A 72,089-nucleotide genomic window follows, 5' to 3' on the forward strand; every position below is an offset into this window, starting at 1 on the left:
ATAGACAAAAAGGGGATAGAAGTAAATCCTGAAAAAGTGCAAGTCGTCATGAGCATGACTTCCCCTAGAACAGTTAGAGATATCCAACGACGGGGTTTCCTGGCGCCCTTAGGACGCTTCCTCTCTAGGGCAGGGGGCAAGTGTTAGGTTATGAATAATCTAATATCATGCGGAAAAACCATAAATGTTAGAATCCAAATTAAATGCACATAATCATTTAGCATAATTTAGTGAACACACTTTGTGATGCGTGCCTTCCCTAGCTGCTCCCGAACCGAAGAAGAATAAGTTAGAACCCCAAACATCGTCCCTCCGTAGAAAGTCCACAGTACGTTCGGATCCGCCTTAGATCGTACCAACTAGGATATAATATAAGGTTTATGATTTCGGGATCTCACTTTTAGGTGATAGGCAAAGTGTATTGAATTGTATTTCAATTGATGTATTTATTCATGACCATAGGCCATGTATTTATAGGAAAGAGGAAAAACCCTAGGAGTCAAAACCCTAGAACGTTTTAGGAAAGTTTTAAGAATTTACCAAAAACCAAAAACCCTAAAACCCTAGGTGATGGTCAGCTGCTTGCAAGGCAAGCAAACCGACCAGCTATGGCCTTGCATGCACGACCTTGTCACACGGCCCAGCTGCGCTAGCCCGCGAGGAAGGCACAACTATGCTGGCCCATGCGCGCTGGTCAGCAGTGCTGGCCTTGTGCCTTGGTGCGCGCTTGTGCCTTGGCCCATGAGCGATGGGCCATTGCTTCGTGCAATGGTCCGTCGCTCGTTTCGTGCTTCTGATTCATTTTTCCGATTTCGGAATATATTTCCGATTCGAACAATATTTACGTTTCTGATAATATTTTCGATTCCGATAATATTTTCGATTCCGACAATATTTCTAATTCCGATAATATTTCCGTTTCCGGTAATATTTCCGTTTCCGGCAACATTTCTATTTCCGATAATATTTTCGGTACGAACCATATTTCCGTTTCCGTCAATATCTTCGACTTTGATAATATTTATATTTCCGTTATGAACCATATTTCCTTTTCCGGTAATATCTTCATTTCCGGCAAATATGCTTTCTTTGCCTTTTGACAGTTTGTTTAGCTCCCACTGAAACCAACATCCGTCATTTCCGAATGTCCATAATTAGAGTATTCATTGAATATAGTATTCAACTAAATACTTGATCCGTTAACGTACTATTTGTGTGACCCTACGGGTTTAGTCAAGAGTAAGTTGTGTCATTAATAACATTAATTCCACTCGAACTGAAGCGGCCTTTAGCTAGGCATTCAGATCACTTGATCTCACTGAATAATTAACTTGCTTAATTAATACTGAACCACGTTTATTAGACTTAGCATTAAATGAATTAAATGCAAACTTGGACCAAGGGCATTATTTCCTTCAGTCTCCCACTTGTCCTTAGGGACAAGTGTGCATTTCCTAATTCTTTTGTCGCTCAATGCCTGCTCATGAACATAAGTTAAGACTGGTCATCCTTATTACGTTCAGAGGTATTTCTCGGTGTCAGAGTTCAACTGGTCAAATAAACTCATAGCATATGATTCATTTGAGCACGACCATGCATTTTAAAGATTCTAGCTCACCGAGTGGCCTTTATAAAACTTTTGGCATCTCTTCCCGATTTATGGGAGGACAATCCCAATCTTGCGATCTTGAGTTTAGACTTAGTTTGATAGGTGATAACCCGAGCGGTGCCGTTATGGTATCCTTTTACGGTGCGACGGCTGACAGCGTCAAAGTAACCAGTTCTCAAACAAGTAAGCTCAAATCACTCAGGTATTGAGGAATAGTGTCTTATAAGATAATGAAATTTACTTATGAAAGATTTTCATCTCTTACAGTAAAGTTTCACAGGTCTTGTCCGATACTATTCTTGTCAAGTAAGTATCTATGCAAGTGATTTTGACATTGTCATGTCTTCATAGTTCAAGAAACAGAACTACTAGTCATCTTGCATTCTAGTCGTCTAACGTTTTCTATGCGTCCACCTTTATAGGAAACTTCCGACCGGGGACCATTTTCGACTTTTGACATTCAAGTTCACTTGATAGACGTTTCTTAGTCACAGGACTGGTCCTAATAGTCTATCTTGCATATATTGTCAAATTTGAAAGGACTCATCATTTAGTACTAAACCAAGATTAAATGGAATATGAAAATTAATTTCATATATGATAAATGTTCAACCTGAGTCTTTTATAACCATGGGCCTCTAACCCATCTTTAAAACAATTAATGGAATTCAAAACTATATTTGATTTCCAATGCCACAATGTGAGTCTTGCATCTCACTTATTGCATAGGTTTAGTTATCATGCTTTGCCAATCTTAATATCCTTCTCATTGAATGTCTTTCGAGATAAAATGATAAGATCTTTTGAGTATGTTTATTTTCTGATCTAGTCTTTCTTGCTTCAATAGTGGTTCTAAACATTTTTCAATGAAGAACCATCAAGTCAGCAGACATGTGATTCACATAAGTTCAGTGAAGAACAACTCTATTCTATTGCTTCTTATGCCAGAAGTACTTTACTGTGTAGGTTTCTAGTGATGCTATGTTTAATTTTGATCATCCAAGCAGTTCACAGATAGAAATATTTAATTTCCCACGCAACAACTCATGGTCTTCAATCCATGTTGCCATTTCAAAACACGATGCATTATAGCTCGTCCTTGCCAATGGTTAACTCCAAAGAGATCTTGCTTGATCCTTTGCCATTGTTTATGCGTGTAGCATCAAAATTTAGCATATCTTCATTTTCTTAAATCAAGAGCTATTCTTATTTACCTTTTCAAGTACCATAGGATTTTCTTGATCTTAATCTAGTTGATCTTAACTTAGATCAATAGAGATTTGTATATGTTCGTCATGCTTAAAGTCATACGATTCATTTTTTACTCACGCAACAACTCATGGTCTCCAATCCATGTTGCCATTTCAAAACACGACGCTTTGTAGCTCGTCCTTGCCAATGGTTAACTCCAAAGGAATCTTGCTTGATCCTTTGCCAGTGTTTATGCGTGTAGCATCAATATTTAGCATATCTTTATTTCCTTGAATCAAGAACTTCTCTTATGTACCTTTTCAAGTACCATAAGTTTTTCTTGATCTCAATCTAGTTGATCTTCACTTAGATTAATTAGAGACTGGTATATGTTTGTCATGCCTAAAGTCATACGATACGTTTTTGGCGATCCTTATATTATATCATACATGATAAGTTCTTTTGCAGAATAATTCCCAATTGAATTCTATTCATGTAACTTTAGCTCATCTAGTTTCAGTAGATACTAAATCCAGCTAAATTCTTTGACATATAATATAGGTTAAGAATCTCACTTAGATTCTTTGATGTTTAACTTAGTAAATGCTTATACATAGTTCAAACATCCTTTACTTAGATTTATTCATATGGGTCGAATGTCTCCAATGGAGTCTTTCGTGCTTGATTTAGTAAATGCCATTACTTAATCCAAAACAATATTATAAGATCTTTGTAAATATATCTTAATACCCAGTATGTACTAAGTTTCGCCATGGTCCATCATTGATGAATAATTTCAAATCTAAGTCATTAGCATTTGAATGTTATTTCACAATGGTGAGATATGTGTGATACACATAGGAACGGTTGAGTTTTACGTACTATCATTAAACTTTTTATGTAAGATTCATGTATATTTATGAAACTAAAATAATTATTAGTTTCACTAAAATACAGTTCCAATTCCTAATTGTCTGCCTAAATCCATACTTGGATTTCATAAGCTAGCGTCCATTTCAAGCATTATTTGGATCCACAAGTCCTTTGACATTTCATGTATATAGTTTCTTCCAACATTTGATTGAGGAATACGTATTGTCATCCAATTGCCATATGTACCAATATGCAATCATTGCTTGATTTCTGTACTTGAGCATTTCGATTATGCATGAGGTTTCAACACTATCCACGTCGTGAATTTGCTTGTAACCTTTAGAAACTAATCTAGTTTTGTGTGACAACACAATTCCATGTTTTGATGGTTTTAATCCTAAAACCAATTTGCAACCAATATGTGTAAACCATTCTTGCAAATCAACAAAATTTTTAATTTTGTCATCAAAACATTGAGTCTATATATGGTCTCTAGCCATTTTAGGGAATCTGAGTTTCGTCATAGCTTTCTTACAAGTCACAAACTCATTAATGATATAGTTTGACTGCAAGTTGTAGATTTCTTCGTTATCTAATAGAGGAATCTCATAGCTACAGTTACCTGAACTCTATGCCTACATGGGTATAGAACATCAAACAATAGAATATCAATAGCCACTTTGAAAGTCCTTTGAATATTCTATTCTCCTTGAAGCACTCGTAAAGTCTTCTAAGAGATATATTCTTTAAAGAAATTTCTAAAATCCTTTAGAGAATAAGTGTTCGGAGTTTCTGAAGAACTTCTAAAAGCCTCCGAAATGTCTGTTTATGTTTGAAAAAGACATCGAAGACTTTCGAGGGTTTTTTTTCTCCCACTTGTAATTTTGGAATCGGAAAACGAATCTCCAAAAGGACACTATTTCGAGCAAACAAACATTATGTTCTCAAAATTCGTGGTAGAAATAATACCTTTGTGTGTCATTAGAATAAATCACAATGAAACATATATCTATACTTGGGCCTTAGTTTGTTGAAAAACAAACACTAAGCTCCCACTGAGTTCAGGAACTCTTAGATATATATTATTGAAAAGATATTCTGAAATCACTTTTCAATAGCTTTGATAAATTTGGTTTAGTTTGGTGGTAGTTGAGCATTTTGCTTAGAAATTATAGGAAAAATATTTATGATTCATCATCGATCGAATTTGACTTCGATCATTCCAATTTGGATATACCATATCTTATGGAGCTCGATCGTGAAATTACAACACACAATAATTGATTATCATTCTTGGTATAATTAATCATCAACATGATCTATCCTAGATCTTTATGATTTCTTGCCAAGTGGATTTTATACTTCTCTATGATTCTTTGAACAAGTCAACAGATTCAAACTTATATCATTTTGAGTAAATAAAGCCTTATTCACCATGTGAAATAATAAAGTCATAAAATCTTTCTTTAGCCTTGAACTCTATTGTCTAGGAGTTCTAACGATAGTCTATTCCTTTTGTTACTTTCAACAAGTAAGACTAACTTGTCTTCAATGATCTAGAAATCACTCAACTTTCAAAAGTCCATCGAAATGGAGCTTTGGAATTTTATCTTGTTGATATGGTCTAAGTAACAATGCCAAAGACTTGTGGAACTCAAATCAAGAGATTGATTTGAGCCTAGTAAATTTTTTATCGTTAAAGAGTTGTTTGTTTTAATCAAGCATACATGACTCAACCTGAAATGACCATTTTCATTCAATCTAACAAACAAACATTGTTTTTGTTTTCTTTGAATGTGAGTCTTTCTGTGTTTGAAGCAGAAATTTATGTATGCTAATTATGGAACAAAATAGTCATTAAGTTCTAGACTTGAAAGGACTTTAAACAAACTAGATGACCCTACAATTAATGTACCATTGCCGTGCTTCATTTTCCACTTGTAGGTCATTAGTGTAGCCTAGCTTCCATGATTTGAGTTATTACTGAAGTAAGAACCACAAGCGGTATATGATACTAAGGAATTTTGATTTCTAGGTCACTTCTCTTTAAATATTAACTTTTGGGTAGAAACGGAAATGTAAATTCCTTTCACTTGTTCCATGTTTTCCTATATATTTCTTGTACCCTTTCTTATAGTCTTAAGAATTGACTTCTCTAATGTTGACTTTTATACTTTGTTAGACATGTCCTATGTCATTTCAACAAAGGTCTTACCATTTTATTCGTGTTGAACATTTTCTTCAACTAGATGATCTCACCAGAAGCTTCTAAAGTTCATTGAGCGTCGATCTATTCGAATGTCTAGAAGGTAAACTCATTCGAGAATTAAATGGACAAAGATATTTGGTTGTTAACCATTGGTAAAGTTGAGTGTTAAACTCAATTATTTATGATCCCAAAACTACATTGTATTTTGAATTCACAAGCACCAATTGGTTCCCCATTCGACTTTGATACTCGAAAACAACCATAAAAGTCGCTAAATTAAAAGAAACGTAAATTTAAAGTGCTCATTTTCTCTCATTTACGTGAATCGTTCTTTGATTCACTACCAATCGAGGAAATTTACTGCTACCTTTCTAGAAGGATTTATGCAATGGAAGATATTTAATTAAAACGTACATTGAAGCATGCAAAGTCTAAACATTTATCATGAGTAATAACTTAAAAGGCAAACATGCAATTTAAATATGTTATTCAGCATTTTATTCGAATTTGTTGTTCCGGCAGGTGTGAATAAAATGAATCCAAGACCCTCAAAATCATTAAGAATTAAGCATGGTTTGGCTTGTCTTAATCTAAAATATTTTAGGTAAGAAAGTACTTATTAGGAAAACCTATCCCGTTTGCCACGATATAAAAGGACTCCTTACATATATCGTTGAGTTCAATCAAAATCAACTTGTACTCACCACTAACTATGTACCTCAACTTTTTAGCATCAAGAAGTGACACCTCGCTTTGGCGGAAAACTATCACTAATTGACCTAAAAATATACTCACAAATGAATGGTGTACCTTACCCCAATAAAAGCAAGAAGTGACACCTCGATTTGGCGGAAAACTATCACTAACTTGACATAAAGGTTTCTATAAAGTAAGTGTTATTTTGGAATGACACATTTTAACTCAATTTTGAAGTTTGGAACTTAAGGCTTTTACCATGTTGGTTAGATTTAAAGTGAACTAAAATCCTTAATCATACAACATAAGCAAACCACAATCTCATGCATAATATCAAGACATATTTAAAGCAATAAATATCTTAAAATATGCATAAGATAAAATTTGTGATCTAGTATGGCCCGACTTCATCTTGAAGCTTCAACTTCAAATTCCGTCTTGAAAATGGATTGGAACTTCGTTCTTGAATTTCACCATGGGAGGCTCTATTTTCTTCAAATAGGGGTTGCAATAATTAAACTAATTACAACAAATTGATGGTACGCAGACCATATTTAAATTAAAAATCATGGTACATTTGACCATATTTTACATTCAAATTTAATGGTACGCAGACCATATTTTTTATCCTATTTGGCCATACTAGTCACTTTCCGCAACCTGCAAAACAATACATTGCAATATACCATTCATCCATTCATTTATCAATGAATGGCCCACTTAGCAAGTTAGTAGAAAAATATGCATCACATAAATATTTGCAACAACCAATCAAGGCTCGAGAGTCTACCAATTATTTGACCTTATTAGTTCTAATCGAGTTTATTAATCCTAAGGTAACAAGGACCTAATCAAGAGTTTAACTATTCATGAATAAAAACTCTCACTCAAACCAAGAATTATATGCTTTACTAATTTTTAAACATAAAAATGTCTTTCCAAGTCTAATCGGAAACCACATATTTAATTAAAAATTTGAAGCTCATATATTTAATATTTATATCCCTTTTGATTAATTTTAGTTGATTAAAATAAATTAATCATAATTTATTCTAGGTTTTAAATTTATTAAATAATTATTATAAAATTAATTTTAAATAATTAAACTAATAAAATTAAATTCCGAGAAAAAATTACAAGCACGAAATTAAATTTAATTAAATTCGTCGCTTAATGAAAATTAAATCGAACGTTGGGCCAAGACAAGGCCATGAGCACGAAGCCCACGCCTCACCCATCCCACGCGCACGGCACAACGTGTTTACCTTTGCTTTCTTTGCTTGCGTTGGAAATTTTCTTATGGATCTTCATCATCCTCTGAAGCAATTGTTGAACTGTACGAACAAATATGTGTAGAGTGATTATCATGCATGTTCGATGTAGCTGGATGATCAGAGTTTTTATGAACTCGCGATGTTTATTTCCCTATTGGTCTGGAGCAACTTTTAAGTTCTAAGTAGTTAACCTTGCTTATAGCTGAGACAAGGGATTAGCAAATTAAGGCTTGTTTTACGCAACTGTGCACTAGGATTTGCACCCTATGACATATGTATAGCATTAGCATCGAGAATTTGCGATAAAATCGACGTTTGGAGCAATTTTGAGGTGTTTCTTCAAGTCCCCAAGCATAGCTACGGGATTTGCTTTGTGCTATGATGCTTGTCATATGTTTTGCATGTTCGTGATATCCAGGATGAACAGAAATCGTCTGGCTACCAGTGGTTCATGAACATTTGAAGCATACTTGTTTAATGCACGGTGTGTTCAAAGAACGAGTAGTAATTTCTACTTGTCGTTTTTCTTTGTAGGTGTCGTGTTAGGCGACAAAGCCATGGTCAAGGTGGTCAATAAGCTGAAGTCTTCCTAGACCAAGGCTCGGGTGACTCTTTTTACTCAGAATGAGGAACTCCAACCTGTACTTGAAGAAACAGACATAAAATGACAACATGCATAATTTAGGTTTAGGGTCAACAACGTCTTTTTTGCAGATTTAGCGATTTTAAGTCTGTGGAAAGATATCAATTAAAACTTGCGGATTCAATGCCAAATTATTCGCAATGGGAAAGTCTTGTATGTTCAATCAGTTGTTAAGGAAGAGACTGGAAGTGTTGGCTAAGCTAGCCCCCAGTATAAAGTAGAGCAACATTTTTGTCTCTTTTGAACTAGACATGGGAAGGTGCATCCAGACTCGATTGCTTAACAAGGGAACGAACAGACTAACTAAGACAGAAGACATATCCAACTAGTTTTTTGAAAACAGGATATTTTGAAAACAGAATGGAAGAGGTAGGGTCCTTATTTGAAAACACTTTTGAGGATGTTCAAGGAAGTCATTTGACAATGCGGTCACATGAGTTAGCATAGTCTGAAATCAAACAGTCTCTTTTTTATTGTATCGGACTCAGAAGCTTCCACTTGGGATGTTGGATGTGGTACTTGCAGATTACTTGTAAGAAGTATCGGTTGCTCGATTCAGGATGAAGTTTAGATGCTCAAAGTTCAAGAAGGAGAAGGATATTCTTGCATGAAGAGATGTCGAGAGATGATAAGAATAGTAAGTTCTACCCTTTGTCGTTCGTAAAGAATGCTTGATTGTTTTACTTATTTTTTTGGCAATGTTTACGAAGATGTAGAAGCATCTTTTATTTAAGGAAATTATTTACGTATTCGAATGGCAGAAAACAAGTTATTTTAGGAAGTGAAGGCTTCCTTTTGGAAGTTATGCCTAAAGCGGCGAGTCGCTTCTATTTTCGGAAAAGTAATTAGGTTGATAATAGAATCGTGTGCCTAATTAATAAGACTTTTAGCACCTTTTCATTTAATGACTTAAGTTGAAGGTTATGGATCCATGTTTTAGTCACTTTTAGCCGGAGTGGGTTGAGTTCGTTTTGTTCAGAATAGGTGTCCATAATGAATTTGGACTAAAGTGTCGCGCCTTTAGGGGTTGCATACGTATCCAGGTTGGAATCAAGCCTTACGTAGTTCTGTTGTTTTTATTCTGAGTATTCTTTTGGATGTGGTGGGCTACGGCAATGTGATTTTGCCCTCCGCCTGTACGATGCAATTGTTGAAAATATGGCTTCTTTGTGTACAATTTTCCCGTTGTTAAGTGGTAAAAATCAACTTTTAATTTTGTTTCAGTAATAAAATACAGCGCGTCTCCTGTGAGACCAGTCACACCATCAACTTGATGGTGTGACGAGCGCAAAACCAATAGCGTACCTCCCCTAAAACTATTAAAAAAAAAAGTAACAGGTCTAAACTATATAAGTAACATACCTAACTAAAAAAGTACCTCCTCTAAAATTATATATATATAAAAAAAAATTAACATGTCTAAACTATAGAAGTAACATACCTAAATTAAAAATGTACCTCCCCAAAAACTATTCCGTATAAAAAAAAAAGTAACATGTCTAAGCTATAGAAGTAACGTACCTAAACTAAAAAAGTACCTCATCTAAAATTATAAAAAAGGTAACATGTCTAAACTATAGAAGTAACATACCTAAACTAAAAAAAATACCTCCTCTAAAATTATTAAAAAAAAGTAACATGTCTAAACTATAGAAGTAACATACCTAAACTAAGAAGGTATCTCCCCTAAAACTACTCTGTATAAAAAAAGTAACATGTATAAACTATAGAAGTAACATACCTAAAATAAAAAAAGTACTTCGTTTAAAATTATTAAAAAAAAAGTAACATTTCTAAACTATAGAAGTAACATACCTAAACTAATAAGGTATCTCCCCTAAAACTACTCCGTATAAAAAAAGTAACATGTATAAACTATAGAATTAACATACCTAAACTAAGAAGGTATCTCCCCTAAAACTACTCCGTATAAAAAAAGTAACATGTATAAACTATAGAAGTAACATACCTAAACTAAAAAAAGTACCTCGTCTAAAATTATAAAAAAAAGTAACATTTCTAAACTATAGAAGTTACATACCTAAACTAAGAAGGTATCTCCCCTAAAACTACTCCGTATAAAAAAAGTAACATGTATAAACTATAAAGTAGCATACCTAAACTAAAAAAAGTACCTCCTCTAAAATTATATAAAAAAAAAAGTAACATGTCTAAATTATAGAAGTAACATACCTAAATTCGCAAGTGTGAACTGGTCTCACCATCACTGATGGTGAGGACAGTCTCATATAAGAATTTGGGATTAAAATATATATTTTGTTACTTAAGTGGTAAAAAATAATTTTTCGATTATCATAAGTAGTAAAAATAACAATTTGTTCTGATTTGAAAGAAATTAATTATGCAAAAGGTAAACCCCAAATGAATTTTCTCTCACCTCAAACTCCAAACTCGCAGCTGCTCTTCATCTCCTTGGTCGTTCTGATTGCCGCCTCCTCCTCTTCTTAAAACCCTCCAACAAAATCACCAGCTCCGCCATTGACAGGATTTTCAATTTTGGGCACTTCCAACCAGCTCTGGTCGGCGGCGCCTCCGCCATTGTTGATTTTCAATTTGGGGGACTTCCAACCAGCTCTCCTTCTCTGCCGCTGCTATTCTTGTTGCTCACGACAGTGTATAGCTTTTTCTTCACTTTTCTATTTCGTTTGTCTGTTAATTTTATCTGTTTTTTTTAGATCCGTAAAGTGTTTAAATACATTCTACTGCCTGAATTTGATGCTACAAATGATGAACTCTTGTTGTTAATTACATTATGTTGGTCTTTTAATTGGCTTTGTTTTGGCGTTTTTTTATGTCTAATATTCTATAACCAGTTCATAATTGCAGTTGAAAATTATTTTATCCTTTTTTTTCAAGTTGTTTTTGATTAAATAATATGTTTTGGGGGTTAATTTGGTGTTTTTTTAAGGGATGAGCAGAGTAGAAAAGAAAAATGACTTAAGGGCATAACAATGTTTAGTTTGATTGAACTAATTTTTTATATGCAGAACATAATTATGAGTTTGGGGATTTTTTTTTTAAAGAATGAATTTTGGAGCTTGAGTAAATGGGGTAGGTGGTGGCGATTTTGTTCATGAGAAGATAGTGTTACTAGGTTACGAGCAACCCCTGAATGCCTGAGAAGTTTGATGATTATAGGCCTCAACACCATTGAACTACTTCTCTTCAACCGTTCAGCCTAATTTCGCAGCCTACTTCAACCATTTTGTGTTAGGATGTAAAACTATGAAAAAATTTCTCCCTGGCCCAGGGCGGTCGCCTCCTTTCATGGTCAGGTTTCATAATTTGCCGAATGAAGCGGGCTATTTGCCACATTGTAAATACACACTGGGGAACCCATTGTAAATAGTACAAACTTGTATTTGTCATTGCTCAAACTTGTTCGTATTTTCGGGCCACTATAATAGGTTTACTTTCGGGTCAATTGAGTAGGTTTGCATGAGGCAAGAAGTGACAAGACTCCTCTATAATGGGTACAAACTTGAGTTTCTTTCACTTAAATTGTGCTCCCTCTGTGGCTCCGTCCCACTCTGATATGCCACATCTCTATTTTTGGATGTCCCAAAATTATAGGCTAGTTTTCATATCTTGTAAGTCAATTATGAACTTTTCGGTATTACTTTTACTTTGTTTAGGATATGATTCTAAGTATCATAATAAGATGCTTGTTTTCAACAATTATACTTTGTATATTTACGACATTTTGATTAATTTTTTCTTGAAGATTACCTAAAACCGAATGTGGCCTGTTAAACTTGGTTGGCGACATTTTGATTTTTTTTTTTTTGAAGATTACCTAAAAAAGTAAAAAGGAACTAACAGAAAGGGAGAAAGGATATGATACAAAAATTATATGAAATGAAGAGCACTGATAATTGAACTTGTTTGTCATCATGAAATTATATTCACATATTTCTTTTTTTTTTGGCTACTGTATTTGATATTTTTTTCTATGCCTACATGATGTTTCTCTAGTATGTGACCATTGTTGATCCTTTCTGATCTGTGCTGCAGTGTATTCTAAGAAAGGTTGACCTAATTGTTGGCCGCGGGAGTTTGTACAATGGCTACCGGACCTGGACTTGAGCCTCTTGTAGATCGTAAGTGCTCTACATTTGCATGTATGCTTTATATTGCAGTTTCAGTTCACAGATTTGCATGAGGATGTGTCTCTTCCAGTGACAGCAGAGCTATAATTTATTTGAATAGTTTCTTTTGTAAGATTGTTGTCTGAAAGCTAGCTAAGTTGACATGGCCTTTGTTTGTTAACAATCTTTCTTTTCCTCACCTCCCCCCTGCAGAGATGATTTCAGTTATTACCAATGATGGACGCAACATAGTGGTGAGTTTTCAAGATACCTGAATTAGTAGCCAAATTCCCTTCGAGTTGGCTTTAGTACTTGTGAATTTGGGCATCTTTGTCTGAATGTTGTGATCCATTTTCATTCAGGGGATCCTAAAAGGTTTTGACCAGGCAACAAATATTATTCTTGATGAATCGCATGAAAGGGTTTTTTCTACCAAGGTTTGACTTATATCACTCCGGAGTTCTCTCTCTCTCTCTCTTTCTCCCCTTTTTTTCAGAAAAACTAAAAAAATATTATAATATATTTTGGTATGGCATAGGACAGAACAGGTTTACATACATGAAAATACTTTATGTTTTGACAATGGAATTATGCAGGGTCTTTTATCTGTTTTTTTTTTTTCCTGCCAAATAAATCAAACTTTGTAATGTTTACTATAATCAATTGGGAAAGGTTTTTTAGTGGAACTTGAGTTCCTTGTTACCACTTTGAGATGAAGACTGAAACCATAATATACATGTTATATTCTTTGTAATTCTCAGTCTACTCAATCACTTGATCTTATGACCGATTTGTTTCCAACAAGTTAGCACTAACGAGGAACATAATGCAGAAAGATAAGAGCTCGTTATTGAGCTATGTAGCATTCCCTATTATTTTAACGATGTTTATTTATTCTTTTAAGTATTGCACTCCTGTGTAAAAGTGTGATCTCTGAAAGTGTATATCACGAGAATAAGATATTGTGGCATGTTTCATTGTTTAATGCTTCCAGCTCGTAAATTTTTTGCATGCGGAGTGCAGGAAAGTTATTGGAAGGTTATGTTATCTATCACTGCATCCTAGTAGGATAAGTGTTAATCATCTCAGCACGACACGGTTTCTGCAAGTGTATATAATTAGCTATTTATTTGGAAAGTTAAGTCTTTTTTTTATTTATCGCTTTTACGCCGACCAAAAGTAGGTATGTGATTTGGATCCATTCAAGGCGCTTATATTGAAACCCTCCTCCCCCAGTCTCTTGGGTACAGGAACGAAATTTATGTTCTTGTCAGTGCATTAAATCTCCTATTATTGCCGTATTTATGCTAATCTTTCGCTGTTTTAGAGTGTATTCTCAAATAGTTATTTGCTCGGTTGCAGGAAGGAGTCCAACAGATTGTATTGGGTTTGTACATCATCAGGGGTGATAACATGTATGCTTCTTGAAGTTGGCTTCTCTGTCCTACTCTATGCAATTGTTTTCGTACTATGATTTTATTTATAACGTAATTTACCCTGTTGTCGTCTGCATTTTACAGAAGCATTATTGGTGAGCTGGATGAAGACTTAGATGCTCATATCGAGCTTTCGCAGCTGAGGGGCCATCCTCTGAAGCCTGTCATTCACTGATGAGCAGAGTGCGTATTTCGTTAGGCTGTATTGAAAATATCAATTGATTCCCAGGACATGTGATAGTGAATGTTAAGGACTTGTTTGAGGAGTGGTAATGAATTGGTAATAGCCTATGAGCTCAATGCAGGAAGAGAGGCATTCTAGAAGACTTAGCTTTTGGGATTTTTTTTTCATTGTCATTAATATTTTGTTCAGAACAAGTCCAAAGTTCTCAGGGTAGAAGTGTGATATCAATGACTATCTACGTACCTAGGTAGATGCTTTCCCTTGTAAAGACAATAGGAGTTTTTTGGATTTGATTACTGAACACTGGCTTGTTTAGCATGAAGTCGAGAGCCTGCACGTGCTTTCCAACCTGAACAGGGACACTGAATTTTGTTCTTATGCTTTTACTCTTTCTTAATGGTACATAACACTGCCGATTTTCAACATCAGGCATTGAGATTTTTCCCTATACAGAATGACACCAAGTTTCTAACCTTAGCCAGCAAAATGGAATGGTTATAGGCTTCTAGAAGGGCAAATTGAGCCACTAAAAATGACTTGGGTACTCCGAATTTCCAGACTTACTTAAGTTAGTGAACATGCTATAAACCCCCAAAAATTCCATTCGGAGAGCAGTCTTCAAATAAGAGATTTTGAATGCAACGAGAACCCATCTCATTGCAAACCTAAGCTAAGGGTTTGTTCATGGGAACAGAAAGGGAATGAACCAATTGACTATAAAGTTACCATGTCCCGTTGTTCAGCCTTCACTTGATCATCATTGCGAGGTACACAACGCGTTAGTGTACCAGTAACATGGCGCACACATTCTTATCATCTTATGGTGTGATGTTAAGAAGACAGAAGTTAGTTAGTTAGTTAGTTAGTTAGTTAGTTAGTGACACCACGACCAGACAGAAGGGTGCACTGATGAAATGATTCTAAGAATAGGACACACATTATATTGGTATGAAGTTTATTTTGATTGATTATAAGTATCATCTCACTCTAATTAACAAGCAGCATAAATAGGAAAGCTTGTGTAAGGAAATTGCACAACAACAAAAGGCTTAGCTCATAGCATACATGTTATAATAGAGTTTATCATAGTTATAATACAAAACGTGAATTTCTAACTCGCAGCATATAATGGAGAGAGTCTCATCCAAGCTCTTTGCTCCGGCTGTCTTTACGTTACTAGTATTCTTGCTTACTGCTACAACAGGTTTTTTAATTTGGACTTATGTATTAACCAATTAGTGGAGTGTGGAGTAATGACTAATGAATGATCCAGTGGTGGTTGGACGGATTCCATCATCAACAAGTAGTTCTGAAGAAATGCGAATGATTTATGTATTTGAACAAGTTGCAGAGATAGTAATGGAGCCAAAGGAAAACATGGAGAGTACAGGAAACCAGCAGAAAACAAAGATGATAATAATGCAACCAACCAACTACCTCTACTCAGACAGTTAAAGTTTGCCGATATAGTCGTCAACTCATCATACTCTCTAGTTACAACTTCGTCACAGAAATAACATACAATCACCGGTTTATTAGAGTTTCCTCATATAGTCATATGTGACACTATGGGCCTTAACGTTGGAAAAATGTCAACACAGGGCATAATGCTGACAAAACCGTAAAATCCAAAATCAAACCCTTTTAATATTAACCTTAATTATAGTCTATGATTACGCAAAGTAACAAATTAACACGTTTCTTTAAAGCTTCAGAAAAACATCTCACTATACCGCATCCTCAGTGACCTAAATAATCCATCTTGACTATCTTGACTACTCGATCGAGAAACAGTTTCACAAGAATCCAGGCACATTTGGTAGTAAAAAGGCTAAATTCCCCAAAATCAATCCAGAATTTGATAAACAGAAATGATTACAAAAAGAAACAAACTGCTTAGATTCACAACTCGTTTACAATTCAACAAAAATCCCCTTGGTTATATCCATCCAATTACCAAGTATTGTAAATAAGCTCGTCTTCTCCTAACATGTTTTCCAGTAAAGCATCATTAGCACCGCAGGGACAAAGTAGCAAAATGAGAATGACACTTGAAGTGTTAAAACGAGTATTCCTTGAGATCATCCTTTGAGTCGTCTAATTCCACATCAGCTGAGCATTCTTCAGCACTTAAGGGAGGAAGGTTTCTAGTCTTGCGCTTCATGTTATGCTTATGCCACTCGCTCTTGAAGTGCTCTCTATATTGCTTTGCATCACCTACCAAGGCATTGCATGTGCTGCATTTTGTTTGCTTCACTCCCCCCTCACAACTTTTAGTACTAGTCGAAACCGACTGTTTTTGCAATCTCTCACTTAGCTGGAGAGCAGAAGCTTCAGTAGAAAGGCTTGGTGGAATGTCTTCATTGAATTCATCAAATGCATCAACACCAGTATCTCCTTCTGTATGAACAGAGACCGCAAGAATTTCTAGTCGCCCCTGTAGATTTCTCACCAATCCATCAAATTCACGGAATATACCTGGATCCAGTTCACAAACCTGCAGTTGTGCACTAGAACACATGAGTACCATGGTAGAAAATTTCAACTTTACACTTATTGTTTTAGCAGAAATCAGCAGCCTTCACATAATCTTATTGGAAAAAGAAATGCTGCAGCTTTCTCCTTAAGTCCATTTTCATTTTCATTTACTCGTTAAAATCTTATTCCTTCAAACTTTGCAGCTATCTCCTCAAGTCCTTATTCCTTCAACAAAGGTATTTCTTGAGGTATCTGCAGTTCTCATACTACTGATCAATTAACACAGCACAAACGCTTTTCTCTAATTGGGCAAGTGTTAAGATGACGATGGAAATATTACAACAAAGTGGAGCACGATTTTAATAATGAACAGATGAGTGACCATCTGAGCAATGGGCCCAACTTTAGCTTGGGCCTGGGAGCGTGAAGAGCCAACTGTGGCTTTTGATTTCAAGAGGTCAATTGTCAAAAGCACCCAACACAATTTAGACGAAGGTGGAAACTGCAACCAAATGCCAAATTAACAGAAGCAAGGTGATCCATTAGGACAAAAGCAATCAAAGAAATGTAACAATTCCTAGGAGCCTTCCCTTCACGTGCAGAGACTGCAGAGTACAGAAACCGAAACAACAAAGTACTAAACCTTGACAATACTGTTTTAAGTTGGGTACTTTTAAGGCTAGTGGCTAGTCTGCCTCAAAATATCCCAAAAATTCTAAGCTCATTATATGAAGCCAAAGCCCCAGCAACGGACAAAATTAAATCTGGCAAGTAGGACTCTATTCCACTTTGGTTGCATCAGCCTGTTTGGTAGGCAGTAATAGTTGCTGCCAAGTAGGACTCCGTTGGTTGCATATAGCTACCAAAAGTCTGAAAGTTCTAACAGCATGTTTGGTAGGCAGTTAAATAACAACAACAACAAATCCTTAGTCCCAAAATGATTTGGGGTCGGTTAACATGAATCGTTGTAGGGCACTGTCACAAAACGTGAATCAAGAAAAGTAAAGGTCATGGTGAAAAAAATAAACGTGAAGGTGAGGGTAGTGAGACAAGAAAAATAAGGGACACAAAAACAGTGTTGGTTCAAAGAAGAAACAAAAGGATACAAAAACACATTTTGAAAACAACTTCTTTTAAAAAAAAGCGAAAAAAATGAAGAACAACAATTGTAAAAGTTTGACAAAACCTCAAGAAAGTGGGTAAAATAAAACAAACTAAAGGGGCGAAAAGTTTGCAAAATAAAAAAGTCATATCGTGTCCTCGACATAAATTCTCCCTCCCCATTTTTCCCTATACAACGCCATACCTTCAACAATTCCCAACAGACTCATATCCTTCGAATTTCGATCACCCTCTTCCAAGTTTGCCTCCTTCAAGTTTGCTTAGGTCTTCCTCTACCCCTCACAATTCCATCACTTTGCCACTTTTCAAGGATTCTAAACGGGTCATCACTCTCCGTCTTATATGCCCAAACCACCTTAGCCGATTTTCCCTCATCCTTACTCTGAATAGGGTTTAACCCCTTTCTTCCTAATTTTATCATTAGGAACAAATGGTAATGAATATATGAAAATAATTTGTGGAAGTCCAATGCCAATCCCATGAACTCCATTCCAAAGCATGTGCTTTTCTTCATAAATTACCATTACCACCTGACCAAAAGAGATGTTTGGGGTTGGACAAGCATTCTCATGGACATTATCGTGCGGTCTCCTGGACATTAGCATGCGGCTATCCATTCATAAAACACACTAAAAAGTCATTTTCATTACCATCACTTATTAGTTATTACCTCTCCCAAAAGGACTGAAAGTATCCACTCAATACCTTACTCTGACAGATTTTACAACCGTCTTTTTTGGCTATCCAAAAGCCATTTTCCTTTTATTTTTGGGCACCAGGTAAACGGGTTGGAGGCCTGGGGATAATTGGATTTCATAAGACCATGACCATTATTTATTCTGACTTCTCTCTCGTTGCCCTTTCTGTCTAAGACATTGAGCAGTCCTACAAGTCTTCAATCTCTCGTACACTCGAACAAAATCTGCTGCTACAGAAGCTACTAAGTCCTACATGCAAGAATCAGAAGTAAACAACCTCTAATTCAGTAATTAGTAAATGAACAGACAGATCAACTCTCAAATTTCATTGCTGCTATTGGAAGATTTGATTCCTGACACCATTTAAGCCATCTCGTGTACTAAGGTTTTTTATGATAAGCTCATCCAAACAGACAATTGATTCCTGACACCATTTAAGCCATCTCGTGTACTAAGGTTTTTTATGATAAGCTCATCCAAACAGACAATTACGTGGATAATAAGTTCTATAGCATCCTTATAAATCAAACATCACAAGTTCACAACTATAACCCTTCTGAAATCAAGTTTATGTATATGCATCAGTTCTATCCTTATAAATCAACACCAAAATATTACTCCTTCAAAAAAATCAAGTTTAGGTAAATGCAAGCATGTGATGCCAGAAGAAAATAAAACAGCCACGCACCAAGCTGAACCTCTGCAGAAGATATTTAATGACTCAAGTTGTCCTTGCCAAACACAAAATCATAATATATCCTCCCACTTATAAACCATGTAGCATCCAAGACATGACTTGCGTCCTCTTTTTCCACATAAATAGGAATCATTCACACTGACTAGACGACACCAAACTTATCTTTACTCTTTTATTCTATCACAAGAGATGTTCGCCTCCTGCAAGTGTGTAGCTGATACCTAGTAACCCGTTCTACATACTGAACCTGCCCAAGCCAATGTATGATAATACGATGAGTTGATGGCAACTTCACTTGTTGGCACAATATGACACAGCAGTCAGCATCAATCTATGAAGGACAAAGAACTGCGGCACAATACCTTAACTAAGTACCATAAACTACTCGACCAAGGCATAGAAGTATACTGAAACTTTAGGTCAGCTTAGTGGTTGGGAACAACATGATCTTCCCGGTGCAAGATCTTTCAGCAGCGAGCACTAATCATAGGACCATGATATGGAAAAATTGCAGCAACACAAGACAAAAAGAAGTTGGGAGGGGGGGTCCTTATCTTTTTAACAATTCTTTCCCCAGGTGGCCTTTCAGAAAACAACCCTCTATTAGAGATTTGAGGTGTGGTGGGCTATTAGCGTACATCTTAACCTTCCTGTACCCTACCAATTGATGGATCCATGTTGATTGTTTACGTCTAAGTTGTTTGGAATTTACAGCTAAACCTCATCAGGAAATTGAACATTTATGCCCTGGAGAATTACATCTCCAAGCAAAAGACAGTACAGGTATCATAGATGATCAAAATCATTAATAACTCATACAAAGCATAACAATTGATAGCACTTCAGCAATTGAAAATTAGAAATATCAACGAGAAGTTTTCAAGGATCTAATTAAGGTAAACTTTAAGCTGGAGCTCAAAAACAGGATAAACTGCTCAGTCGAAATAGCTTTTTTAATACCACCTTCTCAATTTTTTAATACCACTCACATCAAGCAACACACTATTTCGAAAACCAGTGCAAGATATTACAGAAACCATACTATAGATTGAATGTTAGTCCTGCAAGAAGACCATCAAGGATTCTTGATAACTTAGTAAGGGTTCTAAGATGAGACTAATGGTTGTATAACTTGCCAGAAATTGTAACAGACAATGTCAAGAGAAATTGTAGGGAAGACATGCGAGGAAGATACATTATCGACGTGGAAAAGCAAGCATATATCATGTAAGAATGTGAGACACTGAAAATCCAAACACTTCCTTACTATATTACCACTCACCAAAAGCTCGCGTACAAGCTAAAGCTCTCACCTTAAGAGGGATCTTAGTCTTCTTGAATCACAACATACAAGCAAAGGAAAATTCCAGCCAGGAACGGATCTACGTAGGAGCACAGCGTTGTGGGTTCAATTTGTTGAAAGCAATATTTTTTGTTCCTTTCACTTTATGTGCTGCCATTTTTATCTTTTTCTATTTTAATAAATCCCCTTCAATTAATATTATTATTTTTTTAATTTTTTCCTTCAAATAGTTTTTCCACCTCCATGTTCAATTGAACTACACTTAATTTTTTTTGGTGAACAATGTGGCCGCCTGGCCGGTCAAATTTACTAATGTTTAAAATCTTAAATGAATGTGATTTTTAATACAAGTACTACAACACACCAAATTGTATTACGGAGTATAATTATGTTACTATTCTCTGTAATATGTATAATTTTTCGTCTAAGTCTCTTCCCCGCAGTTTTTATAAAAAATCGTAACATCACCCCGAAAAAATAATACATGCGAAGTTGAAGTATTTGAAGCATGTGATTTTAATTTTTGAAATGCCCTCTTACTACCCCAGATCACACAAAATTGTCTTTATCTACACTGAAGTGCAAAAGGTCCTTTAATGGTGCAAGGATTTTCCTAATTTTTATTTAAATAAAGTTGATTCAAGGCTGGGGGTGGTTGAAATCTACCTCCCCTAAGGTATGAGATCCCCTTACCTTGTAGGTTTTCCATGTGGGGTCCTTAAGTTCCATTTTGCATATTTTATGAATGAAACACCATAGGTTAGGATAGTTCCAAACCCATACCTAATACTTCATTCGTTTCTTTTTACTTTCACTATTTTCCTTTTAATGAAGTTGCATATTGGTTGCACCATTTCCATTCATGGTATGTTTTCACATGTTTTTAGGTGTGTTCAAACACTAAATACCCACTTTACCACTCACATTTCACATTTATCGTTGTTACCTAACCTTTTCCTCTCTTTGTTTGTTATCATATGGGCAATTATGATATTTGCAATTATTCTTAATCTTTGCGCCCACCCCAAATGGTGCAAGTAAAAAGGAGGAAGTACCAAACGCTGAATCAAACACCCCTTAGATTTTTGAGTAAAGAAGTTTAATACCGGGAGTTGTGAAGTTCCACAACCAAGTTAGCTCAACCACTTTCGGCAATCACATGACTCACATCCATCCTTCAACCCCAACATAATGTTCCCTGATTGGGCATATTAATCTCAAAGAAAATCAGAGACTTAAATCATCCGAAGTCCAAAATCATTCAAAACACACACCCAAAAAAAATAGCATTCAAAACACAGGTCAACCCCAAATGTTTAGTAACAGACCTAAAAGAAACACAAAAATAAAAAGGAGGAAAATTGAGAACTGCATGCATAAAAGTGTGAAATGCTAGCAGGAGATGCAGAAAACAAACTTACAACTGAAAGTTGATTTCCAGATTCCTCCTTTGACACAATCTCCCCGTGCCAAGTTTCTAGATTCTCCTTGATAGAGGGAAAGCTCTGTAGAGAAATAGTGATTCGGAGTCTCATCGGAGACCTTTTAATTGGGAATTTCTTCTGAAGCTCACGTATAACCTCTAGCGCCTACAATTTATACACATTAAGCTGAGGAACTCAATTACATAAGCTACAAGAACAAGACCATTTCGACACTAAGATAAAGCTGCAGTTCAGACTTCAGTAATCAAAAGGCGAACTAAAAGTTCTACAACAGAACGAGTCAAATTCATAAAACAAGAAAATGAAGCTTGTTCAGAGAGCACAAATTTGGGATGCCAGAAATTTGGGATGCCAGAAATTCATGGCAAGGAGAACATACGCCTAAGGATCAACGGATTGCTAACCTGCTTCTTTGAACTGCTATGAGGATCAACAGCATAGTGGATTTCATGCATCAAACGTTCAATCATACTAATAGTGTAAGGATGTTTAGTCTCGGGATTAATAGTCTTCTGCATGACAATAGTTGCAATATCTCGAAATTGACTCGATAATTGGGCCTCCCTCTCTTTCCCTGCAACTTGAAGTTCTCCTTTATCCAAAATCTACCAAACAAAATTTGCATCAGAATATCATACCCCAAAGACATTTGGTTACACAATTAAAAGACAAAACTAGCAGGAATTTCACGCACCTCCAAACATATTTTTGTCTGATCATCCGTACCGAAAGCAGCAATTAAATCCTTAGACTTGGCTAGCACTCCTTTTGATACATTGGAATATACAATTTGGGATTGCAATACTTCATCTATATCTTTCTCCCTGAATAAAAAAATATTAGCAAACTCAATACAAAAATTGAAAGTTTAACATTTAAGTGAGACGGAAATTTAAAAGGCACACTATTGTCAAACTGAATTTTAAGTCTCCACCTATATTAAATACTTCGTATGATTTAACTACATGCTACAAAATTCGGTGGATACCAAGTAACTTAGTTGGTTAAAGTATTGAGGATGGAAGTATGGAACCCAAGAACAATGACGAACCTCGTCTACATCATTCCCCATAATGAACTTCTCTACACCCAGAAAACCATACACAAAAAAAAAAATCCAATTAACTCAAACTACACTCGATCAATGATTACAGAAATGAGCAAAAAAACAACTCCAAGAACTTGATAAATAATTTAGTAATATCAAAAAATCTGCGATTCATGCAAGAAAGACAAAGAACCCTAATCAAAGTTCACGCAATTTTGAATCAATAACCACTCTCCGAAAAAAAATATAATGAATTGAAAACGCAATAAAAATTTGATTTCAACAGAAAATTGGGAAGGGGAGATTCAAGTAAAGAAGAGAGATAGAGAGAGAAAGAGAGTTACACAGCAGAGCGCCATGAAAGGACTTTGTTCTTGTAGCAAGCAATTTCGAAGCGATTGCCGTGCTTCTTCAGTCGAACAACGGCGACATTTGTGAGGCGCTTCTGGCCTATCGGCTGTAACAACGACTTCGACATTCGGTGCTTCACTCAAACTCCGCTGTATACTCGCCTTCTCCGTCGCTGCCGCCGCCTAGCAAAGCTGCCAGATAGGAGTTGTATTGTGCCTTTTTCAACTTTGAGGTTGATGATATGGGAAAATAGAAATGAACTTCGAGGGTCTGAAATTTCTGGAAGGAGGGGGGACTTTATATATTCCGTACTTGTATGTCGTGTAAGCGTACACGTGTCAGTGGTACTACCTACACAGCTTAACTAATGACAGTTGCCATGGCTAACTGATTTTTTTTTCACAAACCATGTATTTTTTTTGTTATAAAAATCAATGTCAATAACGAGAGAGATTAAGACCTTAAGAAACTAAGGAGTATAATAATGTTCAAATCCAGATGAAAATAAATTAACCTTAAAATTTATCTGTTTATAAACATATAACTAGTGTGTGGCATGAGCGTTGTCCCGGTTTCTTACTTTCATTCGGGTTTATTTATTTTGTAAATATGTGCACATCTTATGGAGTCGTCGTCGACATCAAATGACATCGAATTACAGTGGTGACACAAGATTAGTGGCCGATCAACAACCTTCCCAAATATGAAACCCCACATTCGAAAATAAAAACAAAGTTAGATACTTTTCTTCATAATTAGTTGATTTATTATACCGTTTTTTTTGTTTCTGAGGCTTAAGCTATAAAGTAATAACTGTACATTTATAAATTAAATAATCATTTCCTTTTTTCCTTTTTCCTTTTTTTTTGCATTCACTTTTATTTAATGTATTATTTAACGTCAAAAGAATATATATATATATATATTTACATAGAAAGATGTAACATAAATTGTGGTTGGCTAAAATGGTAGGAAGTGTAACTTTTAACAAAGAGGTTTGGTGTTCGATCCTAGCTTGTTACATGTTTTTGGTTGTAATGACATGTCATAATGTTAATTAGTGGTGACGTGGCGTAATGAGGAGAGGTATACGTGACATGTATACATTCTTAAGAACGCCTTTTAATATATTAGTATAGACTAGTTATACATTTTTTTTAAAACGACGGTCTGACTTGTCAGACCAAACAAACCATGGGTTTTGCGGGTCAAAAACATGGGTATGGGTCAAAATTTCGGATCATATATAACTATATTTTCATCCCATTTTAAAACCCTAATTCATTTTCTCTCTCCTCATAATCTCTCTGGCTCTCTGCCCCTCTCTTTCCTCCGCTGCCTCTCTCTCTCTCCTCCATTTTCGCCGGCCTCCTTTCGTCGGTATTAACGCCACAACGAAGGTGAAGGTGCAGCCGCAAATTTCGTGCTCGGTTGTTCCTCTCCGGCGTGAGATCTGTCTTCGTCTCTTCAATCTCGTCTCCCTCAAACTCTCCGCCTCTCCTCGAATGGCCGCCGCCGTCCGTAACTCGTCGCCACTCTCAAGGTAAAACTTCCATCTCTCTCTCCTTCATTCTCCTTCGTCTCCTCCATCTGAGTTTTAGGTTTTTGATCTTTTTGTTGATTTTACATTTAGGTGCTTCAATTTTTGTTTCGATTTTGTTTTTGTTTAGGGTTTCGCGAAGGATTTGGTAACATCAACAATAGCATTCGACGTGGCCGGAGAAAGGAGACGAAAGAGAAGAGCCACCGACTCAACGACAACCACAGCGACCTTTGTCTAGAGGATACGGAGGCCGCGACGGTGGTTCTAATATGATTCGAACAATATTGTAAATTCTAATATGATTCGAACAGTATTGTAAATTCTAATATGATTCGAACAATTTAGTTCGTTCAAACAATTTACAAGCTCTAATATTATGATTCGATCAGTATTGTAAATTCAAACAATTTAGTTTTATTTATTTTGATAATGATTTAATTGATTTTAGTTTAGAGTTATTTGGTTTTAGTTATACTTTTGGCATGTTTAGTTATAAAATAAAATAGTTTAGTTACATTGTTTGGACGGAAGTCATCTTTGTTAATGGAGATAGATTATAGTAACCTATAACATTGTTTTAGTTAAAAATATTTGCTTTTTAGTTAAGAATAAACTCGATTTAGTTAATTCGTTTTAGTTAATACTCTATTTTTGAAGTTTAGTTAGGATTATCTTGGTTATAGTTAGGATTTTCTTACTTTTAGTTTTGTGTTTACGAGTTTTCATGTTTTGAATTTTATTTATAATTTGAGATGTTTTAGTTATGGTTTTAGAAGTTTTAGATAAATTAATTTTAGCTTTAGTTAAGATCCTTCACTTGGTTGATAAATAATTTGTATTTAGGTGCTAGGCTTGCCACTTGAGAATAACTTTGTTTTAGTTATTTAATTAGTTAAGCATTGAACTAATTAGTTAAGAAATGGAATCAATTAATTAAGCAATGGAATGAATTAGTTAAAGCAATGTAACTAATTAGTTTAGTCTAATATTCAATTAGTTAAACATAAATTCAATTAGTTAAGCCTAAATTCAATTAGTTAAGCCTAAAATTCAATTAGTTAAGTTTTGGAACCAATTAGTTAAGCAATGAAATCAATTAGTTAAGCACTATAACTAATTAGTGAAACGTTGAAATTCAATTAGTTAAGCATTTGAACCAATTAGTTAAGAAATCGAACTAATTAGTTAAGCATTTGGACCAATTAGTTATGCAATGAAATCAATTAGTTAAGCACTGGAATTAATTAGTTAATCAATCGAACTAATTAGTTAAACATTTGAACCAATTGGTTAAGCAATGAAACCAATTAGTTAAGCAATCGAACTAATTAGTTAAGCATCTGAACCAATTAGTTAAGCACTGGAATTAATTAGTTAATCAATCGAACTAATTAGTTAAGCATTTGAACCAATTAGTTAAGCAATGAAACCAATTAGTTAAGCACTGGAATTAATTAGTTAATCAATCGAACTAATTAGTTAAGCATTTGAACCAATTAGTTAAGCAATGAAACCAATTAGTTAAGCACTGGAAATAATTAGTTAAGCAATCGAACTAATTAGTTAAGCATTTGAACCAATTAGTTAAGCAATGAAACCAATTAGTTAAGCACTGGAATTAATTAGTTAATCAATCGAACTAATTAGTTAAGCATTTGAACCAATTAGTTAAGCTATGAAACCAATTAGTTAAGCACTTGAATTAATTAGTTAAGCAATCGAACTAATTAGTTAAGCATTTGAACCAATTAGTTAAGCAATGAAACCAATTAGTTAAGCACTGGAAATAATTAGTTAATCAATCGAACTAATTAGTTAAGCATTTGAACCAATTAGTTAAGCAATGAAACCAATTAGTTAAGCACTGTAATTAATTAGGTAATCAATCGAACTAATTAGTTAAGCATTTGAACCAATTAGTTAAGCAATGAAACCAATTAGTTAAGCACTTGAATTAATTAGTTAAGCAATCGAACTAATTAGTTAAGCAATGAAACCAATTAGTTAAGAAATCGAACTAATTAGTTAAGCGTTTGAACCAATTAGTTAAGCATTTGAACCAATTAGTTAAGCAATGAAACCAATCAGTTAAGCACTTGAATTAATTAGTTAAGAAATGAAACCAATTAGTTATGCTTTTGTTGTATTTAGTTACATCTTGTATGTTTTAGTTATATAAAGGAAGAAAATAGCTAGGCAAATTCGTAGTAGAAAGGAAGAAAATAGCTACTTAAGTTATAATTTTGATTGTGCATCAATCTTTTCCCTTGTAACTAATTCATGTAATCTTTTACTTCGGACAATCTTGAACGATTATTTACTTTGACAATCTTTGAGTATTTACTTTGCCAATCTTAAGCGTGCAATGGTTCTTAACTAAACCAAACTTAATCATAACTAAACCAATTTTAATCAGAAGTTTTAGTTACGATTTTTCGGAGTTTTAGTTATTATTTCAGAAGGTTTAGGTACGTGTTTCTGGGTATTAGTTTACGGATATAAATTAAGAAAGTATTTGTTAAGCCTGAAATTCAATTAGTTAAGCAACGAAACGAAATAGTTAAAGCAATAGAATCAATTAGTTCAATTAGTTAATTAGTGAATTGAACGAATTAGTTAAAAAATGGAACCAATTAGTTAAGCACTAGAATCAATTAGTTAAGACATTTGACTTTAGGTCAATGGAATTAATCCAATTAGTTAAGTCTGAAATCCAATTAGTTAAGCAAATGAACCAATTGGTTAAGCGATAGAATGAATTAGTTAAAGCAATGAAACCAATTAGTTAAGCCTAGAATTCAACTAGTTAAGTCTTGGAACTAATTAGTAAAGCATTGGAACCAATTAGTTAAGCAATGAAATCAATTAGTTAAGCAATGTAACTAATTAGTTAAGCGTTTAAATTCAATTAGTTAAGCATTTGAACAATTAGTTAAGCAATGAAACCAATTAGTTAAGCATTAAAGGACTAACGAGCCATCAAGTAGAGCTGTCACTTGTAGAGCTGGTCACTTTCCTAACTAAAACAAAAAATTCTTAACTAATGAAAATCTAATTTTAACTAAAGTAATTTAATCGTAACTAAACAAAAAAAACTCTTAACTAATACAAATATATTATTAACTAAATATAATAAAAATAAACCAACTAGCTAAGCACTGAATTTAATTAGTTAAGTATTGGAATCAATTAGTTAAGCAATGATACCAATTAGTTAAGCAATTAAACCAATTAGTTAAGAACTGAAACCAACTAGTTAAGCAACGAAACTAATTAGTTAAGCACTGAATTTAATTAGTTAAGTATTGGACTCAATTAGTTAAGCAATGAAACCAATTAGTTAAGCAATGAAACCAATTAGTTAAACAATGGAACCAATTAGTTAAACAATGGAACTCATTAGTTAAGTATTGGACTTATAAGTTAAGAATAATTTTGTATTGAAATCAATTAGTTAAGCAATGAAACCAATTAGTTAAGCAATTAAACCAACTAGCTAAGCACTGAATTTAATTAGTTAAGTATTGAAATCAATTAGTTAAGCAATGAAACCAATTAGTTAAGCAATTAAACCAATTAGTTAAGCACTGAAACCAACTAGTTAAGCAACGAAACTAATTAGTTAAGCACTGAATTTAATTAGTTAAGTATTGGACTCAATTAGTTAAGCAATGGAACCAATTAGTTAAGCAATGGAACTCATTAGTTAATTATTGGACTTATTAATTAAGAATAATTTTGTTTAATAAATTTCGATTTTTAGTTAAGAATAATTTCGTTTAATTTCGTTTTAGTTAAGAATAATTTTGTTTTAGTTACTTGTTTCTTATTTCTAGATTTTTTTGAGTTTAAGGGCATGTTCGGCACCATTGTCAGTTTTCAGTTTTCTGTTTTTTAAAAACAGAAAACTGATTTCAGTTTTGGTTTTCTATTTTCTCAAAACTGTTTCAGTTTTGGTTTTTTATTTTCTCAAAACTGTTTCATTTTAGATTCAAGTTAACTAAAAACTAATACTCTCACGTAATCTAAGCCTCAACTCTTGAAATTATTATTATTATTATTATTATTATTATTATTATTATTATTTTTTTTTTTTTTTTTTTTTTTTTTTTTTTTTTTTTCTATTATTATTATTATTATTATTATTATTATTATTATTATTATTATTATTATTATTATTATTATTATTATTATTATTACTATTATTATTATTACTACTACTACGTTGATACTAATAGTTTATTGCTAAGTCAATTTGTATAATCCTCTAATAATTGATTGCTCCCAAAAAAAATACCAAAAGTTGATGGATAATTAATTCCATAACGTCATAACAAAATGCTAATGACAAAACTACAAAAGTAATACAACCAAAATATTCAAATATGATGTACCCTAGCTTATTCTACTTTCATTGAGAAATTTGTCTTTCCCACAATCGTTTTGCTAAACGATCTCGAAACTCCGCCATTCTACGAAGTTCACTTTGACTAACACTAGGAGTCACTAATTCTTCAGATCCATTGGCTAATCCATCATCTTCAAGTTCAACATTTTCATCTGCATAATGTGTGAACAAGGGATCTCCATCCTTACACATTTTTATGAAATTGTGGACAACGGAACATGATAAAACTATATACGTTTGTCTTTTTAAATCATATGGAGGCATATCTCTGAGAATAGGGAATCTAGCTTTCAAAACCCCAAAACATATTTCAATAACATTACGCAACGAAGAATGTGTATAATTAAATATCTCCTCCGGACCTTGTGGTCTCATTGTTCCCCTGTAGTCACGCAAATGATATCGTTCTCCACGATACGGTGAAAGAAAACCGGGCATATTTGTGTACCCCGAGTCAATTAGATAATATTTTCTCACAGGAGGCATAGGAAACTTAGTCTGTTCAATATTTGTAATTGTTTCCCAAAAAATTCTTGAATCATTTGCCGTACCTTCCCATCCAGCCATCACAAATGTGAATTTCATGTCAAATGAGCAAGCACACATTACGTTCATTGTAGGCTCAACTTTTTTCCCACGATATGGAATCTGTTGATCTTGTGGTACACGTGCTGATACATGAGTTCCATCAATAGCTCCTATGCAATTCTATAGAAAATTGATAAAATGAAAAACTACACACATAATAGTTTTAGATAATATTTAAAAGAAATAAACAATGGGGAAAAAATACCTTGAATATCGGATAATATCTTGGATTTTTTTAATCTCGGGAGGAGTTTCTTCAAATGATGGAGGAATGGTCAAATACTTAGACAAAGAAGAGATGGCATACAAGACCCTCCGGAAATGACGATGAATTGAGTCCAAAGAATGTTGAAATCTATCAGCTACAAATCTTTGTCCCGAATTATGAGAAATAATAAGAAGAAACATTGCAACTTGTTCTTGAATTGATATAAACGTAGAGTCTTTCAACTTATCCATTTTTTTAACTCTTCACACAAGCTTATAAAGATTTGGGGAGTCATTCGAAGCAACTCGAAGCATGTAATTGGATGTCCATTAAGAAGCTCAAGAACATATTGATGACCTGTTAACTTTAAAATCCTTTGCAAGCGGGGTTTATTTTTAAGAAATCCGTTATTTTTCAAGTTAACATAGATTGTCATTAATTGTTGAAAATCCTCTTTATCTGAATCAGATAAAAGTTCTTCATCTGAATCAGATAAAAGTTCTTCATCTGAATCAGATAAAAGTTCTTCAATATCCAAACTCATAGCCATCTACAACTTCAAGTAAAAAATATAAGTATAATCACTACATAAAAGAAAAAAAGATGTAAGTTTCAATCACCATCATTCATATCATATCCAAAATTCTAATACAAAAGAGAGAAAATAAATTCAACAAGACCGCATTATTAAATTGAGTTCAAAAAACATCTAACACAATATCAAATTTGAGTTCTAATAACATCAAACACATACTAAAATAGTTGTAACAAATTTTAAAGAGGACATGCTTAAAGATTAAGAACAAAATCTATTTTCCTATCATCGGGAAATTGAAGGAACATTTTCCTCCACAATGGATCATCATGTATGAGTTTAGTTGCCTTTGCAAATGAAGCTCCATCAATTCCTTCGAGAGCACTTAATGTATCTATGCATTCCATAAGCAAATCATCATCCTCCTTTGATTGTTGTCCACCTCCATTATTACCATTAATCTTTTTCTCAAGAAGTTCAAGCTTTTTCTTAGAATTTTCACTCATTGCAACCAATGCATCTGCCATTGCTGTATTAACTTTCTCCCTTAACTTCTTAGGATTGACACTAGTTTTGACTTTCTTGGATTTTGGACCCTCTTCACATTGCTTTTCTAAATCACCTACTTCTCCATCTGTGTCATTTTCATCCTCACTATCAGAAGGGCTTTTCGTAGAAGGGTGTGAACTAAGACCTGTAGCTGTTGTATCACCAAAAATTGTGCATAGTTTATCAAAATGCTTACATCCTTTCCTTCTAAAAGTTTTGGCAGACTTATGTTTCTGCAACAATGAAAACAAATAAAGGGAATAGGTTGATTAGCGAAAGAATGCCCCCTACACAAAAGTATAAGAATCATAATGAACTTATTGAAATCAAGTACCTCGTATAACTTTTTCCATACAACATCCTCAGCTTTCAGTTGATAAGGCACAGCATTGTACCCAATCCCAGTCTCCTCTTTTAATTTATTAAAGTCCTTCCACCTTTGTCTTAATTGATTATATTTGTTCTTAAGTTGTTCTTGACTATAATCCTTTTTTGACTTCTCTTTTAGATTTTGCTTCACAGTCTTCCAAGCCGACTTAGTAAGGGTGGTTGTTGGTCTATTTCCCTTTTTTACTTCTTCCTCTATCAAGCTTATTAAGTAAGATTCAATATTTTCATTCCACACACCAACTCCTCCAATAGCATCAATCTCAACAACATCATCTTCGCACTTAACCTCATTAGTTGGAATTGACATCTATCAAATGATCACAAATATATGATATAAGAATTTGGCATACATAGAGTAACTAACCGGAACAATAACAAAAAGAAACATCTTGGAATATAACCCTGTACTTACTGACCCTTTTTACTGACCCTTAATTCCTATCAAATTATGAGCTCAAATTATGAGAATCAAATATATGCAGTCAATCGATATCTCACCCGACTGTCACACGACTCTCACACTTTGAAGTTATTATAGCAAGAGCTCATAGCATTAACAAGTACTAACATTCTCAGGAACAATAAGTCAATAACATTAACACAAATTCACAGCATAGCAGCACATTCTGTCTAAATTATGTATTCAGACCTTTTATTTTACTCAAAAACTCGTTTTAGACAATCAACAAAGCAGTCACACAGACCTTTTATTGTACTGTACTTGTTTTAGACACTCAACATAGCATCACACTTACTAATGCCTCACATCCACGTATTAACTTGTATGAATTAATTGCTACCTATTGGTCAAATCAAATAGACAATTTTCAGAACACATACAGTGAAATATGCTCTGTAATATTATACAATCCACAAAAAGTTGTGAATTTGTAACACCAAAATAAAAATAAATAAACCAATTCCATACCCATATTGAACTTGTGAACCCCAGATAATTAGGATTCCCTATCTTCATCTCTAAAACTCAAACTTGTGAAACCCTAATTCAAAAAACTTAATTGAATTTAACCCAAATTATTAACGCTTAATTGAACAAAATTCCTCAAATTTAAACTATAACTTATGACATAATTCAAATGAACACATACAAATCGACAATTGAAAAAAAAAATTAAAGAATAAAGATGGATATATAGACAATTTAGATGACATAAACTCGAATTGTAAATAAAGAATCAGTTCAAATGAACAAAAAAGATGAAACAACAGAGGAAGGGATGATTTCAAGGGGAACAAAAAGTATAAAAGAAAAGGAAAGGAAGAAGAAGCTGAGAAACCTACCTTAAACTTGAGAACCGGATGCACCAAGAATGAAGATGGAGGAGATTGGAGAAGAGAGAGGGAGAGTATGTACTGGGTAGGCGGAACTGCGGAAGTAATTAAAAACGAAACCTTGAAAACCACTTTTAGTGGTTTTAGGTTTTTCGCTTTTATTTTTTCAAAAAGGTTTAAAATTTGTTTTATCCAACGCAAAAACCGAACGAGACTGTTTTGATTTTTTTGATTAAAAAATTAAAAAACAGAAAACGCAAGTGGCGCCGAACGCAGCCTTAGTTAATGGTTTTTGAGTTTTAGTTAAGATTTTCTTAGTTTTAGTTACGATTTTTAATTAGTTAAGCAATGAAACCAATTAGTCAAACAACGTAACCAATTAGTTAAGCAATGAAAACAATTAGTTAAGCAATGTAACAAATTAATCGAACATTAAAACTAATTAGTTAAGCAACGAAACCAATTCGTTAAGAACCAAAACACATTAGTTAAGCTTTATAACTAATTAGTTAAGTACTAGAACTAATTAATTAATTATAACTCCTGTTGTTTGGATTGTTTTAGTGCTAAATCGCTAATTTCCTATCAAAAATTTAAAATAAATATCAAAATGAATGAATCAAATTGGGCTTGGATTGTCGAATGAACAACTCAATTCACCAACAATTACACTTGATAAAACGTACAAAATTGTGAGATTAATTTCTCCTCAAATCCAAACAACAAGCCACAACAACAACAGGAACAAAATTGTGAGATAAATTCCTCCTCAAATCCAAACAACAAGCCACAATAACAACAGGAACAATCCACAACGGCATGAAGAACACAAACGAGATCTGGCGGCACCGAGGAAATCTCTTCGCTGTCGGCTACAAAAATGTCATCGGAAAAGGGAGGAAATCATGGTGGAGGAGCAAAATCTCCTCTCTGTCGCCTACAAAAATGTCATCGGAGCTCACCGTGTTTCATGGCGCATGATCTCTTTGATCTACAGGAGAGTCGCGCATCTTGCAACGGCGGCGAGAAGGTGACCATGACGACGACGTGTCTGGGATTTGGAAGAGAGAGAGAGAGGCGGATAGCTTTGGAGGAGAGAGACGGAGAGAGAAGGAGGAACTGATTTCAGAGAAATCGGGTGAGGCGCGTGAAAAAGGATGCGCGTATGTTTTTTGATGACGTCAGCATCCGTCGTTTTCTGACGCGCCTGTCAGGCGGTCTGACACACAAGTTACTAAACCAGTTATTGCCACCCGGGCGAAGCCCCGGTGATTATACGTAATTTGAGAATTGATCTTGATAAAATTTGACTTAAATAAAAATAAATTACAATAGTTTGAATTTAAATGCTTACATATATAATATGAGATAAATATTGGTGCATAATTTATTTTTATATTTTATTTATGCAAGGGTGATTCAATATAAAATTTGGTTAAATATCTTAGTAAACTAAATTTAAATTAAAAATAGAGTAATAATTTGCTATGTGTAATCCAATTACTCTTTTTTATAGCTCTAAGTAAATGTAAATGAATTGGCCTGCTAAAAAAGGGTAATAATAAATGAACCTGAATGAAAATATAAATGGAAAAAAAAAAATGTAAGTATAGTTTAGTTTCATAAGAAATTATTAAAATGTATATAAGTTAAGTAATGAAATCAATTAGTAAGCACTGGAACTAATTAGTTAAGCACTCGAAGCAATTTGTTAAATAATGAAACTAATTAGTTAAACACTAAAACTAATTAGTTAAGCAATAGAACCAATTAGTTAAGCAATCAATGCGGTCTATCCGGTAAGGCGACATTACACAAAAGTTGCCGTTTTTGTTTTTGGGCGGGGGGTTAAATATAAAGATTTAAATCAAACCACTCAACTATTATTTTCCTAGGTATTTTACGCACGATAAGAGCATCGCCATTGTCAATCTAATTGTCAAATTAGCTTGTCATGCCACCTAACATTTTGAACTACAGTATTTAACTTTCAAGGTTGTTTGTATTCCAATAGCAAGCTAATTTACTAAAGTAGATTGATATTTTAATAAGTCCACCTTTACAAATAACCATTTATTTTTATTTTTATTTTAATTCTTACTTAAATCCCTATTAGACCATTTTTCCCAAGAAAATTAGCTTAGGCAAGCTAATTTATTAAAATCACTTCAATGGTTAAGCTAGTAGCTTGAAACTTTTGGAAATTACAAGCAAGTTCCTACATACAACCGTTGGAGTTGCTCTAAACCGATTAAGTGTGTTATTTTAAAATAATTGTACTACTTGTCTGTATCAACATGGACCATTTATTTGTAACACCATGGAGAAAGACAATTTATTTTCTTGGTGCCTCCATAAACTTTCTAGAGTATTTAATATGATCAAATTATATATGGTTTATTTATGAAATACCTAAAGCCAGTAGGGATGTCAAAATTTGACCCGATCCAACCGATTTCTGACAAAAATCGAAGTGACCAAAAAAAAATTCACACATACAATCCGCATAAGCACAGTGACCTCGTAAACAACATTACCCTATTAATACCTGAACCGATTATACCAGACTCATAACCGACCGATGACCCGATGTGACACTCCTACCTAAAGGTGACGATATATTATAGGTGACTGCCACTCTCTCCTCCCTCCTCTCCCTCTCTCAAACCTTGGGGAAATTTGAAAGGGTTTCCATCAACTTTTATCGATTAAAAGCCTTTTTTTTTTACTAAATTTATTCTTTAATTATTTTTAAAAAGGTTATAATAATGTTTCCTCCTTGTGCGAGAAGTTTTTCTCTCTCGAAAGAAAAGTTTTTTTTTTCTCCTTTTGGGATGAATTTTTCTTAGGTTAGAGGATCTTAGATTTTTGATATACTGATAAGGTGTTTTTCCGTCGTTGAAAAGAAAACCACCCGACCAAACAAAATTTATAAACCACTAACTAACCGGCTATATTGCTATAGCGGCAAGTATAGGGATCGTCCCAAGAGAATGAATATGTTTGACTTTTCAATCTAATGTGTTCAAAAGCTAGTTTGAATCAAAATTGAGTTTTTGAATTAATCTAATGAAAGCAAGAAAAGCAAACAAATAAAGAAATTCTAGAGATTTCGGGAATCGGCAATGGAAATTGAATCAAAGAAAGAACAAGGTCAAAACAATCATGATTATGCAACGACTTAGCACATAGGGGAATAGAATCGAATGACATGCTCGCCACCTCTCGGATGGAGCACGCGAAGCGTCTAATCTATGGAAGAGCTTTCGCCTAATCCTAGACTAAACAACTTGCATATAATAGGAACCACTATTCACTTGCACAAACTAGGCTAACAATGTCTTGCCAAACCTAGCCTACACATTCCAATCAATCCCAATCAAATAGAATTTGTAACTACTACTCAATTAGTCATGGATATCCTATCACCAAATCACATTTAATCACAACATCAATTATGAATTTCCCTAAAATTCCCCAAATTCAATCCCAAGGCTTCAACCCTAACCTCTAGACTAAACTACTCAACTAGCATGATTAACATCAAAATTAAACTAAGATTAATCCTAATCATGAAACTAATTGAATTAATGAAGCTAATTGAATCAACAAAAATCAGAAAATTCAAACGTCCAAAATTGGGGGGAAATTCAAGAAAATTCAAAATATGAAACTAATTCTAGAATTCAAGCCTGAAATCAAAGCATAAACGAAATTAATGAAGCAATTAAAAAATGAAAGAACAAATAAAAAAGAAAAGTAGAATTATACCTTGAATTGTAGAAATTGCATCAAACTTGAAGAACAAAAATGAAGAACAAAGCTCAAAGAAAAGAGAAAAGAAATCTGAAATTTGATGATTGAATTCAACTAAGAATCAAGAATTTGAAGCTAAGAATCCTAATCCTAATATCTAATCTAAGCCCTAAACTAATTCTCTCTCTAGAATTCTAAGCTAATCCTAAAAAATGAAAATTAGAAAATGAAATTACGTTTTTAAACAATGCAGCGATTTTCGTATTTAAAGCTCTCCGCGTAGCCGTGTGTTCGCACAAAAGAAGCCGTGCGTTCGCTGTTAGGTTATGATACATATAATTGAATACAAATCATGCGGAAAAACCATAAATGCCAGGATTCCAAATTAATTGCCACATAACAATTAGCATAATTAGGATGTATACTCTTTGTAGCGTGCCCTCCCTTGCTGCGCCCGAACTGAACATGAACAAGTCTTTAGGACTCCAAGTGTCGTCCCTCCGTAGAAAGTCAACAACACGTCCGGATCCGCCTTAAGATTGACTAACTAGAATCGCCCTTAAGGTACTATTATTTTCGGCAATATGGGCAAAGTATATGACTGAATTTTTGCTCAAAATTCTCACCTTTAGAATACTTAAAACTCGTTATAAATTATGAGCATTGATCTCATATTTATAGGCTATGGAAAAAGTAATCGTATCCTACTAGGATACGAATTAATTAAGTAGAATCTTATTAGAACTCTTATTAATTAATATATCTATTAGGATTAGGAATTTAATCATTAAACGAATCATATACGTTTTAGGTTTCGTACGGAAGCACAAACACTACATGAGCATGACCCGCAAGCGTGCAGGCCATGCCCGCGCACAGCCCACACGGCCGCTCGGCCCACGCGAGCTACAAGCCCACGCGAGCTTCGCAGCCTGCTCGCAGCTACGCTCGCAGCCACGACCTGCTGGGCCTGGCTTTGCGCTGGGCCTGGCGTGGCCATGGCTGTTCGTGTGGCGCGCTGGCTTGCTGGACGCGGGCCTGGCTTCGTGCTGGGCCTTCGTCTAGCAAGCTCATCCGATGCTGATTCGTACGACGCGCTTCCAATTATTTCCCGATTCCAGAATTCGTTTCCGATACGAACAATATTTAACATTTCCGATTCCAGAATTAATTTTCGTTTTGAACAAATATTTAATATTTTCGTTTCCGGAATTATTTTCCGATTTCGATAACATTTCCGATTCTGACAATATTTCCGTTTCCGGCAATATTTCCGATTCCGGCAATATTTCCATTTCCGATAATATTTTCCGATACGTACCATGTTTCCGTTTCCGGCAACATCTACGACTTGGATAATATTTATATTTCCGATACGATCCATATTTCCGTTTCCGGCAATATCATCGTTTCCGGAGTATTCATTTATTTTCCTTTGACGATCTAAGCTCCCACTGAAACCAAGATCCGTCGATTCCGAATATTCATAGATGGAGTATTTAATGCCATTAAATACTTGATCCGTTTACGTACTATTTGTGTGACCCTACGAGTTCAGTCAAGAGTAAGCTGTGGATTAATATCATTAATCCACTTGAACTGAAGCGGCCTCTAGCTAGGCATACAATTCACTTGATCTCACTGAATTATTAACTTGTATAATTAATACCGAACCGCATTTATTAGACTTAACATTAAATGCATACTTGGACCAAGAGCATTATTTCCTTCAGTCTCCCACTTGTCCTTAGGGACAAGTGTGCATTTCCTAATTCCTTTGTCACTCGATGTTTGCTCTTGAACATAAGGTAAGAGTTGTCATCCTTATTATGTCCAGAGGTGTTTCTCGGTTTCAGAGTTCAACTGATCAAATAAACAGATAATCGTAGCCTATGATTCATCTGAGCATGGCCATGCATTTTACAGTTTCTAGCTCTCCGAGTGGCCTTGTACAACTTTCAGCATCTCATCCCGATTTATGGGAGGACAATCTCAATCTTGCGATCTTGAGATTAGACTTCGTTAGATAGGTGATTACCCGAGCGTTGCCTTTATAGCCTCCTTTTACGGTGAGACGGTTTACAACGTCAAAGTAAGCAGTTCTCAAACAAGTAATCTCAAATCACTCAGGTATTGAGGATTAGTGTCTAATAATTTTAATGAAATTTACTTATGACAGATTTTCATCTCTTACAGTAAAGTTTCATAGGTCTGTCCGATACTAGTCTTCTCAAAGTAAGTATCTTTGCAAATGATTACGACATTGCCATGTCCACATAGTTCAAGAAACAGAACTACTAGTCATCTTGCATTCTAGTCGTCTAACGTTTTCTATGCGTCCATCTTTATAGAAAACTCCGACCAGGGACCATTTTCAAATTTTGACATTCAAGTTCACTTGATAGACATTTCTTAGTCACAGGACTTGTAACAGCCCGCTCTCTCGAGCTGTTAATAAAGAACACTTAACCTTTAATGATCACAATTAACCTTTAACACGCAGCGAAAAAATAATAACCTTAATCTTAAACTCGATCCTGGACCTGTGGGTTATGGGCCCACAAAAACAACCTTAAATAACTTGAATAAATAATCCTTAAAATTAAATAAATATAAACCTTTAATTCACATTCAAACTTACAAACAATTTAGAAACTATTTCACACATGAATACAACCTTAGTTTATAACACACAATTTACAAACCCTTAAATACAACCAAGCTTCATTTGACTTCCACCTGAGCTTCAACACAACCTACTTACAAAGAGAAGACAGAGAAAAACAAAAATTCCAAAATGAGTGGAAAACTCGTAACCTTTACTTCAGCCCGTCAAAACGTTTTTATTTCAAACCATTTGTTCAAAGAGTTTTCAAAACATAACTTAACAATTGTTCGGAAATAGACTTTGGGATCTTTGAAAAACTTATAGCTGGCATTGATCATTCCCTTCACAAATCAGTGGCAAGGACAGACTTTGGATACAAAGTAGCTTTAATATCACATAACAAACTTATTACGTATATTCGACCATTCTGGTCTTGCTTTAATTTCAAACACAACTTATCACTTATATTAGACCATTCCGGTCTTAGCTTAATTTTTAGAATATTTCCTCCACCTGTACCTTGCCCACTTTTCCATATCCGTTCATAATCCAATGCCAGCAAATAAAATACAAAGTACATTTTTAATTTACAATATCATTTCAAAATCTATTTCAATAGACAAATTGTAATACCCCGAATTTTTAAAACTCGATTAATTATGCTTAATTATTTTTATTTAGCTTAAAATCGTTTTAAATCCTAAATTCGAACTTTATTTTAATTAACGAAGTTTTATTTCGCTTGAATTTTTAATATTGCACACGATTTGTTTTTCAATTCATAATTTAATTTCATATTTACGAGCTTAACGACCTTTTTAAATGTTAATTATTTTCGTATTTTTAATAATTTCGGAACGTTCTTATTTTATTCGAAAACTAAATTTATTTTTCGTTAACGATATTTTTATAAAGGATTATTTTAAAACTTAATTTTAATTAAACATTTCTATTCAAATTAATTTCCTAAAAATAGAAACCAATTTTCAGAAATCTTGCCTAACTAAGTGAAATGACCAAAATGCCCCTAAGGAACAAATTGGCATCTTTCTATCTCCTTCCTTGCTATTCACGTACAAACAATAGCATACAAACAAGAACAAGAATTCCACCCAAAATTCAGTCTACTTTCATGCCTTGTTTTCCAAGGATTTCAGCTTATTATTCACTCAACTCCACAGTATAGACAAGCCACAAATTGTCACCATTTTTCCAACAAAATCAGTTAACCAAAAACTGAAAATCATTCTCCCTTGTTTCCTCTGATTCGAGCCACCACAACAAACACCACCAACAACCACATCTGCCACCACCTCAACCACCAACTACCACCACTATCACCTCCGTCCCACACCACTCAACCACCCTGACCACCGCCCACCGTCACACGCACCGCCGTCCCCTGCTTCCCCTCCTTCGCAACTCCCCTGCCTCTCCCTCTTTTCTCTTCGCTGTACCACACCCGCAGCCACCAACTCAGCACCACCACCACCTCCATCCACCATCATCACCTTGCCAATCAACCACCGCCACAAAACAACCCGGCGAGCCACCCTGCCTCCGCCCAAAACCGCCCTCAAATCCCCTGTTTTGTTCGGCCATTTCGTGCCCTTTCTCTCTCTCCTTCGACGTTCCGCCGCCACCAACCACCTATCGCCACCGCCTCATTCATCGGCACAACCTTCGAAACTGAGCCGCCCAAGCCGAGCCACCGCCTCCTTCTTTCCTCCCTATCCCCTTCCTCTGCTGCTCGCCTTCCCCTTCTCTGTTTCGGCCCCCTCCCCAGCTTCGTGTTTCCATTCCCAGGAAACCAAAAATCTGATTTCTAAGTGAAATCTTGATTTCCCTCAAACCCAATTTTAAAGTTGGGCCATTTTAGTTGGGCTTTTGGGTGAGTTAAAATTGAATGGTTGATTTCAGATTTTTGATTTAGTCATATTGATGTTTTAATATTTTTTTATGATATAATTATTTACTAATAAATCATTATTACTTTTCAGGTTTGATTATCGATTTTAATAAAGTAAATTGCTAGCTTTATTTAACAAAAATGGAATTTAAATACTATTCATGAAAAACGATTTATGAAATAAATAAATATATTTTGATTGAAAGTCCGATTAATAATAATATTTTCGTTAAATTTCGGAATTATATTTTATTAAAACTCGTTATTTATAAATTCGATACTTATAAAATTTATGATTTATAAAATATTAATTTTTAAATTATATATCGATTTAATACTAATTCAATAATTTGATACTTTGAAAGAAATCGAACTCGGAGCTCAAAACGAACGAACCAAGGAAAAAGGCCTAGCAAATCCTGGAATTGAGGTAACGGTTATTGCTAGTACCCGCAATCCCTTCGAAATGTATTTATGAATGATGTCATGAATGATTGATGTTTTATTATGATGTTTTATGATTTGCGGGATTACAAGTATGATCTGATTGAATTGTTTTATGATAATGCAGCTTTATGCAAAGTATTGATTTAATGAATTATTATTCCTGAAAGAAATGATTTTATGAAATAACGAGATTTAATGATTTTATTGAACTATCCTGGATGAATGAGATTTTCCTGATTAATGTCCCATTAAATGAAATGTAAACATGATAAATGAAAGTGTAAGAACTGGTCAAGTTCCCCTGATATGGAACTAAGGTTCCCCATGATAAGAAGCACTGGCTTCCCCTGATATGGAACCAAGGTTTCCCCTTATAAGAAGCACTGGCTTCCCCTGATATGGAACCAAGGTTCCCCCTGATAAGAAGCACTGGCTTCCCCTGATATGGAACCCATGGTTCCCCCTGATAAGAAGCACTGGCTTCCCCTGTTATGGAGCACTGACTCCCCCTGTTATGAAGCACTGGCTTCCCCTGTTCGTAGGAGACGTCCTACCATGTTTCCTGTAAAGTCCTGATGACCAGAATAATACTGTTAAAAGGAAAAAGATTAATGAAATAATGTTCCTGAAATGATGTTCCTGAAATGATGTTCCTGAAATGATATTTCTGAAATGATGTTTTTGAAATGATGCTTCTGAAATATTGATTTATTAAATGTTTTACTATATTCTATTCTCCCTGTGTTATTAAATAAAATGAATTGAAATGATGTTACGATGCTAGGGTAACTCGTTAGTGAGTCTTCGGCTCACCGTTTTGTTTTCTGTTTTAGGTACTGCTGGGGACCACGGAAACGAGTAGTGGCGAGGATTTCACTATTACAATGTTCACCTAAGTTATTGTTAAGTTGTAACAAGTTTAAGTAAAGATTCTTGATTAAGTTACGTACTTTGATTAAGGAATTAAAAAGGATTATTATGTTAATTTTGGAGTTTAATAGCTTATGATTGATGGTTGCCTTGTAATTCCCAAGAGGGAGTTACGGCAGGTAATGTCCCGACCGAATTAGGTTAATTCCGCTGCTAAACAATTTCACAATATCAATCAAATTAAACAACAATTCAATATAAATGCAATTCATGATATTCATGGCCATGGATATATGATCATATATAAATATAAACAATAGTTAACACACACAAGGGCATGAAAAAACTTTTGCTGAACATAAAAGTTACCTCGATATGATGATCCTTTATAATACTCCTTATTCCTTAATCACTCCAACTTCCATACTCTAAACTCCATAATATCAATCATCACCAATCTTTGATTTAAATTCCATAATCAAGCCTCAATAATTCTATTTCAACAACAACAGCAGCAACATCGCAGCTATGGCGACAACATTCGAGCAGGCGGTGTAGAGGGCATATCTCCTTTCCCGAGATTCGAAATTGGGTGATTCTTGAGCCTAAATTAGGTATCTCAAAGAGATCTACAACTTTGATGAAGGAACAATTGGCTAAAATATAGTGCATGCTGGAGATATAATGGAACCAGAAGTCACGAGTATAAACTGAACTCAAAAGAGGGAGATTTATTTTTGTGAGAGTAAGATGAAAGATTTGGTATGCAACCTTCTTGATAATTACCCACTTAACTCTAGAAAAATCTTGTTGCTTGACACGGTATGATGAGATGACCATGAGGGATTGAAAACAACAATAATTTAACAAGTTGGCATTATCATCACATGACACGAAAGAATGAAGGAAAAGAAGGATATGAACTTACTCATAATATAAGGGCACTTTGGTCAATCTCATCCTTAAATCATAAATTTTGATCATATAGTTATAGTGGATTCCTAAGGTGTGATAACCTATCTTAGACAAATTGACAGCAAAACATTGTGGTGGCTCTTGCTATGATCAACAAAGTGGAACAAGAAGAGAAAACGAGGTTTCTTCATTAAGAGAAATTTCGTCTTTTCAAGCATATTTCACAAAACTCATATTATCATAAATTTAAATAATTAAACAATAATTAAAACTTATTTCAATTATCAAGAATTTAAAATGATAATTAAACTAATAAAATATAATTAACCTTTCATTAAAAGCACGTTAAAACATGTCTATTACATACTACCACCCTTAAAATAAATTTCGTCCTTGAAATTTGAAAACATAATCGTTTGAAAACAAAGAATCACATAAAAAAAATTCAAAAACTGTCATAAAGCTAAACAACTCTCATAATAACTCCACCATTAACCATCGCTTAAATCTCCAAACTAGAAGTCTAAAGAACCTCAAACTTATTAAGCTCATATATATATAAACTTACAACTCCGATTTCCTTGGCTCAACTATCCAAAATGAAACTTTCCATTCCCATATTTTAAATTCACAATTCATAATCTTATACCCAAAATTAAAACCTTAGCATTTAATACCCTCAATAACAAACCAATCAATCTCAAAGATCTTTTCCCTGCTATGTAGCTAAGCCATCTAATGACTCGGCATACGGTCGCAGGTCCGCTCTGATACCATGTGTAACAGCCCGCTCTCTCGAGCTGTTAATAAAGAACACTTAACCTTTAATGATCACAATTAACCTTTAACCATAGCGAAAAAATAATAACCTTAATCTTAAACTCGATCCTGGACCTGTGGGTTATGGGCCCACAAAAACAACCTTAAATAACTTGAATAAATAATCCTTAAAATAAATATAAACCTTTAATTCACATTCAAACTTACAAACAATTTAGAAACTATTTCACACATGAATACAACCTTAGTTTATAACACACAATTTACAAACCCTTAAATACAACCAAGCTTCATTTGACTTCCACCTGAGCTTCCACACAACCTACTTACAAAGAGAAGACAGAGAAAAACAAAAATTCCAAAATGAGTGGAAAACTCGTAACCTTTACTTCAGCCCGTCAAAACGTTTTTATTTCAAACCATTTGTTCAAAGAGTTTTCAAAACATAACTTAACAATTGTTCGGAAATAGACTTTGGGATCTTTGAAAAACTTATAGCTGGCATTGATCATTCCCTTCACAAATCAGTGGCAAGGACAGACTTTGTATACAAAGTAGCTTTAATATCACATAACAAACTTATTACGTATATTCGACCATTCTGGTCTTGCTTTAATTTCAAACACAACTTATCACTTATATTAGACCATTCCGGTCTTAGCTTAATTTTTAGAATATTTCCTCCACCTGTACCTTGCCCACTTTTCCATATCCGTTCATAATCCAATGCCAGCAAATAAAATACAAAGTACATTTTTAATTTACAATATCATTTCAAAATCTATTTCAATAGACAAATTCTTTCCGAACAATTTCACAATATCAATCAAATTAAACAACAATTCAATATAAATGCAATTCATGATATTCATGGCCATGGATATATGATCATATATAAATATAAACAATAGTTAACACACACAAGGGCATGAAAAAACTTTTGCTGAACATAAAAGTTACCTCGATATGATGATCCTTTATAATACTCCTTATTCCTTAATCACTCCAACTTCCATACTCTAACCTCCATAATATCAATCATCACCATTCTTTAATTGATTTTAATTCCATAACCAAACTCCAATAATTCTATTTCAACAACAACAGCAGCAACATCGCAGCTATGGCGACAACATTCGAACAAGCGGTGTAGAGGGCATATCTCCTTGCCCGAGATTTGGAATTAGGTGCTTCTTGAGCCTAAATTGGGTATCTCAAGGAGATCTACAACTTTGATGAAGGAACAATTGGCTAAAATATTGTGCATGCTAGAGATATAATGGAACCAGAATTCATGAGTATAAACTGAACTCAAAAGAGGGAGATTTATTTTTGTGAGAGTAAGATGAAAGATTTGGTATGCAACCTTCTTGATAATTACCCACTTAACTCTAGAAAAATCTTGTTGCTTGACACGGTATGATGAGATGACCATGAGGGATTGACAACAACAATTATTTAACAAGTTGGCATTATCATCACATGACACGAAAGAATGAAGGAAAAGAAGGATATGAACTTACTCATAATATAAGGGCACTTTGGTCAATCTCATCCTTAAATCATAAATTTTGATCATATAGTTATAGTGGATTCCTAAGGTGTGATAACCTATCTTAGACAAATTGACAGCAAAATATTGTGGTGGCTCTTGCTATGATCAACAAAGTGGAACAAGAAGAGAAAATGAGGTTTCTTCATTAAGAGAAATTTCGTCTTTTCAAGCATATTTCACAAAACTTATATTATCATAAATTTATATAATTAAACAATAATTAAAACTTATTTCAATTAGCAAGAATTTAAAATGATAATTAAACTAATAAAATATAATTAACCTTTCATTAAAAGCACGTTAGAACATGTCTATTACAGGACTGGTCCTGAAAGTCTATCTTGAATATATCGTCAAATTGAAGGGACTCATCATTTAATAAACCACAAATTAAATGGAAAAATGAATTCTATTCATTAATGTGAATGGTTAAACAATAATGTTTTACAAAGTATTAAAATCTAAAACTTTAAAACATTAAATAAGGACATCAAATCCATTCTCCAACATGCTTGATTCCCATAGCTGCAGTGTGCGAGTTGTGCTTCGCCTGCGGCAGAGGTTTAGTCAATGGATCTCAGATGTTGTCATCAGTTCCAATCTTGCTTATCTCGACTTCTTTTCTTTCAACGAACTCTCGTAGAAGGTGAAATCTACGAAGTACATGCTTGACTCTCTGGTGGTGTCTAGGCTCCTTTGCCTGTGCAATAGCTCCATTATTATCACAATACAGAGCTATTGGTCCTTTAATGGAGGGGACTACACCAAGTTCACCTATGAACTTCCTTAGCCATATAGCTTCCTTTGCTGCTTCATGTGCAGCAATGTACTCCACTTCAGTTGTAGAATCCGCAATGGTGCTTTGCTTAGCACTTTTCCAGCTTACTGCACCTCCGTTGAGGCAGAAGACAAATCCATACTGTGATATGAAATCATCTTTGTCGATTTGGAAACTTGCGTCCGTATAGCCTTTAACAATTAATTCATCATCTCCACCATAGACCAGGAAATCATCTTTGTGCCTTTTCAGGTACTTCAGAATGTTCTTGGCAGCAGTCCAATGTGCCTCTCCTGGGTCTGACTGGTATCTGCTCGTAGCACTAAGTGCATACGCAACATCCGGGCGTGTACATATCATAGCATACATTATTGAACCAATCAATGATGCATATGGAATCCCACTCATTCGTCTATGCTCATCCAGTGTTTTTGGGCACTGAGTCTTGCTTAGAGTCATTCCATGAGACATAGGTAGGTAACCTCGCTTGGAGTCTGCCATATTGAACCTTTCAAGCACCTTATTGATATAAGTGCTTTGACTAAGTCCAATCATCTTCTTAGATCTATCTCTGTAAATCTTGATGCCCAGTATGTACTGTGCTTCTCCTAGATCCTTCATCGAAAAAAATTTCCCAAGCCAAATCTTGACAGAGTTCAACATAGGAATGTCATTTCCGATAAGTAATATGTCGTCGACATATAATACTAGAAAAGAAATTTTGCTCCCACTGACCTTCTTGTATTCACAAGATTCGTCTGCATACTTGATGAAACCAAAGTCACTTACTGCTTCATCAAAACGTATATTCCAGCTCCTTGATTCTTGCTTCAATCCGTAGATTGATTTCTTAAGCTTGCATACCTTTTTAGCATTCTTTGGATCCTCAAAACCCTCAGGCTGTGTCATAAACACAGTTTCTGTTAAAACGCCGTTTAAGAAAGCGGTTTTGACATCCATCTGTCATATTTCGTAATCGTAATATGCAGCGATTGCTAACATTATCCGAATAGATTTTAGCATTGCAATTGGTGAAAAGGTTTCATCGTAATCCACACCGTGGACTTGCCTGTAACCTTTTGCAACCAATCTAGCTTTGAAAACTTCAAGTTTCCCAACCTTGTCCTTTTCAGTTTGAAAACCCATTTTCTTCCTATGGCTTGGTAGCCATCTGGCAAATCGACCAAATCCCAAACTTGGTTTTTAGACATGGAGTCTAATTCAGATTGCATGGCTTCTTGCCATTGCTTGGAGCTAGGGCTCGTCATAGCTTGTTTGTAAGTCGCAGGTTCATCACTTTCAAGTAATAGAACTTCATAGCTCTCGTTCGTCAAAATACCTAAGTACCTTTCCGGTTGAGATCTATATCTCTGCGATCTACGCGGGGTTACATTTCTAGATGGTCCTTGATTCTCACCAGATACTTCTAAAGATCTATGAGTTTCATCTTGAATGTCATCTTGAGCATTCTCTAGAGTTTGTTGTTCGACTCGAATTTCTTCGAGGTCTACTTTTCTCCCACTTGTCATTTTGGAAATGTGATCTCTTTCCAAAAAGATACCATCTCGAGCAACAAACACCTTGTTCTTAGATGTATTGTAGAAGTAATACCCCTTTGTTTCCTTTGGATAACCCACAAGGATACATTTGTCAGATTTCGGATGAAGTTTGTCTGAAATTAATCGTTTGACGTATACTTCACATCCCCAAATCTTAAGAAAAGATACTTTTGGAGGCTTTCCAAACCATAACTCATATGGAGTCTTTTCAACAGCTTTAGACAGAGCTCTATTTATAGTGAGTGCATCTGTATTTAGTGCATGTCCCCAAAATTCTATTGGAAGTTCGGCATGACCCATCATTTATCTAACCATGTCTAGCAAGGTTCTATTCCTCCGTTCCGACACACCGTTCCATTGTGGTGTTCCAGGAGGAGTCAATTCTGATAGAATTCCACATTATTTCAGATGGTCATCAAATTCATAGCTCAGATATTCACCGCCTATGTCAGACCGCAGTGCTTTAATCTTCTTGCCTAATTGATTCTCTACTTCACTCTGAAATTCCTTGAATTTGTCAAAGGATTCAGACTTATGCTTCATTAGGTAGACATAACCATATCTACTGAAGTCATCAGTGAAAGTGATAAAGTAGCTGAAACCACCTCTAGCATTTGTACTCATTGGTCCACATACATCTGTATGGATTAAACCCAATAGTTCAGTTTCTCTCTCTCCAACTTTAGATAAAGGTTGCTTTGTCATTTTGCCAAGTAAACATGATTCACACTTACCATAATCCTCTTAGTCAAATGGTTCTAGAATTCCTTCCTTTTGAAGTCTTTCTATGCGTTTCAAGTTAATATGGCCTAATCGACAATGCCACAGATAGGTGAGATCTGAATCATCCCTTTTGGCCTTTTTGGCCTTTTTGGTATTTATGTTATAAACTTGTTTGTCGTGATCTAATAAATAAAGTCCATTGACTAATGTAGCAGATCCATAAAATATCTCTTTTAAAATAAAACGAACAACTATTGTGTTTTATTAAAAAGGAAAATCCCTTAGCATCTAAGCAAGAAAAAGAAATGATGTTTTTAGTAAGACTTGGAACAGGAAACAATCTTCCAGTTCCAAAACTAGCCCAGAGGGCAACGACAAATAATAACTTCCTACAGCTAATGCAGCAATCCGTGCTCCATTTCCCACTCGTAGGTCGACTTCACCCTTGCTTAACCTTCTACTTCTTCTTAGTCCCTGTGAATTGGAACATAAGTGTGAGCCACAACCTGTATCTAATACCCAAGAAGTTGAATTAGCAAGTACACAGTCTATAACGAAAATACCTGAAGATGGAACGACTGTTCCGTTCTTCTGATCTTCCTTAAGGTTTGGACATTCTCTCTTGTAATGGCCTATTCCATCACAATAAAGACAGCTTGATGTGGACTTGTCCTGCTTTGTCTTCTTTCTTGACTCAACATTGCCCTTGGACTTTCCACCTTTCTTGAAAGGTCTCCCTTTAGCCTTGAGTAAATCTTTGGCTTCACAGTCGAGTATTATCTCAGCCTTTCTGACAAGGTGAACAAACTCTGCAATTGTTTCTTCTCTTGGTTCACTTAGGTATAGTTGCTTGAAGCGACCAAACCCATTGTGCAGTGAATTGAGCAAGATAGAGACTGCCATCCTTTCGCTTATTGGTGTTCCTAGCAGACTTAGGCGATCAAAATATGAAAGCATAAGCTCCACATGGAACCTTAGTGGGACGCCTACCCTTTGTTTAGTGCGAAGGAGCTGAACATGTGTTTCTTAGACCTCCATCCTAAAACATCTGCTAGGAGAACCAACCTTTAGACCAGACATTGATTCAATCAACTCATAGACGTTTAGGTCCCTGTCCTCTTTGTTTCCACGACAGATATCCCTCAGATTCTTAATGAGCGTAAAAGGTTCGTAAGCTACAAACCTTCTAGCCCATTCATCAGGGATATTGTTCAGCATGAGAATCATAACCTTTTTGAGATCCGCATCCCAGGCGGCAAATCTTTCAGGTGTCATGTCTCTGGCATAGTAGCTTGGCATGGGATGTAACAGTATATACTCAAGTCCATTGAGTCTGACTACTTCAACTAGCTTAGCTTCCCATTCAAGAAAATTTGTTAGGTTCAGCTTGACCATAAGCTCAGAACCCATGATGATGTTTTGATTGTTGTTTTCCATAGTTAAAACTACAATTGAAAAAGAATAAACAAATAAATAACCATTTACAGTTTCTCTTAATAAATTTAAATTCCAGCATACATGCATAATTTATCATTTATTAAGCATTTTATTCAAGTTATGTGTTCCGGCAGGTGAGAATAAAATGATTCCAAGACCCTTAAATCATTGAAGAATTAAGCACATTATGTATTTAGACTCAATTCTAAAATATTTTAGGTAAGCAAAGCCTTTGCTAATAGTCTAGAAACTACTCTTGGTTGATAGGTACGTCTAAGAACTTATTAGGTAAACCTATCGCATTTGCCACGACATAAAAGGACTCCTTACTTATATTGTTGAGTTTCACCAAAACTAACATGTACTCACAATTATTTGTCTACCTTACCCCTTTAGAATCAATAAGTAACACCTCGCTATGGCGGAAAACTATTACTAAGATTGATGTAAAGGTTATCCAAGTAAGTGTTATTTTTGCATGGCACCTTTTAACTCAATTTTAAAGTTTGGAACTGAAGGCTCTTACTATGTTTGTTAGATTTTAAGTGAACTAAAATCCTTAATCATGCAACATAATCAAGCCATAATCTCATGCATAATTAAGACATATTTTAAAAAATAAATAACTTAAAACATGCATAAGATATAAATATGATCTAGTATGGCCCGACTTCATCTTGAAGCTTCAACTTCAAAGTCCGTCTTGAAAATGGATTGGAAACTGCGTCTTGAATTTCACCATGGGAGGCACCATTTTCTTCAAATAGGATAAGCTATAATTAAACTAATTACAACTATTTGATGGTACACAGACCATATTTAAAAGCAATAAAATTTGGTACTTTAGACCAATATTACATTCAAATTAATGGTACGCAGCCCATATTTTCTATCCTATTTGGGCCATACTAGTCACTTTTCAATAACCTGCAAAACAGTACATATGCAATATACACCAGTCACCCATTCATTATGAATGGCCCACATATTTGCATCACATGTTATGCATCACATATTTGCAGCAATTAATCAAGGGCACCAATAATCTACCAATTATTCAGTCCTTATTAATTCTAATCAAGTTGTTTTAACCTTAAAGGAATGTAGACCTAATCAAGAGTTTATGACTAAAAATGCTCCCACTGGAACCAATAAATTCACATGCTTTACTAATTTTAAACATAAAAATGTATTTCCTAGTCTAACCGGAAACGTACAAATTTAATTAAAATTTAAAGCTCATATAAATTTATAATTGAATCCTTTTTAATTTATTTTCAGTTGAATTAAATGAATTTAAATTAATTCAAGGTTTTAATTTTAGTAAAATAATTAGTATAAATTAAAATTTATAATAATTAGATTATTCAAAATTAAATTCCGAGAAAACAATTTAAATTACGAATTTTAAAATTAATTAAAATCGTTTCCGAACTGAAAATTCAAAATTAAAATTAAAACGAACCAATCGGGTCAAGACAAGGCCGTGGGCTTGCGCCCATGCCTCGTCAAGTCCAACAAGCAACAAACCCCTTGTCACTCGATTGATCGTACCGCAAAGCCCAAGCAACAACGCACCAATGCAGCAGGCCCAACGAGCTGACAGGCTAAATCCCACTCCTATCAAAGATAAACCTAACGTTCACCAACTAAAAATATATCAAGGGAAGTAGGGATCGTATCCACAGGGTAACATGCGTTCTTTCTACTATTAAAAGGCTAATCTAGACTACTGGTAACAAGAGTTGGATTGGTTTGTGTATTAAACTAAAACAAGTAATCAAATCGAAAAATAACAATATTAAGGGAATCTAGGGTAGCGGTTCACCATAAATGCAGACCGGGATTGGACAATGGACAATAACAATCAATCAATAACCATAACTAGGAAAACATGCATCTCTCGAATCTTATGAATTCCTTAGGATAAAACAACTAGCAGGCTCTCGCTATGTACTAGAAATAATTCCTATCTAATAGCCACAGACCAAAAACATCAGATTTATACCTCTCGGCGCATAATCCAAGGTCAATCAAACTCAAATCAAAATAGTCCGCCGAACAGAATTGACGAGCAATAATAATAAGCTATAGAATTATAATCAATCAATCAAATATCATGTCCACATATAATCCCCAATCATGCATTCATGGATCCCCTTAAACCCTAGAAATTAAACTACTCACTCATGATAATAAATAACAACGCAATCAACATAATTGAAAACATGATTAGAGCGATAAAATAAATTAAAGCAAGAAATAATACCGGATTAAAAGACAATGGAATAATAAAACTTCAATCTTTGATTAAAATTAAAACTAAGTGTTTGGAGAAATAGAGAGAACTAAAAAATAAACTAAGAAATTAAAACTAGAATAATAAGATGTCCCCCAAAATAATAAAAGCTATTTTATATAGTTTGCCTAAAATAAAGCCTAAAAACGGAAAAGAAACCACGCGAAAAAGCTGCAGAGGTTGGCGTCGCCCGATCGGGCGACGCTTCGCCCGATCGGGCGATGTGCCCGACAGTCGGCCCAATCGGGCCAAATTCCGCCCGATCGGGCGGTTTGCAAAAGGTGAACAGCTGCTCTCTTTTGGCCGCCCGATCCGGACCGGGCGAAGTGCGCCCGATCGGGCGCGCGTTGATGACTTCAAATCTTCTTCTTTCCGCCCGATCTTTGCATTTCGCCCTCAGCTCAAAGGGCGATTTGCAATCTTCAATATCCTTCGCCGATATCACCGAGTCTAACTTCCGGGGCTCAATCATAAGCATCTAAGGCTCCCGAAAGTCGACGATAAAGGTCCCGAACTTCCTCGGGCTTGTGTAGTGGCCTAAATCACCATGAAACGGGTCTAAAAAGACCAATTTCTCATAATCAAACCTGAAACTCAAGGCACACTCAATGACACATATTAGTACTAAAAACGGCTCCTAAGAGCTCATTTGACGCATAAAAGTACTAAGGGACGGGGGTAAAACACTATATAAAACACACATATCAAACTCCCCCAAGCTAGATCCTTGCTTGTCCCTAAGCAAGGAAATCATCGATGAATACAAGACCAACTTCACCCCTAACATATTTAAAAATGAAAAACATAATTCAAGGCAAAATCCAACGAGCATGCATCAATGTCAACCAATCAAATCCATCCAACCACTAATCCACCTTAACAATCGTCACGCAAAGCGAACCACAAATGCACAATGGAATTCAAGACTAGTGCTCACACACTCGTCACTCATTTATGTGGCGGATAAAAGATGTACCCGTTCGCTCTCCTCCCAACATATAAGTGAACAATGCCCTCCCAAACTCACAACACTCGTGTGTCTAGAAAAACATACACTCAACCTAGTAGTCGACTCAAAATGTGTCATGTCATAACTTGCATTGATAAACAACTATTTTCACATAAGTACGACTCTATGCACAAAGGTCGGAAGGTCTTCAAAGCTTGTAATGTTAGGCTTAGGTAAGGGCGTGGTAAATTTGGATAAAATGTGAGTTAAAAGCCTTGGCTTTGGGGAGCATAAATCCTAAATAAAACCATGATCAACCAAAATAATGACCATAACTCTCCCACTCAACACATGAAAAAACAACAAACAACCAACACAGTACTTTCTTGCCTTTTTTCACAATTATAACCAATCATCACAAGGATTTGCAAAACTTGATTGAAACAATACTTTGAATTTTTTTCTAAGAGTAATAGATTTTTCTCTTTCTTTTCTTTTTCAATCTCTCTTTTTTCTTTCTTTTTAGAAACCTTCACATTTGTTTTGTTCTTTCATCTCTTTTCATTTTCAACTCATTTTCAACAACAAACATGATAAGATGAACTCCTTTTTCAACACCCAATTTGTGCTCAAAATGTAGCACACTACAACTCCCTCGCCTCACTACTATTAGCTCCCCCAAGCTAGGCTTGGGACTAGTAATCAATGGGGTTTTTACAGGCTTGTAATGTGGCTAGTCACCGAATAAAGGGCACAAGCAACAACATGGGTAGAAAAGGAGGGAACAAATGTATCTAGATTCATTTGAAGGCTACCTAAACAGAAAAATGCCTTCGTCCTCCACAATGTGCATGTATATGAGTCATAAAACACTACTAATAGTTGCAAATCAATACTCAAAATCAATGACACACCAGGAAGCTATCACACAATCCTAACCAAGTCAACTAGCCAAGCACCAAGTCCACAAGTAGTTAGTCGGAGTTGACTCATGTTAAGGCATCAAACCAATTGAATATCAAATCATGGCTAACACATCTACATTTCTCATCATCAACTACCAAGAATTAAAACAATTTTCGATCAAGGGGCATAGGGAAGCATGATATTGTATTCATCAGAACGTATTTTTGTTGTTTTTTTCAAAGCAATAAACTACTCTAGAAAGCAATAAACACACAAAAATAAACACACAAAAATAAGTAAAACCAAAAATAAAAAGAAAACATACCCAAAATGTACAAGTGCGTGAAACACCCCCCCAAGTTAAATCAGACAATGTCCTCATTGGCTCAAGGGGTATCGAACCATCTCGATCCTCCTCAGCATCATTGATGGCCTTGACCATCATCACCATCATCACCATCATCACCATCATCACCACCTCGACCACCATAACCGCTAGTGCCCGCTCCATACCCACCGTAGTGGGTGGGTGTGAAGGTGCCCATAGAACCAAGAGCTCCATATCCCTCCGCGGGATAGCTAAACCATGAAGGGTGCTGAGCATCTGGAGCAATGTAGCCCTGCCTGGAATACTGATCATAGATAGGGAACATGGCCCTCTGGTGATCACTCGCGAACTCATGAAAACCAATCTCAAGCCTCCCTAACCTCTCATGAACGGACCCCTGCTCCTCCTCTGGCGTAGGCCTACCCTGTGGCCTCCCCTCATCCCCTCGACGCCCCCTCCTAAAGTAGGTGCGAGGCTCGGGCTCAAACTGGTGGGGCTCTGACTGTGGGTCAGGCTGGGGCTGCTCATCCTCAAATCCAACATATAAATAGTGAGCCTGACCGGGTCTGAAACGGGTGCGGCCCTGAGGGTCAGGCAAGGTGAAAAGCCTATTCCCCTCGAACATCCAAAACATGGCACCCGGCCTAAACAACCCATGCTCACCCTGTAAGCGGCGGAGTCCAGCAAAATAGGCCAAATCAAGTAAGTTGCTAGCCAAAACTGGAGTTTGGTTAGCCCCAACAAAGTTAACTGTGGCCATGGCAATGTGGGTGATCAACCCACCAACGGTGATACGGGTGGTGTGCGTGCTAGTGGCTATAGAATAAAGCTGGGAGGCCATATGATGTGCTAGGTTCATTCTATACCTCTCTTCCCCCTCTAAAACATAGCCACCCAAAATCTCCAGCTCAGTACTCCTAACATTTTGGGTCTTCTCCCTACCAAAAATTGTGAACCCCAGGAACCTGTAGAAAACAATAGGGACAGGGTTTTGTATCTTGGAAGCATGCAAGTGCTGCATACTACTGGGATTATCATTACCAGTCAGCTTTCCCCACAGAGTACAGTTATTATGAGCACTACCAGGTTTCCTACTATGGGTGGTGGACAAACCAAAAATCCCACCAAAATCAGCTATACTCAGGCTAACATTACGGTTCATCAAGCGAAAATGAACCGACGACACAGTTCTAAAACCATCACTACGCAAAACCAACGAACTCAGAAATTCCAAAGTTAAATGCCTAAAGGTGAGACGCAACATACTATACATATCTTTCATGCCGACAACATAAAATACTCATTTAACATCATGCTCAATACCCATATCATGATGTGATTTTTGACATATAAAACGAGTAGGGGTTACCTCCCTCTTTTTGAGGTGGATGAATTGGTCCCGTTGCCACTCCGTAGAAAAAATGACATCCGGGAAGTCCTCATCGGCTTCGAATTGGGGCGGTGGAGGTGGTGGTGTCGGCTCCCGAGCTCGGCTAGTTGAAGCCTCGTGTTGGTTCCTTGGTTGCGTGGTGCAACTCCTCCTTGGTCGGCTAGTCATGGTTAAAATCTGAATTTTTGGTGGTTTTTTGAGTTTTAGTTGAATTTGGGGGTTGGGTGGAGAGTGGAGGAAATTAAAATTGGTTAGGTATAGGTTGTAGAGGGTGATGAGAGGAAGATTTTGATGTAAAGTTTGTTGAATTTGGTGGAGATTTGAGGGAGATATGAAGGTTGGAAGTTTTGGGGGGTTGGGGTTTAATGGGGGAAGAGAGAGAAAAGGGAGGTTGAAGATGAAGGAAATGTCGAGGAAAATAAGAACCCATGCTTCTAAATCGCTGAATTCGCCCGCCGCCCGATCGGGCAGCAGCTCACCCGATCGGGCGAAATAATATCCTCAGAAAACAATCCATGCGCGCCCGATCAGGCGCACTTCGCCCTATCCGGATCGGGCGAAATGCGAAAACAATTTTCTCAGACTTTTCCAGCCCAGAATCCTTCCCTTGATCTTGGAATGACGTCATCATCAACCTCCCGATCGGGCGGAATGTCGCCCGATCGGGCGGAATGTCGCCCGATCGGGCGATTTACTCGCCCTTTGGAGTCGATCGGGCAACCTTCGCCCTGTCGGGCGATTTTCAACCTTTTCTCTAAAATTGACACGCTCCCGATCGGGCGCACCTAGCCGGATCCGGGTCGGGCGAAATGCAGACTGCTCCATTTCAGCTTTAATTCCACTTTTGCAAACTTGGAGCCTTAGACCTGCACAGCATTAAACATCCAAACCATAAAATACCCTCTTCTCACCTCTCTAACACTAAAAACTACAATGAAAAACACACTTGTTCAAGAATTATACTAAAACACACGAACGAAAGCAAGAAAAAGTACACTACGGAAAGAAATAAATGGATAGTGAAGTACTCATCCCCTATTAGATTGATGCAATGTCCCCATTACACAATCTCAGTTTATGTGCAGAACGAAAGGAAAGGGATGAGAGCCACGACAACTCATCGAATAGGGGCACCAAAGATGGTGCCATCTGGTGTCGAATCAATTGCCTTTGATGAGCTATGTGGCGCGGGAAGTGACAGACCACGACCCCGATCATGAATATGGTGCCCACCGTTTACAGAACTTTCGGCCTTTTGGGTCGCAGCATTATCAAATCGTACCTCCTTCTGAACCCATGCCAAAAAGTTGGTATTCCGATCACCTCCACCTGCAAAACAATTTGGAACACGCGCTTTCTTCGAAGCGTCGTTAGAGTTAGTATGAGTCAATTCATTATTGAAATAATCATTAGAAACATTGACTCCACAACATGATTCCTCTACCATAGGACTCTTAGCAACATGGGTTAAGTTGAAAGTAACCTTGTCATCCCCCACATTTAAAGTCAGCTTGCCATTCTTGACATCTATGATTGCCCCCGCAGTGTGTAAGAAAGGCCGACCTAAAATAATAGGAATTTGCCTGTCCTCGTCCATGTCTAACACAACAAAATCAACAGGAATAAAAAATTTACCTACTCTAACAGGCACATCTTCTAGAACACCTAGGGGGTACTTTACAGATCTATAAGCCATTTACAGAGTTATGTTAGTGTGAGGGGGTCGAAAAAGCACGAGGCTAATGCGTGACCTCGTCCCTCGTGGGTGTGACGATTCTTTTTATTCAATCAAGTGAATTGGATTTCCTGTGAGTATACACCCAATTGACTAGTAATATAGGAGTCGCCATTCAGTTTTTAACGACAATGAGAAAAACTGACAAAACCCGGTTATCGTGACATAAAGGGAGTGCAATTATGTTTGACCACGACGGCCGTAGGTTCCCTTGTGATCCCTGGTGTGGGGATCTCTCAATATACACCCGCAAGGTAGAGATTGAGGGTTTGGGGGACTGTAACTACCGAGAGGAATACTTCGCTCGTCGATAACTCCAGAGGCAGGGTATCCTTACTAGCTCAGCATAAAAAATTGAAGGGACATGCGTTAACTATTAAACTAATCTGAGTTGATTTTAGCAATATGCAACATATAATACTAATTCGATCGTGATTATCTGATTTAAATAGCATTAAGGGACCTAGCATAATAACCCGATTTCCCAAAAATATTATATTTGTTAGGCGTGATAGAACAATCAGATTAGGTTAGTTTAACAGTTCATAAAAAGGGCGAGGAAAGCAGTTAAATCATCGAAAAGGGACACATTACGACGCACCCTTGAGAGGTGCGTCACGGTTCTCAGAAAACTAACCACTTTGACATTGCTATTTCTCCTTTTTATTTAACGAATCTCAAATTATGGGACAGGATACGTTCTGTTCGATTTATGGATCGATTGCGACAGAACGCGTGAACAATTTCGCAGCGAGAGGCTTAGGCTAAGGGTTGGAGTCAATACTCAGAATATAATTGTGTGTTGTGTTGTTGTTTCACGTCGAATTTAGGGGCCTATTTATAGGGAAGAGTTCGTGGAAAGATAGAATTGCAGAGTTCTAATCCACAAAGAATTAGGAAAAAACACGTACCCAGGTATTTTCACCGCCCAGGCCTGGGCGCCGAAGATTTCGGCGCCTAGAGCCAGGCGTTGAAAATAAGGTCTGGGCTGTTTTCTTTAGTCAGATTCGGATTCCTGAAAATCCGTAGAGTTTGAGATTAATTCGAGTCTTTTAGCGCGTATCAATTTTGTGACGGAATGCATCCGGGCCCGTTACGAACTCTAGGTTCGTTAGGATTTCAATTAATACGTAACTCTTATTTCCGAATCATATTAGGAATAGGAATCTCGCAGTTTTCTATCCCATTTAGGATTTATGTTGGAATGCAACACCTAATTCTGACAGGTTTCTATCTTTTATGATTTGCCACTTTTAGAAGCTACCTTTTACGGCAGTTACTATTTTAGCAGGTTTCCATAAATAGCAGCTTTCGGGTGAAATGAAATGGGGAATCGAGATTCGTTTATTTTATAGGAGATGCGTTGTCAAGTGGAGATTTATGCTTTCATCATCGAACCTTTCCCTTGCGGGAATGGGGACAAAAGTAGGTGTCTACAGTTAGCCCCCACTTTGACTGAGTCTTGGAGTAAGGCGATGGTCAAAGTATTAGACGGAGTGCGTTAAACAAGCCATGGTGTATGTGACCTGTTTTGCGAGGGTCTCACGAGGCCCCGAGTGATAACATTTGACTTAAGGGTCATCACTTGAAGTGTCGACATATCCCTCACGTGTCATTGGGATTTGTCAACTGATAGTATAGAAACTTCCTCACTTTGTCATTGGAAGAATCTAAAGGTGCGTTGAAACTCCCTCACTTTGTCATTGGGAGTAGCTACAGAGTTTTTCGAAATCAAAGCTATAAAGTGTAATTTGGCCTGGCCAAGCCCAATCACGAGGTAAAACGTTTTTTAAAGATTCTCATTTTCAGGGCTAGCTAAACGAGAAAACCCCCTTGTTTTTATAGGACGTAAAACGAAGGAAAATCCAGCACCCTTGTTTTTATAGGACGTAAAAGGAAGGAAAATCCAGCAAAAGTTATCGCTGCAGCGACTAAGGACCTGCGCGGTTAGTGACGCAGACCCCGCCAGGTGAAGATGGTGAGCCTGTCCGCTGAGGGTGGACGCCCCGTCCGATAGAAGTGGACGAATCTGTTTTGATGTTTTGAAAATAAGGACCTACGCGGTTTGTGACGTAGACCCCGCCGGCTGAAGATGGCGAACCTTGTCCGCTGAGGGTGGATGCCCCGTCCGATAGAAGTGGACGAATCTGTTTTTGAAATTTTGAAAATAAGGACCTACGCGGTTTGTGACGTAGACCCCGCCGGCTGAAGATGGCGAACCTTGTCCGCTGAGGGTGGACGCCCCGTCCGATTGAAGTGGACGAATCTATTTTGAAAATTGTTTGTGCTTTTTGAAAATAAGGACCTACGCGGTTTGTGACGCAGACCCCGTCGGCTGAAGATGGCGAGCCTGTTTGTGTTTTGAAGATTTTATTTTCTTTTCATTTTCGAAAACTGAGGACCTGCGCGGTTAGTGACGCAGACCCCGCCGGCTCAAGATGGCGAGCCTGTTTTATTTTGAAGATTTTATTTTCTTTTCATTTTCGAAAACTGAGGACCTGCGCGGCTAGTGACGCAGACCCCGCCCGCTGAAGGTGGGCAAGCCCTGTCCGCTGAGGGTGGACGTCCCTGAATTCGTTTTTTTAATTTAGAACTCGCGTGGTTCGATCTTGCCTGATTGAGGTGGGCAAGTCCCTATTTCATTTTTTTTCTTGTGATTTTTTTGAGAATTTCTTTTTATTCATTCTTGTAGGAGCGAATTTTTCCGAGGGATGCTCAGATTTAGTTGCAACCTGAATGTGGGTTGACAACGTGCTTAGACGGACCATTGTCTCGTGGTTATCATCTTTCATGGTTTTGAGCTAGTCTTTACGGCTCAATTTTGCCACTACCTGGGTCCTTGATAAGGGGACTACGTATAAGTATCAAAGGCGACCTTTGTCTTGAGGTCGTAATCTGGTTTTTTTTTGTTGAGATTATCCAAACACGGGACTTCGTACTGCGTAGTCTGGGAATATTGTTTTAACCTTGCATACTTTCTTTTAAGATATATTTTTTCATTCGAGCCACCAAGTACTCGTACTTGGCGGTTAGTTCTTGTCAAAGAGGTTCTTTGGGGATACGCATTTTGTAATGTCCTTGATCGTGTTTGGGATCGTGCTCGTAAGTGCGAGCGATCTTTGTAGTGGTGTGCTACTTTGACAAAGTCGTGAGGTGCGACTTTCGGCAATTTTCAAGTCGAATGAGTGTGGTAGGGCCCCATAGAAGTCAGAGCTGTTTTTTGGGCCTGGGCTCATTTTCGGCGCCCAGGCCTGGGCGTTGAAGTAATTCACGCCCAGGTGGGGCGTTGAAAGTGTTGTTTGGGCTGGTCTTTTGATGACACAGTTGGCTTCTTGTTCATTCGTTTATTTCACTTGGAAGTTCTATGTATTCTCTTTTCTTTTGTTTTTTCTTTGTTTTTAGAACGTGATGGTTTTCTTGAGAAGCCGTAGCCGATTGGTGGACTACGGTGCTTGTCGCTTTGAGGCGATTATTTTAAGGAATTGTTGCTCTTAAGGCGTACAGTTATTGTGATAGTTGGGCGAGTCTATATGGCCCGAGGAACATACCCTGAGGCGTAAGACTTTGATCTTTCTTGTTGTTGTATATTTTTTTTTTCTTTTGAACGCGTTCGTGAATGTTCGATACTTAGGATGATGATATGTATGTGCGAACGAACTTTCATAGAATGGCCGTCGTGTGCGGTCCATTAATCAGTTTGCTTGAATCATCTTTTTTTTGAGCAATGACTGATTTTGAATAGTTTGCTTAGAAGCTTGATAGGGTCCAGGCCCATTCACGAGGTGGGTTTAAACATCGTGCCCTTTCGATTGTTCAAACATTTGCTTCGAGAGATTTTTTTTATTTTGCTATGGTCGTTTCGTAGCTTGGAGCTCCCAAGTATGCATGTTGGGATGCTTCCTTTTGGCGTACGATTTTTGGTAGGTTCTTTGGAGAAAGATGCCTTGGGTTCTGCTAGTGTAGGTGCGAGCTATCCCTTCCGTGGTAGGTAATATTTTGCTACCTTTAATCCTTAATGTAGAAGTCGTGTGGCTTGCCTCTTTTACACATGCTCTCGGTCGTGCCTGCATTAGTGCAATATGCCTTACTCTCTTTTTTTAGACTTGTACCGTGGGATGGTTGAACTTATGGTGCAACGTAGGCTCGTGTGGCCTAACGGCGTGTCTTAGAACATTCCTCCAAGCGTTAGGATATCATTATTATTTTTGCATTGGAGTACTTCATCATGCCTCGTTCAGGTGTTCGAAAAAGTGTAGCACTTTCCGCATGGGTTTGCACGACTTATTACTTCGTTCGATGCGAGGGTTCATAGATGTTTCTTTTTTTTTTTTTATATCTGGGCAAAACTTGGCTAGAAGAAAGAATCAGCGCCCAGGCTGGGGCGTTTAAGATATCGGCGCCCAGCTCTGGGCGTTGAAAATGATTTCTGGGCAGAACTTTGACAGTATTTTTTTCTTTCGCTTTTGCTTTGGAACGGTGTAGACTGTGTAACGGGCGCTTTATAGGGCGAGCGTTATGTGCAGTGGTTTGATCGGAGTTTTGGTGACTCGCGATTTTCAGTTACCCTTGTTAGTGGGGTGACTTTATATATTCTAAGTAGTGCTTAGAATTTGGGAGAGGTTGTAGCCATTCTAAGGTTCGTTTTGTACGATTAAAGCTTAGGATTGAGCCCCTATGACATATGTATAGCATTAGCGTCGAGAATTTGCGATAAAATCGTCATTTCGAGCATTTTTAGAGTGTTTTTCTCAAGCCCCCAATTGTAGCTACGGGATTGGCTTGGTGCTATAATGCTTTGCATACGTTTTTATGCATTCATGGTGACATGGATCATGAATAGTTTGAACCAGACTCGTTTAGTGCGAGGTACGTTCGAGTAGTGATTTTGCTGCTTCTCTTGTAAATGTCGTATTGTGCGACATTGCCATGGTCAAGGTAGTCACATGTTGAAGTGTGCCTTGTCCAAAAGCTAGGTGCCTTTCTTTACCCATAATCATATTTGGAAATCTTTTGACTCACTTGCAAAATTGAGATAAACGCATACTTAGCTTAAACCAACGACACTTTATTATGTTCGAAGAAGTCTTTAGAAATCATTTGAAAAATTATATAAAATCCGAATCCTACTGTGTACAATCGAAGGTGTCCTAAGTAGGTTGACTTATAGAAGGGTTCGTACAGGATTATATGAGTGAATCAAAATACTGTTACGATTTTTGGAATGCTGTCTAAGGATTTGCTGGAAGCCAGGGTGCAGGCGTCAAGATATACTTGTGCCCGTTTGGCATATGCTTTAGGCTTTTAGGGCCATCTTTTCCAAAATTGCGGGAATATAAACCGTTTTCAAATTGACTTAGATTTACTTGGTGTATGTCTGTATAAAAGGTCAAGGTATACTTAGTTCTTTCCCTAGCTCTTTCATTTCAATTTTTTAGCCCCCAGTTGCTGTTATGTCTTCCCATTAATGATGCTTTTAGATTTCGATTTTTAGATGCTCGTGTCATATGTCTGAGTAGGGTGAGCCTTGGTTAAGTACCAAGTCCTATCGACAATGTCTGATTTTTTTTCAAAGGGGATTCGCAAGTATTTGAATTACCATGAACGGGTGCCCTGAGTTCGAAGGAACGATGGGGCAATGCCGTAGAACAATTCTCTTTATTGCAAGCCTACTGCCTTTACTACTTGTTGGCGATCATGACTGTGTCTAGTGGTGAAAGAAAGTCTTTAAGTGAGTTAGTTCGCTTTAGGGAGGGTCAAGTCGAGTACTTTAGAGGTCATGGACACTTGCGCTAGCCCCCACTTAATTGAGGGAAAGCGGTCTTTTGAGTCTTGGCTAAGTGCCTAGGAGTGTGAGTGCTCCTTCTGGCAAGGGTACATGCCCTTATTATTTTTCGATGTGTGCTCGTTTTGGCATTTTGATGAGTTGGATTTTTCCTTTGACTTCTATTTTTCTTTCGACTTGGGTTGTAAGTAATTAAATTTCAATAAGGGACTTCTATTTTTATTCTTGTTATTCTATAGGCTTTAATATTTTTGCAAATTGGTTGGACCGAATCATGGATTGCCTACGTATCCGCCTTAAATAGATTTAATTTGGAATCAGGTCTTGCGTAGTTCTTAGCCTAGAAAATGGTTTCTTAGAATGGCGATTTTAAACAAGTACGTTCTGAGGTGGAAACATATTATTTGAAACGGTAGAGTAAGTGAAGTTTATTATTATGTCCCTTTGCTGCTTTGCCGTAGGCCAAAATTTTGTTATATATTTTTTTTTGAGTACATGTATTTCTTGGTGGTACGTATATCTGAATACGTGTTGTACCCTTCCAAGTGTTCGTTATTTTTCCATGTATGTGCGGATAAAATGACGAGCACTTCTGGACAAAATTTGGCAAGCAGAGAGAATCAGCGCCCAGGCTGGGGCGCTAAAGATTTCGGCGCCCAGCTATGGGCGCTGAAAATGACTTCTAGGAGGATCTTTTTTGGTGCGCTAAATGCTTCTTTTTCTTTTTAGACGAACTTTTAAAAGGCGCTTTGCAAAGTCTGCTTTTTTTATTATTTATTATTTTTTTTACTTTTCATTTGTCTTCCTTTTTTACTCGTGACTCAAGACGGTTTAAAAGATGGGTTGAATGAGATAGGATAATTTGTATAGGCATTGGTCAAGCATGAGGATTATATCTGCTAGGACTCACAATTTGCAGCCTTAAGCTAGTGTCACGAGTTTACATCAATCAAGGCCAATGAGTAGTATGGGGACGGCTCAAGGGTATATCAATAGGATGTATCCAAACAAGTTATATGGTCATTATGCTAATGGTGGTGTAAGAGCAGGTTTTGGAAATAAGGGGTATGACGCACGTGTCAATGGCCGTGCGTGGTTTGCGGTTGACAACGAGTTCAAGAACAAGAGTCGAGGTAATGGTTTCTTGAGTCATGGCAATGAGAACATGGATAGGTTAAAATGAGCTGAACAGGGACCCCAGAGCGAAGGCGTCTAAGAGCATAAGGATTGGAAAGGGTAGACATCGTAGAATTTTATGATTTGGATTGGTTGACTCAATTCTTTTCCTTCGTTTACTTAGGTAAATGTTGCACTACGGGATAAGTATTCCCTGGCTTGCTCTTTTCGCTCTCCCTTTTCTCTTTCTATTTTTTCTTTCTTTTTTCTTGGGATTCCTCCCCAACATAAATTCTTCAATTTTTAATTTGGGTTAAAAGGTAGATGGTTGTGGTCTTTGAGTCACGAGGCGAGACTGAGTGAGCCTCGTTTGGTAGGCCTATAGTGGACCTTTAATTTTAGTAGGCCTAGGGTGGACCTTTAAATTGTCTTACTTTGTAAGCGTATTTAGTCATTTCTTAAAATATGCAAATAGCGTAGATTCAAAATGTTGTTTTTACCTTATTGAATTTTAACGAAAGAATTACATCGAAAGTAATTTTTGTTTCTTTTCAGATTCCAATTTCTGGGATTTAATTGGAAGTTGTGATTTAGACTCAAACTTTCATTAATCTTTCTGATTATAACCCGTGTATGAATACAAGGAGGTGGCCTAGACTCAAAATAATGACGTGGCGTAAGCCTATAATACTTGACCAAGCAACTCTCATACTTAGGCTAATTGGACCATAACTTTCGTTGGTTGACACTTTAGATTTTAACCCTTGGGTGTTCATTTGTCATGCGCCATTTTGTTTAATGTTGGCAAGGTAGTTAATTGGGGAGATCGAATTTTTATTTTTGCAAGACTAGAATCATTAGTGCGGCTTCTCTCTTAGTGTATATTGCTTTACCCCAATGGTAGCCCTATTGGTATGCCGATTTGAGTATTTTCATGGTTGGTCATGTTGCATTCATGGAAAATCTTTTAGTCCGTACTTAATAGTATTTCAAGGAGTGAGTGACTCGAGAGGACTATGATAGTCGTGACCCAATGTGATTATAAGTCTTGGGGCCATTAATATTTTCTTTGCCAATGGTATTAACACCTTAGGTTCACTTTGGGGGTTGTGCGACTATGGGGGAATGATTTCCAGAATGTGACCATTTCCATTTTGCAAATACTATAATATATTCTTTTTATTGGTGAGAGAGAGTATTGAGGCCGTGGATTCCTAGCAAGGGATGACAATTAGATATGGGTGCTCATTGATTTAAATGTTAGGAAGGGAGACTCAAATATGGTTTAACCTTTTAACTTGCAGAACGACACCAAGCATTAGGACTGATTCTATGGATAAGACAACTAAGACTTAGGATTTGGATTGTATTTTGGCATAGCCTAGTCTAGACTCGGATTTATTTGAACATTTATTTTTTTTGAAGACTTTATTCGAACATTTATTTTTTGAATACTTCGCCCATGTGACATTCAAGGTTTAATTAGCATGCTCGGCTTTGGTGCCGAACATCGTCGTCGTAGGAGGCCTAACAACGACACAAAGAGTTATTTATTTTTTACAAGTCGCTTTTAGAATCGAGTGCTTTTTCATACGCCCTCGTAGCAATTGTTTTTACGAAAAGTTTTTTTTTTGCTACGTATTTTCTTCATGCGTGGGCACCAAGGCTGATGTGCCTGACCAACAGGTCAGGCAGCAACTTCAGCGCCCAGCGAGGGACGTGAGAAATTCTGGCGCCCAGCCAGGGGCGTTGAAAATTCGTCCCTGGCTGGTTCTCGTTTTCTGTCTTCTGTTTATGCGACTTCGATTTGCGTGCTTGGCTAATAACGTCCTTTACGCGTAACAGCGTTTGTGGGATTCGTTACAGGCCATCCCGAGCGTCGCTTATTTTGTGGCGATCATTCGGGTTTGCGGAACACGTGTTTCGGTATAACTCTTTGGCAAATTAGTCTATGAATGTTTGGGCACCTTTTAAGGTCGTTGGTTTTCTAGGATAGTTTGTCACACACAATCACATATTTCGCTACACATAACTACATTACAAACATGGATTTGAAAATTAAATATGCCACGTAGTTTATGATAGGCTTCTATGGGTAGTTTATTTGCGCCTGGCTTGGTACCGCTTCTATCGTAGATCCAACACATGCCCCGGTCGAGGTAGTGTCTTCAACAGACGAATTTCGCTCAAGAGGCCAACCCGCAAGTGCAAGCCAAGGGGGCATGCAAGCGAGAGGGACCTAATGGGCGAGCGATTGGGTTCGGGATAGGTGTACTACCTGCACAAGTACCGAGTGGGAAACATGCGCGGCGTATGCACCCCCCTATTGGCGAAAAAAGGTATCCTTAGTCCCAACTCCCGAGGGAGCCGAGATTCGTTATGATGTTCTGCCCGTTCACATTAATATGCTGATTTTCAGGTCGTCCCAACTTGATGGGGAAATAAACGGGGGGTAGGATCGTTTCACCCTTCGGCTATTTTGATTACCTACAAGCACGAGTATTTCCTTCACTATCCTCAGTGGAGTCGCCACTGTGAGGGGGTCGAAAAAGCACGAGGCTAATGCGTGACCTCGTCCCTCGTGGGTGTGACGATTCTTTTTATTCAATCAAGTGTAATTGGATTTCCTGTGAGTATACACCCAATTGACTAGTAATATAGAAGTCGCCATTCAGTTTTTAACGACAATGAGAAAAACTGACAAAACCCGGTTATCGTGACATAAAGGGAGTGCAATTATGTTTGACCACGACGGTCGTAGGTTCCCTTGTGATCCCTGGTGTGGGGATCTCTCAATATACACCCGCAAGGTAGAGATTGAGGGTTCGGGGGACTGTAACTACCGAGAGGAGTACTTCGCTCGTCGATAACTCCATAGGCAGGGTATCCTTACTAGCTCAGCATAAATAATTGAAGGGACATGCGTTAACTATTAAACTAATCTGAGTTGATTTTAGCAATATGCAACATATAATACTAATTCGATCGTGATTATCTGATTTAAATAGCATTAAGGGACCTAGCATGATAACCCGATTTCCCAAAAATATTATATTTGTTAGGCGTGATAGAACAATCAGATTAGGTTAGTTTAACAGTTCATAAAAAAGGCGAGGAAAGCAATTAAATCATCGAAAAGGGACACATTACGACGCACCCTTGAGAGGTGCGTCACGGTTCTCAGAAAACTAACCACTTTGACTTTGCTATTTCTCCTTTTTATTTAACGAATCTCAAATTATGGGACAGGATACGTTCTGTTCGATTTATGGATCGATTGCGAAAGAACGCGTGAACAATTTGGCAGCGAGAGGCTTAGGCTAAGGGTTGGAGTCAATACTCAGAATATAATTGTGTGTTGTGTTGTTGTTTCACGTCGAATTTAGGGGCCTATTTATAGGGAAGAGTTCGTGGAAAGATAGAATTGCAGAGTTCTAATCCACAAAGAATTAGGAAAAAACACGTACCCTGGTATTTTCAGCGCCCAGAGCCAGGCGTTGAAAATAGGGTCTGGGCTGTTTTCTTTAGTCAGATTCGGATTCCTGAAATCCGTAGAGTTTGAGATTAATTCGAGTCTTTTAGCGCGTATCAATTTTGTGACGGAATGCATCCGGGCCCGTTACGAACTCTAGGTTCGTTAGGATTTCAATTAATACGTAACTCTTATTTCCGAATCATATTAGGAATAGGATTCTCGCAGTTTTCTATCCCATTTAGGATTTATGTTGGAATGCAACACCTAATTCTGACAGGTTTCTATCTTTTATGATTTGCCACTTTTAGAAGCTACCTTTTACGACAGTTACTATTTTTAGCAGGTTTCCATAAATAGCAGGTTTCGGGTGAAATGAAATGGGGAATCGAGATTCGTTTATTTTATAGGAGATGCGTTGTCAAGTGGAGATTTATGCTTTCATCATCGAACCTTTCCCTTGCGGGAATGGGGACAAAAGTAGGATTCCTAAATGGTTGTTGCTCCAAACATTTTACTTGGGGTTGAGTCCAAGTTCGAAGACAAGTCTTGATGCGGGCGCGGGAGGCCCCATTATGAATAAAACTGAGGATCAAATAGAGGAAATCATTGAGGATGTAGTTCAAAACTACCAATCTTGGCATGTAGGCACAAGCAATTATGATGGGAAAGGTATAAGTGAAGATGGTAAGGGTTCAGTGTACGCCATAGAGCAAGCACGGATGATAGAGAAGCTTACCTCACGCTTGGAGAAGCTCGAAAATACACCAAGCCAATCGCCATCACCGTCTACAATCCCTCCTCCCTCGGCCACTATTCTCTCTAAGGGGAAGGGCAAGGTTAGTTCTTATGGCTCAATGCCTCCGGGCACATTCTTTTGTGAAAATTGCCAAGACTATAGTCATTCCCCCGATGCATGCCCCTTAGTTCATAACTTGTCATTTGTGGATTATGGCCCTTCGTATGAAGGAGAGTTTGATGTAGAGTATGCTAATGCCATCAATGAGAGGTCTAGGAATGATAACCCTAACAATCCTAATTTTGCTAGGCAACCTAGAGGGCCCTCCATGTATGGTCCCCACCAAGGTTATGGCCAAGGAAGTGGGTATGATAGCCAAAATCGAGGTGGCTATAGAGCACAAGGCTATCAAAGCCAAGCGCCCTATGGTCAAGCTCAAGGTTTTGGCAATCAAGGCCAATACAACCAAGGGGGTTATAATCCCAACCATCAAGGTGGAGGGGGTTATAACTACTCTTATGGGCAATTTAGGGGTGCCTCAAGTGGGGGTTATCCTTTGAACTCGGGAGTTCCTTATGGTGCATCTCAATTGCCACCTCCCGGATTCAATGGACCGAGGACCTTTGGCAACCAATATCAAGCAAACCTTAGTGGTTATGGCGTTGCACCTCCACCACTCCCGCTTTTCAAGTCTAATCTTGAGGCTCTCATGGAGTCGTTTGTGGGGGCGCAAGCCAAGAAGAATGTCGAGTTTGAGGATGGATTCAAACAATCCAACACTCACATGAGAATGATTGAGACCCAATTAGCTCAACTCGCTAATACCTTAAAGGAACAACAAGTGCATACTAGTCTCCCACCCCAAGGTCAACCTCCTAAGCAAATATATGCAATCACGACACGGAGTGGGAAGACTTTAGATGATGTTTCTAGAGCTAATGAGGTTTCTAAGTCCAATGGGAAGGATCAAGAGGGAGTCGTTGAGTCTAGCGACAATGATGTGGTAGAAGAGGAGCCTCCCATCGATAATGTGGGTGATACCCCTATACCAAAAGAGGCAACTCTTCTACCTCTCCCCACTCCTAAACTCCCCTATCCTCAAAGATTTTTAGGCAAAAAGTTGGATGATCAGTTTTCTAAGTTTCTTGATGTGATTAGCAAGTTACATGTCACATTATCTCTCACCGAGGCACTCAAACAAATGCCCCACTATTCTAGATCCATGAGAGATATTCTTCGTGGCAAGAGAGGTTGTGAACCGAAAGAGACTGTGCAACTCACGGAGAGTTGTAGCACTCTAATTCAGCACTCCTTTCCCCCAAAGCTCAAAGATCCCGGGAGTTTTTCTATCCCTTATAGCATTCAAAAGCTCAAATTTGAGAATGCTCTTTGTGATTTGGGGGCAAGTGTGAGAATCTTGCCATATAAGATATATGAGAAGCTCAATCTAGGTGATATCTCTCCTACCGCTATGTCATTGCAACTAGCCGATCGATCGGTTATGTTACCATTGGGTAGGATTGAGGATGTTCCCCTCGTGGTTGGCAAGCTTACTTTCCTTGTTGACTTCGTTGTCTTGGACATCGATGAGGATGCCCATACTCCCATTATCTTGGGGAGGCCATTTTTTGCCACCGCGAGTGCTCTTATTGATGTGCAAGGGGGACTAATCACCTTGAAAGCGGGAGATTCAAAAGCTAGCTTCAAGATTCCCCTTGGTGAAGGGTGTTTTGCAAAGATAGAAACTATTGCTTATATTGAGAGCTATTCCTCACATTCTAACCCTTCTAACAACTTTCGTGTTTCTAAGTGTGATAATGAGCCTTCTGGGTCCTCTCCCGATGACAAGAAAGTCCATGTGATCCCAAGGGTGTTTGGTGATAAGTTTTATGATGTCTTAACCATCCCCGAGATATTTGGGATGCATGTTGATGGTGATGTTGGGGCTACAACCTCCAAAGTAATTCATGAATCGGCAAACAAGGCTAAGAAACTCAAGAAAGCCAAGAATCCCAAGAAAGCCAAGGAGAAGCTTGGTGGCGGATTGTTTGGTTGGCACCTTATGAATGGTGATGTCGGTACATTGTTTGTGCCCATTGGGGCAAAAAGAAACTTTTTGACTAATGATGACCCCAAGTTAGTTGCTTTTGACCCCCCCATGAGTTTTGGGGGGATTCGTCAAGCTAATTACGTTAAACGAGCGCTACCAGGGAGGCAACCCGGTTGTCCAACTCTTAGATTTCATTTGCTTTCGTTTCGTAACTATTGTTCCATTTGTGCATGTTTTTGGTATGTTTCATTGCGGTGGATTCTCACTATCCACCACGTGCCTTGTCCGCCGATATTTTGGTGAGTTTGTTCGGGTTTTAACGGTTCTTTGCGGGACTTGCTCCCACGACATTTCCGGTAACATCCTTCTATCTCACATGCATTCTTTGGGACGGGCATCTTGCATTTGGGGCATTTGGTTGGATGGGTAGTTGTGCCCCTCCTTGCTTTGTTTTAGGCCTTGAGGACATGGCCTATTTCTAGCTTGGGGGGAGTTTTGTTGTATAGTTGCCTATTTGTGATGCTCATGTCTTGGAAACCATACCATTTTGTGCACTTGTATATGTTAGTTCTTTGTTTTTAGTTTGATTTTAGTTTCTTTTCTTTTTGTTTGTTTTGTTTGTTTCTTTTTGTTTCCCTTTTTGGTGTACTTTCTTATTTTCTTCCTTTTTCTTTTGTTTTGATTTCCTTTTTGTCAAGGCAAGTTTTTCTAGGTTTTCGTAGGCAATATTCTTGATTGGGGCATATAAAATTGGAACTTGTAGATTAGAATGCTTTTATTCCTAATTGGTAGATTTTTTTACACGGTTCTTAATGTCTTGGGTCGAGTCTAGGATTTGGTGTCAAGAAAGTTGGTTGAACTATGGGTAGCATGCGTCATGAACTCTTGGCTTGTGGTAAGATGGTGTCGATTTCTCTAGTGATTTGAAGCCGGAGAGAATGGTATTTTCTCCCTTGTGAGGTTCATGCTCAAAAATAAGCCCAAACACATTTTCATATATTGAGTGGCATGGATCCTTAGCATTGAATTTCTTGTCTCCCGAGTTTGACCATTTCCTTCCCGAGACCGCGACCGAACTACTTTAGGGGACGATAGAGGCATTTCTT

The 72,089-nt window shown here is 36.8% G+C and overlaps 4 protein-coding genes across 4 annotated transcripts; 1 reads left to right on the forward strand and 3 right to left on the reverse strand.

Moving 5' to 3' along the window:
- Positions 1 to 10,853: 10,853 nt before the first annotated feature.
- Positions 10,854 to 14,586, forward strand: LOC110806139 (sm-like protein LSM8). The gene is made up of 6 exons (XM_022011773.2): positions 10,854 to 11,130; positions 12,531 to 12,616; positions 12,818 to 12,858; positions 12,967 to 13,041; positions 13,967 to 14,019; positions 14,125 to 14,586. The coding sequence occupies exons 2-6, from the start codon at positions 12,580 to 12,582 to the stop codon at positions 14,213 to 14,215; spliced, it is 297 nt and encodes a 98-aa protein (XP_021867465.1). The 5' UTR covers positions 10,854 to 11,130; positions 12,531 to 12,579; the 3' UTR covers positions 14,216 to 14,586.
- Positions 14,587 to 16,039: 1,453 nt separating this feature from the next.
- On the reverse strand, positions 16,040 to 23,646 carry LOC110806137 (uncharacterized). The gene is made up of 5 exons (XM_022011772.2): positions 23,360 to 23,646; positions 22,662 to 22,791; positions 22,372 to 22,572; positions 21,944 to 22,111; positions 16,040 to 16,721 (listed from the first exon to the last, which is right to left on the reverse strand). Exons 1-5 carry the CDS (start codon positions 23,491 to 23,493, stop codon positions 16,284 to 16,286), a joined length of 1,071 nt encoding a protein of 356 aa, XP_021867464.1. The 5' UTR covers positions 23,494 to 23,646; the 3' UTR covers positions 16,040 to 16,283.
- Positions 23,647 to 29,320: 5,674 nt separating this feature from the next.
- Positions 29,321 to 30,663, reverse strand: LOC130471472 (protein ALP1-like). Its single transcript, XM_056841633.1, has 2 exons — positions 30,538 to 30,663; positions 29,321 to 30,025 (listed from the first exon to the last, which is right to left on the reverse strand). The coding sequence occupies exons 1-2, from the start codon at positions 30,661 to 30,663 to the stop codon at positions 29,321 to 29,323; spliced, it is 831 nt and encodes a 276-aa protein (XP_056697611.1).
- Positions 30,664 to 30,902: 239 nt separating this feature from the next.
- Positions 30,903 to 32,987, reverse strand: LOC130471473 (L10-interacting MYB domain-containing protein-like). The gene is made up of 3 exons (XM_056841634.1): positions 32,890 to 32,987; positions 31,532 to 31,894; positions 30,903 to 31,430 (listed from the first exon to the last, which is right to left on the reverse strand). The coding sequence occupies exons 2-3, from the start codon at positions 31,892 to 31,894 to the stop codon at positions 30,903 to 30,905; spliced, it is 891 nt and encodes a 296-aa protein (XP_056697612.1). The 5' UTR covers positions 32,890 to 32,987.
- Positions 32,988 to 72,089: the final 39,102 nt, after the last annotated feature.

Source organism: Spinacia oleracea, chromosome 4 (genome assembly GCF_020520425.1).
Source record: "Spinacia oleracea cultivar Varoflay chromosome 4, BTI_SOV_V1, whole genome shotgun sequence".
NCBI lineage: Eukaryota > Viridiplantae > Streptophyta > Magnoliopsida > Caryophyllales > Amaranthaceae > Spinacia > Spinacia oleracea.

What these genes read in the sequence shown, in the direction of transcription:
- LOC110806139 (XM_022011773.2), top strand. Translation starts at nt 12,580, where the DNA reads ATGGCTACCGGACCTGGACTTGAGCCTCTTGTAGATC. An exon ending in ATGATGGACGCAACATAGTG is followed by an intron (nt 12,859 to 12,966) that starts GTGAGTTTTCAA and finishes ATTTTCATTCAG; the next exon opens with GGGATCCTAAAAGGTTTTGA. An exon ending in ATCATCAGGGGTGATAACAT is followed by an intron (nt 14,020 to 14,124) that starts GTATGCTTCTTG and finishes TGCATTTTACAG; the next exon opens with AAGCATTATTGGTGAGCTGG.
- LOC110806137 (XM_022011772.2), bottom strand. Translation starts at nt 23,493, where the DNA reads ATGTCGAAGTCGTTGTTACAGCCGATAGGCCAGAAGCGCCTCACAAAT. An exon ending in CTTTCATGGCGCTCTGCTGT is followed by an intron (nt 22,792 to 23,359) that starts GTAACTCTCTTT and finishes TTTTTTATTCAG; the next exon opens with GGAGAAAGATATAGATGAAG. An exon ending in ATAGCAGTTCAAAGAAGCAG is followed by an intron (nt 22,112 to 22,371) that starts GTTAGCAATCCG and finishes TATAAATTGTAG; the next exon opens with GCGCTAGAGGTTATACGTGA.
- LOC130471472 (XM_056841633.1), bottom strand. Translation starts at nt 30,663, where the DNA reads ATGGCTATGAGTTTGGATATTGAAGAACTTTTATCTGATTCAGATGAA. An exon ending in AACAATTAATGACAATCTAT is followed by an intron (nt 30,026 to 30,537) that starts GTTAACTTGAAA and finishes AATTTTCTATAG; the next exon opens with AATTGCATAGGAGCTATTGA.
- LOC130471473 (XM_056841634.1), bottom strand. Translation starts at nt 31,894, where the DNA reads ATGTCAATTCCAACTAATGAGGTTAAGTGCGAAGATGATGTTGTTGAG. An exon ending in TATGGAAAAAGTTATACGAG is followed by an intron (nt 31,431 to 31,531) that starts GTACTTGATTTC and finishes TCATTGTTGCAG; the next exon opens with AAACATAAGTCTGCCAAAAC.